The sequence below is a fragment of the Diceros bicornis genome, chromosome 7 (assembly GCF_020826845.1).
Source record: "Diceros bicornis minor isolate mBicDic1 chromosome 7, mDicBic1.mat.cur, whole genome shotgun sequence".
NCBI classification, from domain to species: domain Eukaryota; kingdom Metazoa; phylum Chordata; class Mammalia; order Perissodactyla; family Rhinocerotidae; genus Diceros; species Diceros bicornis.
The window spans coordinates 87,730,855-87,802,943 of record NC_080746.1 but is presented as its reverse complement, the minus strand read 5'-3'; the positions used below and the strand labels follow the sequence as shown (position 1 = coordinate 87,802,943).

Sequence of the window (72,089 nt, the reverse complement as noted above, 5' to 3'; positions counted from 1 at the left end):
AAATCTTGGGTATTCTTTATTTCCACTGCTAAATGCACAGTGGCCTTCAATGGCACGTGACAACACACCTCCTGAAGTTAAATGTGAGGCATTAAATACCATGCTGTGGAATATACATTCTATTTAAGACATGCAAGAATATGTCATGTTTCTGTCATCACATAAGGTTAGTTAAATGGGCTTTATAGTCTTACGGAATAAAAGAATTGAGGCCGGCCCATCGGCACAGCGGTTAAGTGCACACGCTCTGCTTTGGTGGCCCGGGGTTCGTAAGCTTGGATCCCGGGCGTGCACCAACGCACCACCTGTCAAGCCGTGCTGTGGCGGCGTCCCATATAAAGTAGAGGAAGATGGGTACGAATGTTAGCCCAGGGCCAATCTTCCTCAGCAAAAAAGAGGAGGATTGGCATCAGATGTTAACTCAGAGCTGATCTTCCTCACACACACACACAAAAAAAATCATTTTCTTAGCTTGTCCCAGCAAAACTGAGTCTAAGTAAGCCGTTATATAAAAATTGTTATTTTATATAATAATTACTAGTGTTGACGCCAAGACTCTTCCTGTGTGAATTCTACCACCCCTTTGCCGGGAGACTGGGCTGGTATCTGAAGCTGAGGAGGATACCAGAACTGGGAGATAAAGCAGAGTTTAGAAACTTATGAAAATCCAAAGTTCAAAAAGTCAGAAGGGGACGTGGTGGGTCTTCAAACAGAAAGGAGGAGGATATACTGGAGCGGAGACTCTGAGACCATAGGACGAGAACACAGTGATGCGAGAATCTGGGAAAAGACCCTCCACAGGGGTCAAGGAGTATGCTGCTGTCTGTACCTCCTTTTCAGTAGGAGCTGAGGTGTGGTGCCCTGTGGATTAGCAGTTGACAAGGTCAGAGTAGAAGAGACACTGGGACAATGAGCACCCTGGTATGATAACCAGCCCGTGATAAATATAGTCAGAAACTCACTGCAGTGAAGGCATCCACATGTTCTCAGCCACATGGGTGGTATACATACAATAACCAGCAATTTAGCATTAAAGATGCACAGTTCAGTCTCTAACTATAAACTCATGAAATTCAGAAGCTCTATGTGTTTGACAATATTACAGAGTGGACAGCACCTATATGATGTGACTTATGGATGGAAGGATGGGTAGATGGATGGATGGAAAAAATCTATCCCCAAAAACATTGCTCCCATTTACCATTACAGATCTCTTCCTTGGGCTAAAGTACCCAGCAGCCTCTTTTAATATGCAAATAAACCACACTGAATATCAACATATTAGTTATAATAGCAAAGACTACCTGTATAGAGCTGTGCAGTTAAGAAAGTATCATCTTGTAAATATTCCACATCACTTTCCTCACATTTATGGGGAGAGATCAGTGAGGAGATTGGAGCTTTGATGGGGAGATACAGGAGGACTGATTTGGGAGCAGAGGGCATGGTCAGAGGTGACAGCTTGAGCGGAGGGACACATCAGAGGGCTCCAGGCATCCCAGGGCACTCGGGGCCAACGGGGCCTGAGGATGCCAAGAGAGGGGGTGCTGCAGACGACCGCGCCCCTGACGGCCTCACTGCCTCGAGGTCTCGCTGGTGCTCTCTGCAGCTGTCCACATGACTGCCATCCTCTCTCTCTCACGCTCTCGCAGCGCCACGGCCCCTGCTGTTTTCAGAGACAAACCATCACACACAGATCTCCAGCGGCAGAAATCGGGACAGCATTTTTGTTGTGGAAGAATATGGTGGGGTTTTTGAATTATAGCTGCAATCCTAGTATTTGGTGACTTAATTCAAGAACTTTTCTTTACTAACTTATGCCTGGAATTTAAAAGATTTTTTTGTGTGTATTATCTCAGTACTTTAGTACCAGTGTCATACTCTCTAAGTACCAGTTATTGGCAGGCATTTTTGTGGCCTTTCTTGCAGTAAAGAGTCAAATAAAAACTGTATTTTTAACATAACATGAGCCTTGATAATGGATAAAACCATTTAAGTGGAGAAAAGACAAAAAAATGAAAAAGGTATCCATTTTAAACAAACCAACCAACAAATAACCCTAATAACCATGAGCAGCATTTTCAGTTTGGAGAGATTTTTTGGTGCTGTGGGTTGAAGTGAGTTTCACAGTAAACACTCCGTGGAGTAGTTGATGGGTGGAGTGCGAGTTTACATATAGATCTGGTGGCACTGACGGTCTCTTCGGAGCAGGGCGAGGAAGCTGGGTCACATTCTTTCCATGACATTTTAATGAGCAGTTTAGGGAGTGTGGCTGGTGTGGTGACAGTAAGCGGGGACAAGTGGCAAAGATTAACCCACTATTCATTTCGCCTGACTAAGAATTTAATACCTCGCTGTGTCTGGTACTGTCAATATGGTGGTAGAAAATACGCACTAGATTGTGCTCTACAATGTATTGTATAGAATAACTCCAATGGCTAGTTAAAGTATTTTAAAGGTTTTTGGTTGTTAATAATATTCCTTTTCCTCATTTTTCTATAAGGATCATGCATTATTAATAGTATATTTATATTTTTGTGGAGATATAATTCATCTACCATAAAATTCACCCTTTTAAAATGTGCAGTTCAGTGGGTTTTTTTCAGAAAGTTGTGCAACCATCACTACTATCTAATTCCAGAACACTTTCATCATCTCGGAAAGAAACCCTGTACCATTAGCAGCCACTCCCCAAGTGTATTTATATTTAATTGAACTACAAATAAAAGGCTAGAAGAGGTTGTCCAGGAATACATCATCCATGAGAATCAGGTGCTTAAGATGTACCCTTAAGATGGTGTGAGGGCACCACTTTCTCTGATGAGCCAGCTTGTGCCAGGCCCTCGATTTTTCAGATTCTTGCCAATTTTATTATTTTTTTTAACTGTATGCAAATCTCAGTGCTGCCGGAGCAGAGAAGAGCAATTTGCACAGTGGACAACTAAAAGCGTGAGCTAACGAGTGGTTCGCAAAGTTTTATATATCATTTTATATCATTCCCTTTCAGAAAAATCTTCTCTGGATTGTAATTTATTTTACTAGTTGATAATAATAAAAATTTAATAACCTCCTTGCAAAGTTGTGGGCAAGAGTTTGGAAATTCCAAGTAAAGGATTAAAGACAATATCTGAGAGAAAGCCGCTAAATATACTATGACTGTCGTTCTAGCAATAATAATTTATGCCCATGTAATATTTAATTCACAGATATCAAAGACTGTAAACTACTCATCATCTATTTTTCAGGAGAATTGGATAAAACCCTAACATGAAAAATACCTTACAATAAGCTAACCGTATACTGTTATTAGCAAGAGCGACAGTTTATTGTCCTGTAGCTGACAGTGGAAACCAATAGAACACACCACCAGTAGTGAGAAATCTAAAAAATGTAACTGAATTATTGCCAAATTGAGTAATAAAGTTTTAGAGGATTGATTTTGTACATCTGAATATATTGTGAACAAGGAGATGCAGCTTTTATGTCAAATATATCTTTTTATACATACACTGAGGGAAAAAGGTACGTTTGCTTGAGTTTGCATTCACGATGGTAGAAAAGCGGTGAAATACTGACCTCTACCATTTCCGCAAGTATCTCACAGATCTGAGGCTGTGGCAGTCTTTCAAGACGGCCACAAATTCTTTGATACTTGTCCCTTCAAGAGGTGACATCTCTGTGCCCCTCCCCTGAACACGGGCAGGCTTAGGACCGCTCTGAGCAGCGAGGACAGCCCAGGACGCCGTGCGACCCCCAGCGCCGGCTGGCGGAGGGCCGCGGGGGCCGCCTGGTCCCCGGGACTCGGCTCTCGCGGGACGTCCGGGCCTCGGGGGCCGCGCGCGAGAGGCCTCGCGGAGCGGGGGGCAGCACCCCCGCGAGCCTGGCCGCGCAGCCCCCCGGCAAGTCACCAGACTGGCGAGTGAAGCCGTCTTGGATCCTATGACGAGCCCTTCACCTGCTGAATACCCCCAGGTGATTTGTTGACACGACGTGGAATAGCCAAGCCCTTCTCCAAACCCGGACCCACAAAATTCCCGGATATAATCAACAGAGCGGTGGTTTTCGGCCGCTAAGCCTCAGGATAGCTGGTTACGCAGCAACAAACAACTGGACCGAGGGCTGTCTGTGGGCACCGTCGGCCGTGCTGTGGAGCCCGGGGTCGGCTACCCTGGCTGAGCCGAGGGTCCGCGCCTCCCTCGCGGCTCCGAGTGCTCTCCAAAGGGAAACCTTCCCCCGAAGAGCCGCCGCTTCCTTGCTGGCCTGCTCCTCCTCCCTCGTCCCTGCCCTGAGCTCCTCCATCGTTTTGTTTGTTTCTTTGCTGCTGTTGCTGAGGCCTTTGAATTTACGTCAGATCTTAGTTGTTTTGGTCTCTGAATAGTTCAAATGCTCTGACCTAAGGCTTACAATATGCAAATGAATTTGGAAATTTTCCAAAAAATAATTTCTTGCAAGATTTTAAAATTCTTTCCACTTACTTTTATCCACTGTAACATGAATGTTCTTGAAGTCTTTTCTTTCATTAAACTGGATATTTATCTACAAAGTGAAGTGGAAAATTGAGGTCATCACCCTTGATCTATACCCTTGAAAAATGTAGAAAACAGAAAGAAAGAGGTATCAGAAAACTGAGACAACGGTTTCCCACCTTTCTAAATTAGTATATCTCTGACTCTACAGAAAAAAGAAGGAAACCATGAAACCCAGGCCATAACTATAGATTCTAAGCTACTCAATTATTTTTAAGCTTTGGGAAATTTTTGGTTTATACCTTGACTGAAGGTTTAAGAATCATCCATCTCTAGCTACATATACAGTACCAATAATGTAGGAATGAGTTGCCATTGGAGAAAGAGGTCTCCTGGATTAGCGACTAAAGCCCCAGGATGTCTTGGGAACATTTATGATGAATCTACATTTCCTCCAATCCTCCCTGAGAACACAATGGTGCTTTGAGTAAGTTTGTGTACGTCCTGTCAGGGGCATAGAGCAGTATCTTTTTTTCTTTTCTTTTAGCAGTACAGCTGTGAGTTTCTGGATGATGGTTGATGAATGAAAGCAAAATTTATGTAAGTACAGGAGCTACCCAACTGAACGTGTGTGTGGGAGAGGGGTCAAGGTTATTGGAAGAGAAGAGAGGGAGAGAAAGAGATAGAATGAAAATGAATAACATAAGTTTCTCTTGACCCAAGACTGAGATATGTTCAACATCACACCTGCTGCTAACCAGCTAATGTTAGGTTTGCTTTTATTCTGGTTGCATTTCTTGAAGAAGGGCAATATATGTGGCTGTCAAAATTTTTGAAATTTTCTGATCAGGATTTTGGGCCACTTCATAGGCTCTCCAGTGACCCCCACAGGAACCCCATTGGAAGTCCCAGGATACGGCATTGAAAATTAGAGGAGACTTTGGTGTCATCTAGTTCTTGATCCTCAAAGTGTGGCCCAAGGACCAGTAGCATCAGCATCACCTGGGGGCTTGTTAGAGATGCAGAACTTCTGGCCCCAACCCAGACCTACTAAATCAGAACCATCTTTTTAACTGGATGCCCAAGTGATCTGTGTGTACGTTAAAGCATGAGAGGCACAGATCTAGTCCATCTCCTACCCCATGTAGGAACCAAATGGAAGGAATGTTGTTATATCCTAAGATGATGAAATTATTATAAAGACAGGTAAAGAGAGTTTAAAGTTCCATTTTTGAGTAGGAAAACAAAAACATTATAAACCCAAACCAATACAAATAAGAAATAAAACCCACAAAAAATGATGGAAAATCAAAGAAAAGGAATGTAGAAACTTTGATGGGAAGAATTAAGAGTAGCATCGAGATAACATGGAAAAACAGAGGGGTGGAGGTCATGACATAGGACAGACTGGGAACCACTGGTCCACAGGGGCAGGTGACAATCCTGCCTTGTGGATTTGTTGGTAGAAATTCCTAACCTGTCACAGACCAGGACGTCTACAAGAGAAGCCTTTAACAGTACTGAAGTATTTGTTTGTTTGTTGTAGAATAATTTTATTTGAAGCAAGTAAGCCATGTTTTGGGATTGTTGTAGCAGGTGTTTTTCTTAATCTTTTTTTTTTTTTAAGGAGAACTGCTGAGTTCAGAGGAAATGAGCACTCTTTTATTTAAATTTCCTGAGATTAGAGGAAGAACATATTGCCAAACAATGCCTCTTCACTTCAAAACCTCTCCCCATAAATTATTTGAGGATATCTTATTAAAAGTCTGTAAAATTTCCTATTAAGAACGGTTGATTGCAGTCCAGACCGTCATAGCTTTGGTGCTTTCCTTGAAATACCACAGCTGTCGGGAAGAAATATATTTTAAGACAAAAGGTTTTGTTTCTCCAGCAATAAATTATTACAGTGATATCTCAAAATAGATAAAACTTTCACTTATGTTTGAGTGAAGGAAGATTCTACTGATAACTTGTTAAGAAATCTATAAAAAGAATATGAGAATGTAGATGTAGATAGCAAATTAAAATCAGACTTCCTTTAAGTTTAGTAAAGCAATTATTTGTAAAGCCAGTGAAGATTATTATTACGGATAATGGAATGATTTACTGGGAAACATGGAAATGACATTCAATATGGCCACATATCTGCACAACCTCAAGTTGGTATTTTCAACTTTAACCTTGGAGCCATTAAGAAAAAAATCTTACCTCTAGTAATATTTTATGTAAATTGCTAAACAAAAGCCCTACATAGAGTGATGTGGATCTTGCATGAGGTAGGAAGTGCCTTGTTTCTAGTGCTGATGTAATAATCCATTGATTTCTTGATAGATGGACTCTTTAAAACAAAGTTGCTCTTCCTAACACTAATAGGTAATTTCTTGGCTTCCTTTTATCCCTAAACAAGGAGGACTTTTCTTACTGTAGTCATAAGAAAACGTATTTTATCAAACACATTGATTTTCAGAGTTGCAAATATCTTTTACTTGCTGGAGTAAAGATGTATACTGAGCAGGCTGCTAAAGACTTCTAATTTTATTTATTTTTTATGAACCTTTTCAGGGAACACTGGACTCTTAAAATATTTTGTAGGCCAGTAGAGTTTTTTTTTTTGCTTTTGTTTTCAACTCTGGTGTAAAGCCAGTGAGAAAAATTTATTATGTCTTCATCATCTCAGAGTGATGTTAATTAAGGAAAACCCAGTCCATTTTTCATCTAGTTCCTGAAAGCAATTCTACTGACTTCTGGTAAATGCAGATCTTTGATATTTAAGTGATGGATATTAATAGTAGGTGGAGTTGAGTGGTTTGAGACCTCACATAGCTCAATAACGACACGATTCACCAACTTTGATGATAACAGCAAAGTGGAACAAAATGCTGCTAAACATTGATGAAACAATAATAATTAAAAATGTGTGATAAAAATAATCCTAATTATTCACTCTTAATTTGGAGACGAAGAACAGACTGTGTCAGCATAGTGTTCGTATTTTTTTCAGAAATTAAAAAACTGAGAGGTCATTTGCACACTTTTAAAATAAAAAATATGTATCTCAAAAATACATAGTGCCCTTTAGTCAGGTAACTTAAGTAAAAACTGATACAACACCCTGGATCCCAGGGTGCCTATTACTAGCAGTTTTATGTTTGAACAACTTCATTTTCCTCGAATGACGGGTCTGCTCACAGTGAGGACAGGCTGCCTCCCGCAGCCTGCAGTTGTTAAAAGAACGTTAATCATTTAAACAGGGTCACGAGCAACAAAGGCCGATGAGGGTTCAGAGTTTGCAGGTCCAGGCATTCGTCAGGCAGAAATAGGCTGCATTTCAATATTTTATAAAATATCCTTTTATGAAAAAGCTCTCAGTCATTGTAGAGCCTGGCAAAACTGGTTATTCCAGCGAACAAAGGGAATGATGACAATGAATCGAGAACCCTTTGTGAGTTTGCATTTTTGAGGGACCACCACCGCTTGAACATACGTTTTCAATTTCTATAAGGATGTGATTATTTTGTGGGAATGTCTTCCTCCCTCTGGCAAAGCAAAAGATATGTCAAAATTGCCTCCACTTCTGATAGGCAGATTAGGATCAATTGGTTAAGGAAATCCCAGAGCTGGTACCACTAAATACCATGCAAATTATGGTTTTCCACTGACTTTTGTGATAATTTAAGCTATTCCTATGGGAGAGGTATAAAACAGACGGCCTTGGTTTATATTTAGCTTGTTTAATTTCATCTACTTTGTCGTCCACCATTTGATGGTGTCTTAGAGACCACTCTGGGTGTCATGCGCCTCTGATCTATGTGTTAGATGAGGTCTTTTCTACATTTGTTGGTGGCTTTACATATGCCTTTCCCCATTCATTTGAAATTAACTCTCAGGTATTTCAAACCTTTCAAGTTCAGAGAAGAAACAAATGGTGCGTGACCTTGCCTTTAACTGGAGAAGAGCCCTTTAGTATCTGAGTTTCTTTTTTGTGTGTGAGAAAGATTGGCCATGAGCTAACATCCATTGCCAATCTTCCTCTTTTTGCTTGAGGAAGATCAGCCCTGAGCTAACATCTGTGACCACCTTCTTCTATTTTGTATATGGGACACCACCGCAGCATGGCTTGATGAGCGATGTGTAGGTCCGCGCCCAGGATCCAAACCCCGGGAACCCCGGGCTGCCAAAGCGGAGCACACGGACCCGACCACTACGCCGCCGGGCCAGCCCATGAGTTTCTTTTTTTAGAAGCTTTATTGAGATATAATTCACATACTATATAATTTACCTATTTAAGGTGTGCAATTCAGTGGTTTTCAGTATATTCACAGAGTTGTATAACTATCACCATAATCAATTTTAGAACATTTCACTATTCCAAAAGGAAACTGTACCCACTAGCAGTCAATCCCCATTTTCCCCTAAACACCTCCAGTCCTAGGCAACCATTGCTCTCCTTTTTGTCTATAAATTTGCCTATTCTGGTTGTTGCACATAAATGGAATCATACAATATGTGGTCTTTTGTGACTGGCTTCTTTTACTTAGCATAATGTTTTCAAGATTCATCCATGCTGGAGCGTGTATTGGTACTTTATTCCTTTTTATAGGCAAATCATATTCCATTGTACGGATATACTACCTTTTGTCTATCCATTCATCTTTCAGGTTGTTTCCACTTTTTGGCTATGATGAACAATGCTGCTATTAACATTTATGCACAAGTTTTTGTGTGGGCATATGTTTTAATTTCTCTTAGATATATACCTAGGAGTAGAATTTCTGGGTCATATGGTAATTCTGTGTTTAACATTTTGAGGAACTGCCAAACTGTTTTCCAAAATGGCTCCACCATTTTGCATTCCCACAGCAGTGTAGGAGGGCTCCAATTTCTCTACATGGCTTTCTCTACATACTTCTCCATAAACTTGTTATTACAGTGTTTTGATTATAGCCTGGCTAAGTTTATTTGTACCATTATTACAATACCAGAATTAGACACTGAAAAAGTTTTAGGCTAGAAAAAGTATTTACTTAGTAGAAAACGTATTTAATTATTTAATTAGACTAGAAAAAGTTTTTAACAGAGATATAGCATTTAAATTTATATAGCACTTTTAACTTTTCAAGAGTTTTCTCAGCTTTAAGTTTAGTGTAAAGGATTAAAATCCCATGTTTAGAATTATTTAACTGCACCTCCCATCCTCATGAATCCCATTGGAACCCAACAGTTTTCTGTAGTAGACATGGTTAAGAGGCTACAGGATGGGCCAGATAACATGACGACTGGTAAATGAAGCATTGTAAAGGGTCTCACACAAGATCTCACCAGGCTGAGTCAACATTTGTCAAAAATACAAGTTAAATCATTTTGAAAATTAGCTGTATAAGATGCTTAGATTCTAAGAAAGCATAATCTTCATTGGCTGCAAGATATTCCTTCATACAAATGGGTCATAATTCATTTAAACATTTCCTAATTTTTGGACGTGTAGGCAATTTCCAAACTTCACTATGATAAATAACGCTGCAATGGACAATATAGCAATTTCTCCCATGCCAAATAAAGAGTTGATAGACTGAATTTCCTATTGCTGGCTTTGGCTTCATGGAGATCCAGTCTGAGATTATCTCAAGATTGTGTAAAGTTGATGCAAAGCAGACCAAGCTTCACTTAGCAAGGGGCTCATCTGAGAGACCCCTAGAAGCCCACTCAACAGGGCATTCCAAGAACTCAATTTATCTGTCTTAAAAGGTTAAGCTCTCATGTTGACCCTGCCAAGGTTCAGACCTGTGCTCCCAGGAAGGCTACATATTTTAAGGCTGCTGTGGCCCTGAGTAGCCATTCCTTTCAGCTATACCAGTGTTATTTCTTTATCCCCAGAACTGGAAGGCAAGGACTCTGTGATAACAGAAATTTCTCTTCCCATTTGAGACTACGCAGTATAGATCTTTCTCTTACTTCCAAAGAAGTAGATTTCACTATAGTGGAAAGACTTTGAAAAAAATCCCAGGGCCGGCCCCGTGGCTTGGTGGTTAAGTGCGCGTGCTCTGCTGCTGGCGGCCCGGGTTCGGATCCTGGGCGCGCACCGACGCACCGCTTCTCCGGCCATGCTGAGGCCACGTCCCACATACAGCAACTAGAAGGATGTGCAACTATGACATACGACTATCTACTGGGGCTTTGGGGAACAAAAAAAAAAAAAAAAAAGGAGGAGGATTGGCAATAGATGTTAGCTCAGAGCCGGTCTTCCTCAGCAAAAAGAGGAGGATTAGCACGGATGTTAGCTCAGGGCTGATCTTCCTTACACACACACAAAAAAATCCCATAAGATATAGCAGAAATAGCATGTTACACTTCAACATATAAATCAAATATAAGAAGTAGCATACTAAAGAAAGCTTGAGTCGAGTCCTTGTCCTGTTTCTTACTAGCTGTGTGACCTAGGATAAGTCACGAAACTTCTCTGAGCATCAGCTTCTTTTTACCAAAATCAGAGTTTGATTAGATGATTGCTATAGACTGTTCCAGCTCTAAAGTTCTATGTTCTCCAAAACAAAAGTATTGTTAGACTAACAAGTGCACAGAATTTTCTGAAGAGTGTGAATGATGCTGCTGTTGGTGCATGCGAGCCCATTCTACTTTGCATGTTTGTTGTGGATGTTACATAATACTATTTACATTTGATGAAATAGTTACATACATTTCCTGATTTGATCATTCCATAATTCTCAATATCCTCATTTTATGTATTAGAAATTTGAGGGTTGGAGAAACTAGGTGACTTGCCCAAAGTCACACGTCTATTCAGAGGCAGAGCCCAGGGCTCAACCCATGTTTTCGTATCTACAGTCCCTGCTGCTTCTCCACACCAACTATTTTATGGTTCGGGCACACTGAGAAACCATTACAGGTGAATTTTAAGACAAGGTTCTTATGTGCACGAGGAGAGGGGAGCTGTGGATGTTCCACTGGTGGGCAAAGCTGATACCCTGTCTTAAATTCTGTCACTTCATCTGGTCACCACCACCTCTCCCGCTGTCCCTACACGGCCGAGTTCTTAAAAGTCGCTTTCTCACGTCCCATTCACTCCTGGAGCACTGCAGTGTGACTTCTGCTCCCAGTGCTGCTCTGGCTAAGGCCGTCTGTAGTGGACCCCAGATGGATGGCTCCCTGCCACTGTAATGCCCCCTTCTCTGTTCAGCCCCAACTCACGGCATAGGCCCACACTGACCATTTCCGCACCGTATTATCATAACCACGGCAACAGCTGACTGTTTAAGAGCAGACACCTCACCTGAGTTGGGCCAATCTCCCAGAAGTTTGAAACCTGAATAGAAATCCAGAGACCGGGATGATTGGAGCCGAGATGGTGAGCGGCAGCTGGCTGACGAGCAAGCCCGCCCAGCGCAACAGCCCAGGTTCCTGGGTTGCCTTGATTCCCGCTCAGTGATCAGCTCTTCCTCCGTCTGTCCACACTACCACCTTTCTTGCTTAAACTACTTTCTGAGACTCGCTACCCAGACACTCTTAGCTAACACATTCATCAGCAAACCTTTTCCCTTTAAATACAGTGGACACTGATGTCAATTTCCCTTCTTGAAACTCTTTCCCCTGCTGGCTTTCGTGATACTCCCTCCCCATTCTCTTCCCACTTTTGGACTCCACTTTCTGAGTGTCCTCAGAGGTGCCTCTGCACCGTCTCTGCCCCGAGGCTCTATCCTTAGACTCCACTGCTCTGCTCGGTCTAACTTTCCACCTGGATGATCCGTCCACTCCCATGGCGTCAGCACCTCCCGGGGCCTCCCTCCAGCTGCACCGTCCAGCTCTGCTGTGCATGTGTCATCTTCTCTCGCCAGCCTCCCAGCCTTTGCTCCACCAGCCCCAGCCCACTTCTCCTGCACAGTTCTTCCTCATGCTTTTGGATTCAGTGTGGACGTTACGTCCCACAGCAAGGGTCTTCCAGTTTGCTCTCATATGTACCAAATTCATTTTGAAAAACTATGCACCCCCTTGCACAATTTATGTTGACCATCAGAAAGTGTTATCATAAGTTTAGAAAGTTGCAAATGAAGTAATTTATGGTTTACTGTAAACATTGACATTTTAAAATAAAATTGGACTTAAAATACTTTAAATACTTCAATGATTTGATGCCCTCCATCACCTTTTTAAAGAATACATAAACTCACTCTTTTTAACGGTTAAAAGTTTTATATCATTTCTCTTTCCCCTCAAATTTATATTTGTATTCTACTTACCTCGCAAAATTTCACCCTCATGTAAATTATTTTAATCTTGAAAGTTTTTTATTGATCACTCTCTCGTGTTTCTCTACCACAGAAATAGGTAAATTAATTGAAATTAAAAAATTCTTATGATTATAAATCTCTAAGAGTTAAATTTTTTCTTCTGGATTGAATTTTCATTATAATTACACTATACATGGCAGTACACTATTAAGCAAAAGATTATAAAATATATTACAAATTTTGTTTAAAAATTATTAACCACAAAAAGCAAATGATTAATGAGACAGATGGGCCTTTTAAAAAATTGATTTATATATCCATGGATGGATATTACTTATTACTAGAATGTGATAGTGTTTCGGCATCAATTCTATTCCAATTTTTCTATTATGTGTAAGCATTGAGAAACCTCACTCATAAATAAAACAGAAGTTTGATTAGAACAATGTCATTAGATTCTTTGAACTCCTTCCAAAAATATGTATTTCCTATAACATAATTATCTAGCATAAAAAGTAATTTTAAAGTTCTTTTTGCTGACAGCTATATTACATCCTCCTTTAATTTTGTAGAAGGATGTGTGTTTCAGCTATTAGAATAATTTGCTTTCTCAATTGCTGGAACATAAACCCAAAGTTTTTACCAAAACTTATCAAATGACTATTAATTATGTCTGTTGGTCTTTCATTTAGATGTATCTTATTTAACCTATTATCCTCAGAAAGATTTTGGAATATCAAAATTGTTAAAAATTTCAATACTCCTCTGTTGATGCTTTTTTTTTTTTTGCTAAAATTATCTTATGTTGCCACATGCTTTAAATATATTTTTATCGAGTCCTTGGAGCTTCTGATTATACGCATTCAATTTATGGAAAATATCTAATATACAACCTAGTTGGCATAAACAGTCCTCACTCTTAAGGTAGATGCGTTTGTTATTTCTATGTGGAAGGAGATCAACTGTTTTCATGGTCTATTCGGCTTCTGGTTGTGTGTGTGTTTTATTTAACGATGTCATAACTGACCCCGCTGTTCAGTTAATGTTCACATTTCTCTGACTTTACAGCATCTCATGTCCTGCTGGCATTTCTGAAGGGCAATTATTGTCTGGAAATTGAACATCAGAAAGAATTCATTTAATCTACAAACTATTTTTAAAGTGATTTTCTTCATAAATTTTTATGTGGTTTATCTGATTTTGTTAAGACTGGTTAAAGCATTAGATGCAACAATAGAATTGTATTGATCATATGTTGATGTGATTAAATTATACTGATTACCTGACAACCGCCTCAAATAATCAGAATTGTTACAACAACTAGCACTGAACAAGTGCTTGCCGAGTAAATGAATAACGAACTGGAAAATCCCAAACAGATGTCTAAGTAATTGCTTAAAAATTTTCTAGTAAACTCTATCTACTTCTGGAATTTCTCCTAACTCTTTCTAATTCTCTCAAACAGAAAATTAATATCAGCAACTTACACTGATTAGGTCTTTTCCAGGTGTCAGCACTGCTCTGAGTGTTTTGCACGTATTAATTAATTTAATTATCACAATGGGGATGCTATAAAGATTAAACGTGTATAAAGTTCTTACACAAACACAGAAATCTATATCTAACATTAAGTTAAAGGACTTAGTTGGCATCTTCTAAATTTAATGTAACTGAGAAACGACATTATTCCCCAATCCTGCAAGAGTACAACTTAGATATTTCTACAGTTGGTACAGAGGCTTCTGATTTATTTTAATTTTATTTGTTTATTTGTTTTTCCCCCAAAGCCCCAGTAGATAGTTGTATGTCATAGTTGCACATCCTTCTAGTTGCTGTATGTGGGACACAGCCTCAGCATGGCCGGACAAGCAGTGCATCGGTGCGCGCCTGGGGTCCGAACCCGGGCCGCCAGCAGTGGAGCGCACGCACTCAACCGCTAAGCCACAGGGCCGGCCCCCAGAGGCTTCTGATTTTAAATAACCAGTTCAAATCCAGAGGCTGTGTGGATAAACCAAACTCTGCTTGATTTTTTGGCACTTTGAAGCATTTACTTTTTTTCTAAGATAAATAGGATTCAACTAGGCACATTTAAACTGTTTAATTAAATCTACCTTGTCCCAAATGGTTGTTCTGTACCTCTAACGTTCTGCCTCTGCTCACACTGGCCATGGGTGCTGTCATGCTCCACCTGTGTGGAGGAAACGTTCACATGTGCAGCTGGTGGGAACTCTGGAAACTGGCTGTCTACTCTCGGCAGTTTGCACTTTTTATATTCCTCATTAAGACTTTGGTTATCTTACATCTTGTATCCATAGAGATCTCCATCCACAGAATATTTATCAAGACCATGCTATTGGGCTATTACCGACTTCTGTGACATCTCCCCGGGGCATTTTACAGAGCAGGGGATTTGAGTTTCTCTTCCGAGCTTTTTTGGTTCTGTTGATATCGCCAAAGGGCAGTCCTGCATCCATTCAGGGTTACAGGATGTGCAACATCGTTCTTGAGAGCACAGCTTCAGTGGCATCCGTCACCTATAAATTAGGGTGACCGTGTGCTTTGGTTTGCCCTGGACACTCTGAGTTGATGACTGTTTTCCCAGCCTCCCGTCTAGCATTTGTACCAGGTGTTTCATTTTTTAATGGCATATTTTTATTAACAGTGGAATGAAAAGCTAGGATGGTTTTACAGATCTCCACTTAGAACATCCAGCTTCTGTCATGATCTCTATTGTATGTGAGATGTATGTGCAATGAATGGAATTCTCGCTTTAACACGTCGTTCAATCTAGAGACTGACACTCCTCTCTTTACTGGACCCTTTCGAGGTGCAAAGCAATTAACAGCTTCCTGTCAAGGACAGTGTGTGTAATGCTTGCTGATAAAACCCACGGTGCCCTCCGACAGGAGGGGTAGTGACAGCTAGTTCCTTCCGTGTCCAGTGGTGGTGGAGAGAGGGTCAACAATGCCCACCTCTTTGTCCACCTGCCAGACCATCAGTGGGCTGGTCAGAGAGAGATGAGAGGTCATAGTTAGGTGCACGTGAAACGAGCACAGGAAATACAGGCCTCGCAGTCCTACCAACAATGTACAGAGTGGTCTTAGAGGTTCATCCTCTCCTGTGTGATGAAAACAGCATTTATTTCATTGTTTGATAATGCTTTTTTAAAATGTTTGAATAAATTCTTCCAGCAGCTGTCTTAGACTGAGTTTCTGAGAAACAGACTCTGAAGTGGAGGTTTATTCGGGAATGCTCTTGGGAGCAACCTGTGAGGGAGTGAGGGAAGCAGGATTGAGCAGAAGGAAAATTAACCTGTGGTGCAGGGGCAGCAGAGGTTAGCGGATCCCGTGGGAGTCCTGGAGCTGGGCTGGTCTGTCAGGGTTGTCCTGAAAGGGGCAGGTGGGCCAGGTCTTTATACTTCACCAACGCCTCCCACGCCCTGCCGTTGACCAATTACAGGATGGAAGCTCCCCTGGGGCCAGACTTTGGCTAAGGCAGTGAGTTCCAGCTGAGAGCAATTCCTGGAGATGGAATCAACTGCTAGCCGTCCACAGCCAACCCTTCCGGCCGAAAAGCTTCTTCAGTCCTGCAGAGAGAATCCGGGCAGCACACCACAGTCTTCACGACGGCCACAGTGAGAGAAAGAAAGAAAGAAACGGGGAGGGAAGGAGAGAAGGAAGGTTTTATAAAAATCAAATACTGAGTCTCCACATTTCAAGAAAGTTAATGAACTTATAACTTGCACATAATATTTGTGTGCATTTACCGTCTATTGTGGGGCCCATAGTGATGTCATTGACTAATGAAAACCATGACACACAAATATTCTGAAGAAGGATTAAGTCAGTAGTTATTTTAAGAAGACAACACAAGCAGCTTCAGATGTTATATTTATGTGTCGCTCTTTAAAGCCTGAGTTTTCACTTTTATAAATTAATTTTGCTCATTTTGATTTGAGTTATTTTAGCCTGGTTTCCCCAGAAAGTAGCACCTAAGATAAATCTTTACATTCAAATGTTTTATTGCTGAATGTGATTTGGATAGCAGGAGTGAGGGATGGGAAGAACAAAGCAAGGAAGGAGGGGAGTCAACACAAAGAAGTGTTATCAAAGTTGGCCACTACTGCATGTGGCTTCCTGTTGGTCCGTGGGACTGCCTGAAGAGCCACATTAGCACGTCTCAAGACAGTCCTTCAGAAGAAGAAAGGGGTGACATTTAACAATTGGCCCCACTGGATAAATGTTCCTTCCAGGGGCGATTGCCTTACTTCCAGGTTCTGCATGCATGCTAAGCATTCTGCCCAGGTGTCCACAAAGATGCGCTGGAGCAGAAAGTGAGAAATCCAAAGGAAGGGTGGAGAGCTGAAATGGAAAACTGCCGGGATGCTCTGGTGTGATGACCAAGCAGAATCGGTGAGCCTGAGAAAACCTGAAGTGGTGCACGGCAGGTACCCAGTATGTATACTTCTTCTTGTGCACGTACAAGAAATATAGCAAAAGCTGCTAATATGTTGGCTCCATTAGGAGCAGGAGAACTTTGAAAATAGTTAAATGACTCCTGATTTACATGGATTATGTCAGATATTTCAAATAGAAACTCAAATTCATTTCAATAGTGGTTCTACTTTTTAATCCAATTCATGAAATCAGAGTAAAATATTTGAAAGTTCATTTGGTCAAAGGTGAAACATCTGCCATTATTGTGAATCCTTTTGTAAATTTAGTTAAAAAGTCCATCATTGAAGATAAAATGATTTATGTTTCTAGTGATATCACAAATACGAATTTTGGTGGAACACAGTGTTGAGGTAGAAATAATGCTTATATTATATTAATTAACTTAATTTGGAGAAAAGTATTCTGGAATTGATTGTGGTGCACATATAATTCATAATTTCATCTGGTATTGCTGTTGACCAACACATTGTTATGAAACCAAATCAAACTGGCTGTCTCAATTTGTAAAAGATGAAAAAGTTGTAGAAATTACTTTACCTGATTTAAAACCTTGCTATCAAGCTATATTAATTGAACAGTGTGGATTTGGTGTAAGAATGGATACATAGATCATTAGAACAGAACATGTAGCCCAGAAATAGACCCACACAGGCGATTTCTGACAAAGGTGTCAAGGTAATCCAACAGAGAAAGACAGTCCTCCCTCTTCCAGCAAATGAAGTGTTCCAATTGGATATTCCTATGAAAAGAATAAACCTCGTCCCTTACCTCAAACCACACATAAAACATTATTCATAATTATAATGAAAATGGGTCATAACCTGAATGTCAAAGCTAAAAAATAAAACTTCTAGGGGCCGGCCCTGTGGCGTAGTGGTTAAGTGTGTGCGCGCCGCTGCTGGTGGCCCGGGTTCAGATCCCTGGGCACGCACCGACGCGCCGCTTGTCAAGCCATGCTGTGGCGGCATCCCATGTAAAGTGGAGGAAGATGGGCACAGATGTTAGCCCAGGGCCAGTCTTCCTCAGCAAAAAGAGGAAGATTAGCATGGATGTTAGCTCAGGGCTGATCTTCCTCACAAAAAAATAAAAAATAAAAATAAAAATAAAATAAAATGTCTAGGAGAAAACATAGAAGAAACTCTTTGTGACTTTGGGAAAGCAAAGATTTCTTAGCTAGGACACAAAAAATACAAACCACACATGAAAAAAATTGATAAATTGAATTTCATTAAAATTTAAAACCTCTACTCTTCTAAAGTAACCGTTAAAGTAGCAAAAAGGTAAACCACTGAGTACAAGGCAATACGCACAATACATGTAATGCTTGACAAGAGACTTGTGTCTATAATATATAATGAGTGCTTACAACCCAACAATTAGACAAAAACCCAATTAAAAATGGGCAAAAGATTTGAACAGAAACTTCATTAAAGAAGACATATGAATGGCTGACAATCATATGAAAAAATACTCAGCATCTTCAGTAATCACTTCAGGAAAAAGCAAATTAAAATCACAATGTGATAGCACTACATACCTATTAAAATGGTTAAAACTAGAAAGACTCACAATGCCAAGTGTGAGTGAATGTGGAGTGATTGGAACTCTCACACAGTGTTGGTGGGAGTGTAAAATGGTACGGCTACTTTGGAAGACAGTTTGACAACTTCTTATAAAGTTAAACATTCTCTTTCCGTATGACCTAGCAGTTCCGCTCCTAGGTATTATCCAGGAGAAATTAAGATATATGTCTACACAAAGACTTGTACATGAATATTCATAGCAGCTTTATTCATTATCACTTAAAACTGAAAAATGAGTGAATGGATAAAGAAATTGTGGTATATCCATACAATGGAATACAACTCAGCAATAAAAAAGAACAAACTACGGAAAGGAACATCTACATGAAAGAATCTCAAAGCGTCATGTTGGGTGGAAGAAGCAGGATCCAGAGGACTATTCATTGTATAATTCCATTCAAGGAAGCTCTAGAATGGACAAAACTTGTCTAGAGTAAGAGAAAGCCAATCACTGGCTCCATGGGGCCCAGGGGCCCGGGTGGTGAGACTGACCACCCGCAGGGAGCTCGAAGGGACTCAGTGGTGTGACACAAATATTCTATAGTTTAACTGTGTTGGTGGTGACGTGGACGTGTGTGTCCAAACTCATCATGTGTTCTTAAAACGGATGCGTTTATTATAGGTAAATTATACCTCATTATAAATTATGATTATAAATTATGTAGACTAAAATATTTACAAGTTTTATTTTTAAAAATAGAATTGGTAATATCTTCCATTTAGTATAATTTTCTCTGAGCTTATTGGGACCTCAGGACCTGTGGAGCAAGTCTGTTTTTAAAAAGATTATAGTCTACAAAAAATAATTAATTAAAAGTATGAATAGTTTCAAACTCACTTTAAAAAACAGATAATTTTATGAAAAATTTAAAAGTAATGCCTTCTTCAGAAAAATGGGTCCTCATCTGGATGATAAATTATATGGTCACCTTACCTGTGAATGTGTCCTGAACTTCCCTGGCTGTGTCCTCATCCTGCTCCCGTCAAGGGAACTATTTACTCCTCCACAGCAGGTCTTGCATTTTCTGCCTCTTTGCCTTGATTCCTGTCAGTTCCCAATCCTCAACCCCATTCCCATTCCACACATCTGTCTTCTAACCATCTTCCCAAGGCCCCAGCGACCTCCTCTAGGGAGTCCTTTTCTCCAGACAGATCTTGGCCTCTAGCACTTTAATTCTCTTGGATGATTTATCCCATTTTTTTATCTATCATTCTTCACATGCATGTTTTATCTCCTCTTATTTCCAACTTCTCTAAAGCCAGAGGTGGTATTTGCTCCTCTCTACACCACCCGTGGTTGCTAGCACCGTGCCTGCTGCGTGGTACACATTAGTACATGTGTGTTGAATAAAAGAACGTGTGAAAGAAAGAACAAACAAACCAACGAGTGGACGACCGAATGAATGAATGAACCTCTGTTTAGCACAGGTGCTGAGCATAGTGTCAGCACGCGTGGTGTAGAGAAACAGATTTTTAAGTCCTTTTTTTTTTTCCACTGCATTTGTGATCATTGGTAAAACTTACAAATCCATTTTAGGATAAGGTCTGTGTACATGAAGCAGTTAAAAATCTTTCTTTTTCACTCTTCCCATTTCTCGTGATTTATTGGAATGCTTTTGACATCCTGCTGCAAATGAAGAGGGCCGTTCTGAGGTGTGGAGGTCCTGATGCAGGAGGTCCTGATCTGTGGTCTTGCCTTCCACCAGGATGGACGTCCCTGGGGGCAGGAGTCCGCCAGCAGCTCAGCTTCTGACATACGATGCCCATTGTCTACAGACTCTGCCCCAAGGTTCTTCACGCGTGAGGAAGCGCCAGGATTTTATCTGATCACAACCCAGGCTGAGCTAGGGCACCCCAGACACCATGGTTCAGAACTTTTCTGTGTGGCCTCCATAACACTGAACACATTGCCTCACAAACAGTATGTGCTCATGACTCAAAAAATCATAATAATATTCGCCGAACGTTAACACATGAGTGAGCAGTCTAATTGCCAGGTAAAGCAGGAAGGGCTGCCCTTTGTCCGGAGTTGTGAAGCTGCCACCTCCAGGGGTGTGGGAGGGCTGTGTTGCTCAGCTTCTCAGCTGTCTAACTTTAGCCTCCACTGTAGAGGTAGCATTTAGCTCCGATGACACGAATCTACCGAGAAGGACGACACTTTCCGTAAACTCCGCTCAAGTGCCAAAAACTCGCAACTGAATGAGAACAAGGAAACATCAGCCTGCCAGTATTTATTGGGCACTAACCGTATGTACGTGCAACACTCTCAAAAGGCTCACAAATTTATAAAGGAAATACAGGACACTGTTCTTGCTTTCCAAGAACTTTAAATTTTGTTAGGATGCAATATGAAAATATTCACAAAACAAAAAATAATGCAAAACTATAAATAGCACACTATCGAATCAGGTGTTTGAGAAAATAAGGGGGTGCTGAGTTCAGGGAAGAACTGGTTGAGCTGAGGAAACCTCTGCCATAGAGGCATCAGCGTTTGTCAGCAAATACCGTGCAGCTTGTTTCTGAGAACATATTCAGATGTCGCAGCCTAAAGCCCTTATCTGATTCCAGTGCTTACTAGCCAGCATTGGTTCTCTCAGTCTCTTGCCCTCTGGCTGGTCCTAACGGTGGGGTGTGAGCTCCAGGCAGGAAGCCTCCATGGAAGTGTAGAGTGTCTAGAAGTAGGCTGGACCAGGCACAGCATCTATGTAGAGCCGTGAGCGGCATGCACCCAGAGAGAGGAGGCAGAAGGGCAAGCCAGGCAAAGGGTGGAAACTAACAGACACCAGGGGTGAGGGGAGGCAACAGTCAGGAAGTTGACCCACTAGATCATAAGGAGGGCGCTCCAACAGGTCAGGAAGGGAGGTGCGCAGCCCAAGTGGTCCTGGCTGTGAACCTGGTAGGAGTGCTGGGGGCCCAAAGTGGCCAGGGTGGAAAAGGGAAGGCAGGGGTAAGAATGCAAAGGGGCCCCGCAAAAGTTAGATCAGAGATAGAGAAACTATCTAAACAACCACGAGTTAAAGAGTAGTCAGTCCAAGACGTCCAGAAATAAGATTTGGATCCAATATCTACCTTGGGGAGCCCCAGCCTAAGTACAAAACTTTCAGTCCTACCGTTGGCAGGGCCATCATTTACACCAAGCTGTGAAGGAGAGACTTGGGTCTTAAGAGTAAACTTATTGAGATTGGTTTGTTCAGTGTGATTTCTTACTCATCATACCCCAGTCTCACTGGTATTCTTCTGTTTCTGCATTTCTATCTACGTGTAAAGCACAGTCGCACCCCAGGACCGTTGCACATGCTGTTCCCGCTCCAGAGAATTCCTTCGCCTTGACTCTTCAAAGGTCACCTCCTCAACCACCCCACCTAATACTGGTTCCCCTCCATGCCTAGCTTGGCTGAGCCTCTGCTGAAGACCTCACTGGAGGGATGCAACCTGTGACAGGCCAACTGTCAGAGGAGACATCCACATCCTGAAGAAGCTGCTCCTGGTGCTTGGTGACATCGCAGGGACAGCCTTGATGACCTGGAGGAGCTCGGGGAGGTGGGTTGCCATCAGGCAAGGGCCATTCAAACTCAGCTTTTCCAGAATTGTTAGAAGAAACTATAAAACAGAAAACAACGTGGTCAGCTTCAAAATATTTTTATCTCTTTATCTACTGAGAACCTAGAATCAATAAAAGCTTGGGCTTTTTTAGCACACCAAAACACTGGCAGGTTTGGAAGTGCAGAGTAATCAAAGCCAAATATTTGCAACCGGTTCTTAAAGCAGCGAGAAACAAAGCGGGCTGGCCCGGTGGCATAGTGGTTAAGTTTGCGCGTTCGCTTCAGCAGCCCAGGGTTCTCCAGTTCGGATCCTGGGCGCAGACCTACTCACCGCTTATCAAGCCATGCTGAGGCGGCATCCCACATAGAAGAGCTACAACTCCACAACTATGACACACAACTATGTACTGGGGCTTTGGGGAGAAAAAGAGAAAAAGAGGAAGATTGGTAACAGATGTTAGCGCAGGGCCGCTCTTCCTCAAAAAAAAAAAAAAAGAATAGAAATGAAGGATGGGAATATTAAGGCATCTTGCTAGATGCTTTATTAATTAAGCTGTTCTTACACCTGCCATGAAAACCAACAAAAATTCCATTCATGACTTCAAGAGGTATGGGTAGATCATGTGGGCCTCCAACACTGGACACCCAGACGTGGTCCAGCGCTGAGAACAGGGAGACGAGCAGAGACCTCAGTCAATGCTCACTGACCCCATAAAAGAATTCAGCTCTGTGATTTTTACCACTTTTGCGGATCTTATGATTTTAGGTGTCTAAGATTTCTGAAACTTAAACTAGAACAAAATGATCTAACAATGGGTAGACTATTATAAGTGGGACTGTCTTTAAAAATCCCTACAATTTCAATATCCGACATCCAGTGACCCATCCTTAGAAAGACTCAGACTTTGGGCAACAGCATCAGTGTCAGAGCACGAGCCGGCGTCTTCCATTCCATCCACGTGTTGTCTCAAAGCCCTGGGGCTAACGTGTCTGTTGAACCCCAACTACCACCACAAACAGCTTCCAAAAGCACACATCTCAGTAACTGCACTTGCTATAGACTTTCACAGGTGAATAAGAAGAGAGGAAGGTGAGCCATGAAGGCACAGGTCCCTGGAATCCAAAGGCTAGGCAGGACCTTGCTGTTGCTCTGGCCCAACCCCATTGTTGTTTACATGGAGGAGCTGAGTCCACCAAGGTCAGGAGACTTCCCCAAAGTCCCTTAGAATCTGCCACTCCTACTCCTGTTTCAGTATTCTCAGGAAGACAGTTGAGACGGTTGCATTCTTTCACTCAGTGATTATCGAAGGCCTATTTGTGTGCCTGGCATTATGCCCGGAGCTGGGAGTGCTTCCTGAGTGAGACAGACAGCACCCCTGCTTGCGTAGAGCTGAGAATCCATTAAGGAAAACAGGTTATTAAATAAACGATTGCAATGAAGGGGGATAATGTCAATGATAAGGCAAGTGCAGGATAATTCGTTCACTTATTCATAAATTATCAAGTGCCTACTGTGCGCTGAGCACTGTCCACATATCATGACATCACAGCAGAAAACAGACAGAAGCCTGCCCTCATGGAGCTTATGTCGTCGTAGGGGAGCCACACAATAAACAGAACAAGCAAGTGAATTATTCAGTATGTTGGAAGGCAATAACTGCGGGAGAAAGGACAAACGGAGCTGGGAAGGGCGTCAGGAACGTGGGTTGGGGGAAGCGGCGGTCCTGAGGGAGGCTCACTGAGAAGGCGCGTGTTAGCAGGACCTGCAAGAGAGAGGACTCCACGCGGACATCTGGGGGGCTGCTCTAAGGGGGGCCATGGACCCCCTGGAAGCTGGTGAGGTGGAGGCGATGTAAAGGAGTGGCGAGTGGAGGAGAGGAAGCCAACCGCGGAGCAGGGCTCCTAGACTCGAAGGGTCAGAGAGCACTTTCCAGAGGAAGACGTGGCGCGGGAAGGAAGACAAGGAGCTGAAATCAGACGGAGGATTCGACCATCTGCCGAGAAGTCTGAAGTCAAACCTACAGAGTCAGCAGTCTCTTTCTGAGTGCGTGCTCCACAGCCAGGCATGTGCTAGGTGTGAAAAATACGTGAACAGAAAAAAATAAATCAACGGATTTTACGTGGCTCACAGGTCCATTTCCCTTGAAACACCCCAGAAGTTATCAACCATCCTATAGCTGAGATAAAAATTAGCCCCTCTTTCAGTTGAAGGTGGTAATAGGGGTTGTGAGGCCGTCCTCTATGGTTGAATCAGCAAAAACCCGATTTTAAAAGGCTCTCCCCGCCTTGCCCTTACCACACGTCTGCTTAGAAGTGGAAGGGGGCCTGCGCTTGGGCTGCTCCACGACCTTTCTGGAGCATTTGGCTCCACTTCAGGGCCCCAAGCAGGGGAGCATGTGCACTGTTGTGCCCGGCCCGGGAGGCCAAGGGCAGGCCTGGCACAGACCTTCACCAGCTGACCCAGTCAGGAAGCCGCCCTGCCCTTTTGGAGGACAGACACACGCAGAAGATGGCCCAGGCTTTGCTCCGGTTTCTTCTAGAGAGGCCAACTGTTCCAAAGGAAGCCCTCAGCAGCGATAAGACCGGAACATCGCCTACGCTCAGCAGGAAGGACCGCGGTGCTGGCTGAGCAGGGCCATCGTGGCCCAGTTACGGGTGTGAATGAGGCTGATCTTGTTTCTCCCCTTTCTCTTCTTTCCTCCCACAGAAAACAACATTCACGGTGTTTTCCTTAAATTCACCTTCATTAATCTTATTAGGTTTCAACAAAGCTGGTTCCGTGAGCGCCCGATGTTTTCTTTACCAAAGTTCACGGCTCTCTGTTCAAACCACTAATTTCCATGGCTTCACTCCAGTGCTTTAGTGCTCCTCAGGCCCTCCAGGAATGAGCTCAATTATCAACCCTGAGTGAATCTGAAACCCAATTCAGTCTTCGTGCCATTTGATTAAAGCAGTGGGGTTTTATAAATGTCACTAAAGACATTGTCAAACCTAGGCTGCTAGAGGCTGGCCAGGCAATTGCTTCCCCCTGTGGACTTATGGCTTATTATCTTTCGAATATCTGAAGCAGATCAGTGGTCCGTTGGTCATTGTGTGTCTTAGAGGTTAAGATTTTACCATGAAAAACATTCCTTATAATACTTGGCGCGCACATTCCAAAACAAAAATCCTATCAAGAGACTGGCAGTTTTTAAATTAATTATTTGAGCTTGAACAATTCAAAAGCATCATCAAATTAAAACAGGGTAATTTGGCACAGAAGTTATTGCGCATCATGTCTTCTAATTACTTTTCTGTATTTTGAAAAAACAAAAACAAAACATTAAATGCTGAGATAATGAACTTTGGGGACGGCGTTCCACAGCAATCCCTTGGTGATGGAAAAATAGCGCTGACTTCCAAACAGACCCATCTGCTCCTTCCCAGAAAGATCTGTTTTAGGAAGTGGTCAGTCTGAGACCCCATCTCCTTAGAACACCTTTATAGCACAGCCACAAACTGCTGACCTGGTCACGGAGCAAGGAGAATAAAAAGGAAAATAGACACAAGGGTGCTTTAAAAAAATTCCACTTTTTTGAAGTATAACTTAGAATTAAATGCATCTATTTTAAGTGTGTAAAGAGTTTTGACAAATACACACATTTGTGTAACCACCAGTACAATCAAGATACAGCACATTTTCATCACACCAAAACCCCCTGTGACCCTCATGGTCAATCCCCACCATGTATCCCACTTTCCAGCCCCCAGAACCACTGATCTGTTTTCTGTCACTATAGGTTAGAATTTCCTATAAATGGAATCACAGAGTATCTTCTCTTTTGTGTTGGCTTCTTTAATTCAGCAAAACATGTCAAAAAATTCATCTATGTTGCTATTGCATATCAGTTGTTCTTTCTGATTGCTGAGCAGTATTGCATTGTACGGATGTAACAAAATTTGTTTACCCATTCTCTGTTGATGAACATCTGGGTTGCTTCCAGGTTTTTATTTTTGTTTTTTCTTTTTTACTATTTTAATAAAGCTGCTGTGAACAATTGTGTATAAGTCTTTGTGTGGACACGCTAAGTCTTTTTTGCAAGAATAAATATAAGAACTCTAAAAGGTTCAGGCAAAATCCATAAGTTCAAAGGGGAGAGGTGGGTAATGTAAATGAGGGAAGCAGGTAGGTATAAGACAAAAGGGAGTGGTGGGGACTGTAACAATTTGCCACAGCAATAGTTTTCAACTCCTGGTTTATAGAAATAGTGTTAAGAAATGTGAAATGGTAATGGACCAAAACTGTCAAAAGAAAAAGCTTTATAGGTCACCTCATTCCTTCGGGTCAGAGAACAAAGAGCCTTTTTCAGACTTTCCTCTTTCCACAGGCTTCATGGCGTGAAAATCAAGAATATAAAATTTGCACTGAGACAGTCTTGGGTTTGAATTCTTGATCCACACCTACTAGCTAGCTGTTGACTCTGGACAAGCTTCCCAACTTTCTGAATCTTAGTTTTCTTATTAGTAAAATGGGCATATTATTACTAACAACTATCTCACAGAGTGGTGGTAAAGAATAAATGAGTTAAAGGCGTGGTCGGAGTTGACCTGAGTAGCTTCAGAGCTAAGTGCTGACTCTCTCTCTCACTTTGGCACATGCAGGATAGTGCCTGGCACTTTACTCTCGTGATCCTATTTTATTAAATCCTCATTCCCTTTTGCTAAACAGGAAACTGAGTCTCAGAGAGGTGGTGAGCCAAATGACGAAAGCGGGGAAAGAGAGCCACCAGCTCTAGCTGGACTCTGCAATCTTCCCTGGAGTACGAGCCAGGGCAGGACAGTCTCTGAGATCCCAGATGCACCTCTTCACACGTCTGTTGGTGGAGCTCAGCTTTCCCCAACCTCTGCAGCCTCTGCCATGGCCCGCGGCCTGCGGCCCACGTGTCTGGTGTCCCCAGGAGCACTGGAGCCAGAGCTTTTCCAGGAGCCCCTCTCAGGCTTGCTCTCACCAGGTTTTCCACTACAGCATCTCCCCCATGAGACCACAGAGTGCTGCTCCATGCTGTTTTCCCAGGACCTGGCACAGTTCTTGGCGTGTAGTGGGACCCTTGGTGAGTGTGATTCCAACGAAGGCAGGAAGGAATGAGCACATTGAGAATAACACGGCTGCTACCGACAAGGACATTCTTCCCTTTGCCTGTGCACCCACACGCACAGCTTGAATCCATGAATGGTTGTAATAAAATGCCATTTCATCCAACTAAAAGGAGAATTAAGCAGATAATTTCTATAGATGTGAAGAATCTATACAGCCTCTATTAAAAAATTTAAATGAAAGTCTATAGTCATTTGCTTTAAATTTTATATACATATATATGTGTGTGTACATTTGTGTATATATATGTACATGTACACACAGACATACACGTGTGTGTGAGCTGATAGGCTGATTTACCATAGAGTTACTTAGAAGTTCAACTTACGAAAAAGATTATATTTAACTAAAATGCTAGGGAATATCTGAGTACTAAGCGTTTTCATTCTAATGAGATAACTTTTAACTCTTTGGATCGGTCTGTTTTGTTTTTCACTTGAGAATAAGTGAGCAACTCCTGCCGAGAGCATATTTATGGAGTTTTTTCTTCCTGGATTAACTGTGGGGATAAAACAACACAGAATTTGTTCAACTCCTGGCAGTGTTTGGCAGGACAGGACTTACCACAAGCGACAGAGCGCAGGTCTCCAGGGATCAGGTGTTGTGTGAAGTGCTCGGGAGAAGGATTAAAAAGAACGTTCCTAGAGTGTAGTGAGTTCTATGTTCCTAGAATGTGGTGAGTTCTATGTTTCTAGAATGTGGTGAGTTCTATGTTCCTAGAATGTGGTGAGTTCTATGTTGGGGTAGTTTTCAGAGTTGGGAGAGACTGACTTGTGGGTTCTACAATCACATCTGCAGAGCTGAAAGGGACCCAGGACAGTGTGGAGTTCCAAAGCTCACTTTACTGAAAAAGGAGGTGAAATGACTCCTTTAGTTCACAAAGCAAATGCGTGGCACCAAGTCCAGAAACCTAGACCTTCTAATACTCATGCAGGCGCTGGGAGTGCTGCCAGCATTTTTTTATGAAAATCTCAAACTTATAGAAAAGCAGAAAAAAGTACTACAGTGAACAGCACACCCTCCACAGATATTCAACAATTTTTAATATTTGCCATATTTGCTTGATCTCTCTCTCTGTAAACCTGAGTAAAGTTTAAGATTAATTTACAGCTCTTTTTGTCCTTACAATATATCCCCCTAAGAAAGTATAATATATCCCCCTAAGGATGTACAATATATCCCCCTAAGGAAGTACAATATATCCCCCTAAGGGTGTACAATATATCCCCCTAAGGGTGTACAATATATCCCGCTAAGGATGTACAATATATCCCGCTAAGGATGTACAATATATCTCGCTAAGGATGTACAATATATCCCCCAATGATGTACAATATATCCCCCTAAGGATGTACAATATATCCCACTAAGGATGTATAATATATCCCACTAAGGAATACTCAAAAGTTACCTTGAAAAATTGTTTCTCTGTTGGGTTATGACATCAATTTGATATACAGTTAGGTTCATTTGTTTCTATTTTGCTTCAGTTTTAGGGCTTGTTTGTTTTTTCCATTTGACATAAGTTTATTTTTAGAACATATAAAACATATACAGTGTTCAAAAGTCAAAGTGACATAAAAAGTTATCCTCAGAGAAGTCCCACCCCCATCACCAACCCCTTCCTCAAAATAAACATTTTCATCCTGTTGCAATTTATCCTTCCAGTCATTCTTTTCAGAGAAATAAGCAAATACACATATGGAATTGCATTCCCCCGTCTTTCTTACATAAAAGATAGTATACTAAACATGCAGCTCTGTGCCTTGATTTTTTTTTTTTCCATTTCACCATATATCCTGGAGAGCTCTCTGTATCGGTTTCTCACTCTCATTTACGGCTGCGAAGTTCTCTGTTCCATGGGTGATCCAGCCTGTCCCCTATTGATGGACACGGGGGCCATGTCTGATCTTTTGCTCTTAAATAATGCTACAAGGAATAACCATATTCATTTATGCTTATTTTGTTCATATTTGTGGAGGCTTATCTTCAGAGCAGATTCTCAGCAAGAAGATTGCTAGTCAAAGGGTAAATGCCTGTGTAATTTTGATAGATATGGCCAAATTCTCCTCCACAGCCATGTACCATTTTGTATCCTACCAATAACGTATGAAAGGCCTGTTCCCACAGCCTCAGTGTTATCAAGATTTTGGGTTGCTGCCAGCTAATAGGTAAGAAACGGTGTCTTGGTGTAGTTTCAATTTACAGTCCTCTTACTGTGAAAGAAGTTGAGCACCTTATCAGATATTTGAGTCATTTGTGCATCTTTTCCTATGAACTGTGTGGTCACGTTTTATACCCATTCTTCTATCAGGTTTTGCTGTTTTTCTTCTCAATTGTAGGAGCCCTTTATATATTAGGAAAGTAGCCCTTTATAATAAGAGTTGCAAATATGCTCCCACCATTTGTCTCTTGTTGTTGTCTGCTTATGATTTTTTTTATTTCTCCATAAAAGGGTTTTAAGGTATTCAAATTTATTGTTATTTTTTTTCTGTTGCTTCTAGCCTTTGAATCATAGTTAAAATCTGCCTACTGTAGATTATAAATGAATTCATCCATGTTTCCTTTTAGTAATTCTCTGGTTTTATTTTTTACACTTCGATCTTGAATCCATTTAGCATTTATTCTGGTAATACTGCAAGTTTAAAAAAAATTTATTTTGGCATTTGACTTTTTCTTTATTTCATAGTATTTTTTAAATTAATCAATTGAATATTTTTATATTTTATCATTGGCATCTTTTCTGATTTTAAAAGTAGCATAAGTTAATTGTGGACAGAATGAAAAGTAAAGAAAAGTATAAAGAAGCAGGAGAAAAATTCCAGAGAGTTTACACAGGTGCATATTTTTATTTTTTTTAAATCCTGTTTTATATTATTGTGATAATACTGCCTGTACGATTTTATATCCTCCTCTTTTTCACTTAACATTCTAACACAAACACTTTCTCATGGTCCTAAAAGCTATTCATTAAACAGGCATTTTAGTGCCTCCAAAATAGTCCATAATGTGGATATATTATTATGAACTCACCCATTTTCACATTGTTGATTTACTTTTTGGGTTACTCTTTCATTCAAATAGCCAACTCTGTGATGATCATACCTACATGGTTCAATTTGGAAGATAGATTCCAGAAGAAGAATTGCTTTGTGAAAACTTAACCACATTTTTTTTAGGATCCTGATACAAAGTGCTGAATGCTTTCTAGAAAGGTTATAGTAATTAGTATTGCCACCAGCAATACATGATCCTATCACGACAGCTTAGTTCAGCATTTTTGAGAAATATCTTTTCCTTCCAATGAACCTTTTTTTTTTTTTAACTCAAAGAGGAAGTAAAATCTTCAGTATGGAGCAGATAAAACAGCATTATCCAGAACATCTTTGCACCGACCAGTAAATTTATTTTTATTCTCCTTTAATGTTGTTTAAGTCAATATAGTGATGTTTACACAATCAAAACACTACTAAAATTTTAGATGTATTATTCGCATCCAACTAATAAAAAATCTCATATTAATTCTTTTAGCAAATAATTATTGAGTGTCTTCTATGTACCAGGTGCTGTCTGGGCCACATGAGATACATGAGTGATCAAAACAGACACCTCTTCACGTATTCATTACCTGGCTAAACCCTGAAGGCATCTGAGTTCGCAACATCTTCTATACATTACGCCGTCTCCCATCTATTGTTTTGCAAATATTTACTCCTTCATTTATCAAACATATATACACTGATGGCTTACAGTGTGCCAGACACTGCTCTGGGGTCTCAAGATAAACCAGTAAACAAGACAGAGACCCTCCCTCAGGAAACTGTCTTCTAGGAGGGCAGCACGCAGTCAACATTCAAGATACTAAGTAAGGAGAGTGTATCACGTGTACACAGAGGCGGGAGCAGTCAGAAGTGGCAATGTGCTATGAAGGTGGGGTGTCCTAACGCCAATCTTCTCCACTATTTTTTCTCATTAAATTCTCTTTGAAGGCGAAAATATTTTCTAATCTTTAAAAAAAAATTATTTTGAACTAATTTTAAGCTTACAGAAAGAGTTGCAAAGATAGTGGAGAGAGTTCCTGGATATGCCTCACCCAGCTACATCTTACACAACTGTAGCGTGATTATCAAACCCAGGAAATTCACATTGACACAATTCGAATTGCACCAGTTTTTCCACTAATGTTCTTTTCTGTTCCAGGATCTTATCCGGCATCTCACACTGATTGGTTGTTAATTCTCCTTCGTCTCCTTTAGTCTGTACAGTTTCATAATCTTTCCACGTCCTTCATGACCCTGACACTTTTGAAGAGAACTCCTCACTTCATAGAATGTCTCTCAATTTGGATTTCTGATGTTTTCTCATGCTTGGAGTGAGGTTATAAATTTTTCGCAAGAACATTGGGAATGATATGGTGTCCTTCTCAAATCAAGGGGTTCGTGATGTCAATATATGCTATTATTGGTGATTTTAACTTTGATCATTTGGTTAAGATGGTGTCTGGACAGTTTCTCCACTGAAGAGTTCCATCTTTCTCTGTGTAGTTAATAAATATCTTGAGGGAGATATTTCAGGACTTGGTAAATCCTCAAACTTCTGCCCACTGATTTTTTAGAACCATCTGTGGGTCTTGTCTGCAACAAGTACTGCTGTGATATTTGCCTAATGGTGATTTTCGACTTCCTTCTTTTTTTCTACATTTATTCATAGGAATTCTACTGTAGGGAAGAGCTGTCTCTTCTTAGCCATTTATTTATTTATTCAATTATATATTTATATCAGTCTGGACTCATGGATATTTATTTTATTCTATAGACAAAATCCAGTAGTATCAATGTTTATTTTATTGCTCAAATTGTTCTAATTTGTCCTTCAGGAGTTCCTTCAGGTAGACTTTTGTTTTCTTTTGACATGCCCCCATCTTATTTTGAGCACTGTCCTACTTTCTGGATCCACACATTTTTCCAGACTCATCTTATATTTTCCCTGTCCCTGTCCTGCCACTTCTCCAAAGATCCCTGGTTCCTTTTATTGGAGAATGGTGTTTAGAAACCGAGATCTGGGCACTGGGTGTGCTCACTGAGACTGGTTACCAGTGCTTCTTGGCAGATAGAGCTGGGAAATTATATATCTATAAGCCTTGCACCTATATTTCTGTAAGTATACAGGCTATGATTATCTACAACATATTTACTTATTTGTTCTAGTAAACATTTAATGAGAAACTCGTTTACTAAATAGAATGCAACATTTACCAGTAGTTTGTTTTGTCTTTGGCCTGAAAAGACCCAGTCGAGACACTGTTTTCCACGGTTCCTCAAGTCAGCTCTTTCCAGCCCCCTCCTTAGTGTAGCTGTGTTCCTCATCTGTAGTGCTTCTAACCTTCTCTAAGTTCCCTCTATAGTTAGTTTTGTTTGTTTACTTTTTAGGGCATATGAAAGGTATATGAAATCTTACTATGGTTTTAATAAGCAGGACTACAGGAAAAGATAGACTAAAAGATGTTATTGACACTTTAAAATTCAGTTCTTGGTACAGTGTTGGCGATTCAATCAATATTTATCGAATAAAAGACTTAGTTTAGGGGCTGGCCAGGTGGCGTAGCGGTTAAGTTCGCGCACTCTGCTTTGGTGGCCTGGGGTTTGCAGGTTTGGGTCCTGGGTGTGGACCTACACACCACCATGCTCATCAAGCCATGCTGTGGCGGTGTCCCACATAGAGCGGCTAGAAGGATGTACAACTACGACATATAACGATCTACTGGGGCTTTGGGGAGAAAAAAGGAAAAAAGGAGGAAGATTGGCAACAGATGTTAGCTCAGGGCCAATCTTCCTCAAAAGAAAAAAAAAAGAATTAGTTTATATGTAAATGCATAATTTTGATATTCTAAAAGCACAGTTACAATAGTATTTGAAACTAAAATGACGACATTGCAAAAAACATAGCTGGGAAAGAAAAAATATTTAGCAGAAAAAATACTAACAGAATCAAACTAAACCAGAGGAAAAAATGGCCTCAAGTTTTCACTTTGGCTTTTTGACTGAATTCTATACTTTTTCAATCAGCACTTCTAAGGAGTTTTGCACAAATTTGAGAAATGTCAAATTTGTCAAAAACTGAGTAATGCCCATATCAGAGGTGAGGTTAGCGAAAGTAGCGTCCCCGTGGTGCCGTGTTTTGTCCTTACACACATTTTCCTTTCTGCAGAGTCTGAGGAGTCTTCTCACATTTCCTGTGTCTCTTGTAGAATTTAAAGAATTTTCAAACAAAAGAACACATTCAATTATTTCACATTATAAATCTGCATGCTTCCTCTAGGTAAACACCATTATAGGCCACAATTAATTTAAATTTCCAAAGAATTTAAATTTCATTGATCAAAGTGGGGGTGGAGGACTGGGGGACGGTGTCACCTCCTTCTGTTATCAGCTATTGTGGGACACCTTCCATTGCCATTTTTTTTCTGGGTCATGTTCAAAGAAGGTAAACATAGGGCTCTTCATTAAGTCTGTAAACGTGTTTTCTTTCTTAAAGTGAGGAGAAGAGAAACAGCTACAGCATGACAGTAACAACGTATAATGCGGAAAGAGTTTCCCAAGGAGAGTCTGAGCTGGATCCCAGTCAGCTGGACTCTTCTTGAATGTGTCCAGCCTGCTCTTTAGCATCAACGGCCTTGATGTTGAGGATATTCTCATGTGTACTTTTTTGCCAGCAAACGACAGCGTTCACCGCGTTCACCGAAGCAGCACTTTTCCCCCAGTCCTCGCTGATGCTCCTCCTTGGCCCTTCTCCTCCCTCCTCCTGCCAAATCATGCTCTCAGGAAGAAATCTGCACCAGTCTCCTCTAGCTTCTGCCAGCTCAAGTCCACAGGACAGGGGAAGGGAGACAGGAACCGGCTCCTTGGGGTGTGTACCCAGCTCTGTGCTAGGGATCTACGTATAAGCCTCATGTCTAAAATGAGGAATGGGGGATTTGACCACCACGTTAAGAGAATTTTAGTGAGAAAGTAAAAAAAAAAAAATCATTTTAACAGATGCAGTCATCCATTTTGGGAAAGCTGATAGCTATCCCCTCGCCCCACTGCGGAGGCTGGAAGCAGCATCTCCTTTGACTTTGCCTGTGTCTCCCTCGTGCCCCGGCTAGTCTAGTCCCTCATATACAGACTCTGAAGAGTATTAGCTGAAGATTAGGTTGTTTCTACTGACAACCAGAGCAGATTCTGTTCTCCGATTGAGCTCACTTCACAAATATTTATTGAGTTCCTCCTTCATAAATCTCATTTCCTGTGAAAGGTGATTAGGAGAGGATGTACAGGGAGTAAAACGTTGCCCCCGTCTTCAAGAAGCTCACAGCCCAGTGATAAACATGCACACAGTGTGACTCGGGAGCGTGTCTGTGTTTGTCCCTGTGGGTCTCCATGCCATGTGACTTTTGCTTTCTAATTCATCAGGCTCCAGGGTTCTCCTGAATCCCATGTGGACGTTCTGGTTTCCCTTTAACCTGTGGTAAACACAGCCACTTTCTCTGGCTCTCAGACAATAATAAACATGGGGGTGAATGATAAATAACTCACGAGGGCTGCTCTGTTTCCAGCTGGAAGGAGCCTCCTTATCCTTGTTAGTGCTAGGCAGGATTTAGGGGCTTAAGTCTGGTGTCAGAGCACCCTTTTCTCTCCCAAGATACATGACTTCTTCTCGGCTCTTATTTTGATTCACTCAGCTGTATCTCTTTATTTACGCTCTTGCCCCAGCACAGGGTGGATGTGAGGGTGTGTCAATCTCGTCTTCCCGGGAGAGTTGAGAGAGATACCCGAGTACCTCATCCCAAGAACACCCCCACCTCTCTAGCCAGCTCTTTCCCTGCCGATGATGCTGGGATGAACACAGAACACAAGGGGGGGACTGTTGGCTGACTACGACTGCTGTGGGCTTCCGCCCTTCCCTCCTGGCTCTCTGGAGGCCTGGGTGTGGGACTGGATTCGGCTTCATGCTCATTTTCTCAAGAATTGCATAGGACTTGATGAGAAAGGTGGCTTCTAAATCTACCTTGGATCCACCTCCCCGCCCCTACCCCGGGTTCATTAAAATGTCAGCTGTTTCAACAGCTAACGTCTTGGGTGTCCCCTATTTGTTGTGATATATTTTCTGAAGGGGTCTGTGCTCCTGGCTGGTGTGGTTGAGAGCCCGGTCACCCTGCACAGGGTGACCACAGAGTGGACAAAGCTCGTCTGCACAAGCACACACCGTCTCTCCATCCTCACATGGACCCAGTTGTGTTGCAGAGAGACCTCTGAGAGGGGGCCAGTGTCTCCTGCTGCCAGCTTTCCTTTGCACATGACTTGAAATCTAGAAAAAAGCTGAAGACCAAGAGAGTTTCCTAGGAAAGGGAAACAGACCATAAATAGCCACAGCTACTCTGGTTCTACAGAGAAATAAAACAGTTCTGAGTTCTTTGACATACTTCCTCATCCCAAACTAGGTTTGGAAGCTAACGCCTTGGACCCCCTTGGATGAAATCTGAAAGGCAGTAACCAGGAAGACAAAGCTGGCATTTCTACTTACTGTGTTGAGTGTCCTGCAGAAGTTGAGTAAAGACCTCACCATTTTGTCAAGAGTTTCTAAATAATAGCTGGGAAAGATGTCCACGATACTTTGGACTGGGGCAGTGGGGAGAAAGGAGTTTGAGAGTATGACTGCATGTGCTCATATAAAGTATTTACTTATAAAGACTTACTTTTAAAGTATTTACAAGTCATGGGAGGATATTCAGAGGGCGACTGCTATCGGTGCCTTCACAGGATGGAGGTAGTGGAGTGGGGAGCAGAGTAAAGAGGGTGGAGATAGGGAGAGTATAATGTTTTTTTCTGTATACACTTCAAATCTGTTCAAATTGTTAGAGTAAGCATTTATTTTTGCATTTATAATTAGAAAAAAGTAAAGCGTTTTGTTTTAAAAAGTAGCTGGAAGGTCTGCCTGTGTGCCTGAGGCTGAGAGGGGATTAAATCAGAGCCTTGCTAATCGGAGGGGAGTGTGCTGGGCCCCACGGAGCCCCTCCGACTGACGGGCAGAGGCTGCCCAGTGGGCTGTTCTGCCACCCGAGAAGGCTGAGGCCGGCTGTCGGCAACTGACCTGCAGGAGCCTGCAGTTCCTCAGTGCCCCTTCAGTGGATGTTGCTGCAGGCCCCGCGAGTGATCAATCAAGAGTCTGGCGAGACGCGGGGCTGGAGGGAGAATCTTGAAACCAAAGGAGCCGATAACCGGGCGCCCTGCAGCAGGGCCTAGAGCCCCACACTGGGCTCGTCACAGCTGAGTGGGCTCTGGGGGCCGGGGAGCAGGCTGCGGCTCGCCACCATCTGGTGGAATCTGTGCGTGCCTGAGAGCTGGTGCCGTTGTATCGCCTCTCAGGTGAGAAACAGCAGCTTAGAGAGCTGAGCAATCTGTCCAGGTTCACACGGCTTCCATCACAGGTCTACGTGAAAATACAGTCACAGTTTATTAATGTGTGTGTGAATGGTTACGTGTTTATACACTTGCAGTAGAGGCTCTAAGACTCCTAGTTTTTCCAGCACTTTCTAACACCTGAGTAACCTTTTCCAAAGTTTCTCAAAAAGCAACAAACAGACTGGATTTATTTCAGTCTCCCGCAGGCCTGGCGTGTCGCAGGCACCCCTAAAGAGGCAACACTGACCGGACTCAGACCCCACACAGGTTGGAGGAGAAGCTCTGCAGACTGACACAATCCAAAGCGGTCAGCCTGGGGGACACTTCTTCATGTGGAGAAAGTGTTTCTGACTTTTCAGCCCGCTACTTCCTCCTATCTTTCTCCTTTTCCTCCTCCTTCCCTTAATACAACATCTGAGTTTGTGCTCTGGGACAAGAGAAAAATGTGGGTTCTACTCAATTTAGTTCTTCCTCTGCTGACCTGATTAGAATAAACAAGAGCCTCCTAGGACTTGTAAAAAAAATCTTTACTCAGATCTTGGATGAATTATTGCTGAGAGGTTTTAATTGGCTGTGGTTGGCTTCTGACCTCTTGTACAGATTGATTTATGAGGTGAATTTGCAATCAACTGTTGGAAAAATTGATAGCATGGTAGCAGATAGAAGTTGCTGTTTGAATAGGGCTTGGAAAATATTTATGCTATTCCCGGTCCCACCACAAACACCCAGTTTCGTGTCAGCAGACAACATTCCCCAGGAGCACTGAGGGGCCCTATGCTGGCCCTCCATGTTCTGTTTCTGGAGTCAGATAAAGGTTGGCATTTTCCAATCTGCAGAGGGAAAAATATTAAGTTATCTGTTTTATTTTTTTCCTATAATTGTTCTTAAACCTGCTACAAGATTTTACACATGAAGTTTTCTCTTTTAACAGAAAAGTGATTTTTTTTTGTTTGTTTTTTGCCACTGTTTTAGTGTTTCATATGTTTTGTCAGGAGACATGGCAACTTCTACTTGTGAATCACTGCCCTAGGGATTTGGACAAGCCTCGGATCGCAGGACAGCAGGCTCTCCCCCGGCTTAGAGAAGAAGTCAGATTTGGGTGGCCTGACAGGGCAGAGGGGGCTGTGAACACACGCAGAGTGGTCCAGGTTGGCTCCACAGCAGCCTCTGTACGTGGTCTGGATATCGTTAGAAAATGAGAGACCTGCGCGTCGTGACATTTCTCTCCGGTTCATGTTACTTCCAGGGTGTAGGACACAGTTCAGATCCAGTGAGCCATTCTTAGAAAGTGGTTCAGAAATAAGCAGAGCATTTCCTCATATGAATTCTCATAGCCTGTGTGTTACACTGGTTTACATTGATTATCAGCTACCTACCCTTTAGTCCTTGTCTGCTTTCTCCAACAAGCTTCTAAACCTTGATGGCACTTTGCTAGGTACAGAGTCAGTGTCTAATAACTTCATATTAACTTTATCCATTTATTCATTCGCTCACCAAGTCTTTATTGAGAGTCTACCATGAATAACCTCTGAGGGGGCACCTGTACACAGTGGTGAACAAAACAAATGTGGATCTAACCTCACAGGGCTTAGATTCTGTGGGAAGGCAGACACTAGACAAGTAAAACACATCAATATGTCGTTACAGATTATCATATAGGCTAAAAAGGAAAAAGAACAAGATGCTGTGGGGGGAGTAAAAGGGGAAGCCTACATTACATTAGGTCGTCAAGGAAGGACCCCCTGAAGAGGTGACGTGTAAGCTGAGACCAGAAGAAAGGAGCCATCCATGAGAAGAATGGGGAAAGCATTCCAGGCGGAAGAGACAACATATGCAAAGGCCCTGCATAGGAGTAGGACTGAGCAGGTGCAATCCAGGAGCTGAAAAAGGCCTGTGTGGGTGCAGCATCCTGTGCAATGCAGAGAGAGGGTGGAGGGGGGCTCAGAAGACCAGAGTCATTTAGGGATTTGCAGCCTAAGTTAAGAAGTCTGGACTGTGTTCCATGAGCAATGAGAGGACATGTTGATCCTGACAGAGCCTCACAAAGACACTGCATTGAACCTCTGGCTACAAGAGGCCTCTTATCAACCTTAAGCCAAATTAAATCAGGTCATGTCTTTTGAGAAAGTTTAGTGTATCTCTTTTAGTATTTTTCCAATGCATATTATATACCCTGTGTGTACATTACACAACTTGGATAGCATCCTCTTGTATTCACTTAACATATCACAGGAGTGTCCCCATGTTATGAAATATTCCTCTACAACATGATTTTTAATAACTTATAACATTGCCAGTATGAACACACCATATGGGTCTAGCCTACCTCCTATTAGATATTGGAGTCTAATAACTTAGTAACGATATTAATAACTTAATGATGAATAACTTAACATTGTATAGAACTTACTTGCACATTAATCTTTGCACACATACACCTGATTATTTCCTTAGGGAAAATTCCTAGAAACGAAATTGCTGAGCCAACGGAACATGCTTACTTTTATGATTGGATCAAGAACGCCAAGGGTTCAGCCTGAAAGCTATCAAGTTACACGCCATGAATGAAGTTTGAGAGCCCCATTTCAACGGGGATGTGGTTTTCAAAAGTTGTGCATTGGGCTGCAGAGGGAATGGGGAGTCTTTTGGACCCACTTGGTTGGAATCTTGAGTCTGCCTCTCCCACGAGGACGTACACAAACCTTGACCTGAAAGATGCTACGTTTCTTCATCTGCAAAATAGGGGAGATGAGAGTATTTGCTTCACAGGACGGATGCAGAGATTAAGAGAATCCACGTATGGAAAGCACTTACACCGTACCCACCCAAAGCAGGCATTTATTAGTGCCCTCTCTCTCTCACATTTTGTGTGTGTCTTATGGGTGTGAATTTGGACACTCTCTTGAGCAAATGGAAAAAGGAAAATTCCTGTCTCCAGTATCACATCTTATAGGCATTGAATAAAGTGTTTCCTACTTTCTCCTGGAAACTAAGAGTATAATCTCCGTATTCAAACGTGAAATTTCTCCCACACGGATATTTCCTTTCTGAAGAGAAGACAAGTCATCTTCGGCTAACACTGGGCTTAGAGACTATCTGTTTTGCACTTAAATCTTTCATTATTTGCTCATATTATGAGTGGAAAGCGTGGCATAGGAGTCAGAGCCCCTGAAAACCTGTGCCGGATGCTGGCTCTGGCCACTCACAGGTGGTGTGGGCTCAGTCGGGTTCTCACGTTCTCTGAGCCTCATATCCCCTCACTGTAATATAAGATACCACCTCTCAGTGTTGATGACAGAATTAGATGAGATTAACTTAAGCAAGAACATTTAACTTCTGCTGGGTAGGAGACCAATAAATATTGTTGAATCCAAATCTCATAGCCACCTCGTAAGCAATAACCAGTAATGATATGAGCACAGGAAACTTCCTACATCCCTGAGGAGAGACACCTGCTCTGAGGTCCAGCTCAGCCTTTTGTTCCTACAATGATCAACTGCCTCTCCCTTTTTATATGCTGTCTTAAAAAATCACAGCCACCCTGACTTGTAACCAAGATAACAAAACACAAGTGATAAGGACACTGATGACTCTCCTGACGCGTAGCAGGGTTATTGAATAATTAAGTTGACCTGTGATCTTCTTCCTTTGTCAACTCGAGAACTTCGAGATGGTCAAGATGTCCAAGGTAGCCAACAGCCCAACGGACTGAAGAGTGGAAGGAGCAACTGAGCTCACGGTGGTCCTGGGAGAGTCTCAACAAGCAGAGAACCGTTTACATAAAGTTTACTGTGAAAGGTATGTTGGTTCCCAGTGGTAGTGACGGCCATGTCGCTAGCACGCCAGAACCCACTTGAGCAGATGTAGATTGTGTCTGAGATGGCAGGGGGAGCAGTTACGGTGGGAAAGGGCCCGATAGTCAGGAAAGATTGGGAGGATCAGGAGTTTAAAAGTCATAACTCAAACTAGGTTTTGAGACTTAGTTTTTTCATTCTTGTTATTTCTGGAAAGCTATTCCTCCCACCCCCATATCAGGTGCAAATCCCCAGATTCTCAGTTCTTAAGATGTTAGCTGGAGTGTGGGCTTTGAGACCAATTTATCCCTGTAGCCCAGATTGCTCCACCCTGCCTGGATGTTAGTGGGCGTCCTGAGCCTCTTCACCTCCGTTAGTGACAACTCCATTCTCTCACAGGTGGAGCCAAAACCTTGGGGTCTCTGTTGCCTCCTGTTTTGTTTGCTTTTCTCATACCCCTGTCCAGTCTTCTGGGAAATCCTGTTGGCTGTACCTTCGAAATATATCCAAGACAATTTGGTCCTTTCTAACTACTCTCATTGCCACCCGGGGTCTTAACCTTCATCTCTTACCTGACCATCAATATCCTCTCCACTGTTCTCTCTCGTTGTATCTCTGCTCCTTCAGTCTGTCTCCAGCACGGCAGGCAGAAGAGCCTGTTCAGGTATCCGAGTCAGATCACGTCAGACCCTCAAGCTGCTTCTCGTTTCCCTGAAAGGGTCCTTCCTGGGGCTTCGTGAGACGACGGTGCTCTGGCCCCACAACTGCCTGTCCCTGGCTCTGCTCCTCATTCACCCCACTTCTGCACACGGGGGAGCACACGCATCTGCGTCAGAGCCTCTGGTCTTGCCCTTCCTTCTGCCTGGAGGGTCCTCTCCCCAGAGGCAGCCTGCCGGCGCTCCTGCTTTCTTCAGACCTTTGCTCCGGTGTCGCCTCCTCAGCGACACCGTCCCTGACCTGTCCTTTCTAAAGTCGCACCTCCCCATCCCATCCTATCCTCCTCTCCTATTTTATTTTCTTCTCCTAAATGCTCACTGCTGTCTAACACACTTCATGTCTTACTTACTTATCTGGTTTGTCGTCTGTCTCCCCACCAGCCCGTCAGCTCCTGGAGGGAGCGGAGTTTTGTCTGTTTCATCTGCTGTGGAATCCCTAGTTCCTAAAACAGTGCCTGGGCTAGAGAGCTGCTCCACCAATACTTAATGCATCGAATTAAACCTACACCTGGATCTAAAGCTGGGCTCTCCCACTTAATAGCTGGGTGAGACACTCAACCTCTCTGTGTGAAATACATGCGACTGTGCTTGGCTTACAGCAGATGTCAATGAACATCTATTCCCTTTGCCTTCTCCTGATTCTAGCAATGGCAAAGAGATTTTTAAGATGCTAGAAAAGTGACAGCCAAGTACAAGGAAATTCTTTCTCTCACTTTATTTCACTTCTCCTTCCTTCTCTTCTTTACCTTTCATCCTTTTTTTATTCCTTTCCTTCATCATTGTTCTTACCAAGGTTGCTGAAATAATGCATGGAGATAATACAGGGAAAGAATGGCAGATGGACTCTGAGCTAGCACTTACAATTGTTGGAACTTAAGAAAGGGACTTACTCACTTAGACATCAGCCCAGGACACTGCTGACGGGAAAAGAGGCCAGGGAGGGACACTGGAATCCGAAGAGTTTATAAAGCGCAGACTTGACAACAGACTTGACAGGTTTCTCTGTGCCGTTCTGGAGAACACAGGAAGGATACTCAGGAGCTGCACAGCATTCAAGAGAGGCGTTTAAAATAATTCAGGTGCTTAGGAGAAGGAGCTGCTATGTGAGACCCTCTCCCTCTCCTACTCCCTTCCCCCAGTTGTGAGTCTTCAGTCTGCAATGGTGACAAGGAGAAGGAGTGACAGGCAGCAGACTTGTCCGTCACACGGCACGTCAGGCTCGTGCTGTGCACGTGACACACAGTAACCTGTTCAATCCGCACAGCTCTCTTAGAAGGTAGATGCTATTATGCTCATTTTACAGATGAGGACACTGAGGCACAGAGAGGTTAACTAATTTTCCCAAGGTCATACAGCTGGTAAGTGGCAGAGCTGAGATTCACATCTCGGCAGGTGACAGAAGAAGAAATATGACTTAAGTCTCAAACAGTCGTATTGATCACGTGAATGTTGACTTGTTCAGCAAACTCTAGACCTGTTTATGTGTCCTGATGAGCTGGCTACTGCCCACCGTCCTCTGGTCACCCAGCTGGCCTCATCTTATCTACCCAGTTGACACTGCTCCCTGAGCATGCACCTCCATTCTGGACTGGCCCTGTCTTTTTCCCCAGACCTTGTTCACACATATTTCCCTGCCCAGCCTTCCTCACATCCTTCACGAGGAGCTCCCCACTCAGAGCTGGGGCTGCACGTCCCAGGAGGAGTGTCTGCCTGTGGGACGAAGCGGCTTGGGAAAGCTCTCCAGGTTTCGTTTCTGCCCCCTCCCTAACTCTTTGGCTCTGGACTGATCTCCCTAGTTCCTGCCTTTCGTCTTGTTCCTGCATCCTGTCTTTGGCCCAGTGCTTCCATACTGACACCTTGAGGTGGTCCTCCTGGCTTGTGGTTTTGGTGTCACTGGCTGCTCTTTCTTGGCCAAGCTCTGCTCCATGCCCTGCAGCCTGGACAGATGCATGCCTGGCCACCATCGGTCTAGCAGCCCAGGGGGCCAGGGACTGACCTGAACAACCTGTGCTTCTTCCTCTATCTGTCCAGATCCTGTGAGACTCCTGTCAAGACTCGGCTCTGCGATGAGGCTTTCCCTAATAATGCCACCTGGTGTCTCATCTTTCTGCTTCCTGGTCATCCCTGTGTTCATTGGCTTCACCATCCATTTAACACGTGGTTGAACATTCCTTCGGCACTCTGGACAGTCGGTATTGTTCGCTGCCTATATCCTATCACATCTCTCCAAGAAAATGGCTTGTCCTCTAGCCAAGGACTGTTTCATGTCCTTCTTTTATGTTCCTTCTCTCTTCCATGTGCTAATATTTTCCCACTTGCTGACTTGAAGATTTTAGACTCGTCTATGAAGAGTGGGTTAGCAAGAGAAATGTGGGGCTGTGTTGACATCTGCAGCGTGGTCCTTATGAGACTGGGTTTGGAGGTTGACAGATGTGGATCCCTATCCCGGCTCTGCCAGTTCATGTGTGGCCCTCGTGTGTTACCTCCATCGCATCTGTCTCCTCATCTGGAGATGAGGGCTCTCATGAGGGTTAGTCAAGAAAATGTAGAGAGTTCTTTAGGAAGCTGCCTGGCACATCACAAGTGCTCAGTGAACAGTAACTATTATTTTTCTTGTCCCTAAGCTTCAAAATTTATATTGAAGAGAACAATGAACCACTGGAATACATCCCCTGGTGAACTTGTCTGAGACTTTCTGGACCGTGAACCTGTCCCAGGACAGAATTTTGGACAAACTTCTGTTAAACTGGATTGTAGGTTTTCAGCCCCTTGAGACTGTGGAATAGATGCTATTGAACATTCAGGACCAAGGGTTCTGGGGACAGCCTGTGAGACTGGATGGAGGGAGAAAGTGAAGGCTTTTGATAGTTTCCTGATTGCTACTTTTCATGTGGCCTTCCTTTGCTTCTTTCCTCCCTCCCTTCCCTGCAAGTTTTGGAGGCTTATCACGAAAATGAAGGAAAGAACAAGGAAATCATTGATACACTTGGTTTATGTGCAAATGGGTGCAAATGGGACAGGTTCACGGTCCAGAAAGTCTCAGACAAGTTCACCAGGAGATGTATTCCAGTGGTTCATTGTTCTCTTTAATATAAATTTTGAATTTATAGATTCTTTCAAGTCTTCAACATTTAAAACTCGAGTTTACTATTCTTAGTAAAACAGTGCTGGCTGATACCTGTTCACTCTATCTTCAGCCGGTTCATTTTATAGTTGCAGCTCGAGGCAAAGCCTCCTATTAAAATCCTACTATTCATTCAGCCTTTCAGATGTGGTTCTTAGAAGCTGAGTCACAACTGCCAGAGTTGTAACCCAACTTTTGGCTAGTGAGTTCAAAGATCATCTCTCACTGTTAACATTTTTCTTTATTTCATTAATTCACATACATTAATTGGGTTCCTGATATGTGTCAATTATGGAGATGGAAAGATCAATACAACGCAAGAAGCTTACATATACTTTATCTTCTTAGGTAATGATCTACTGGATCATAATGATCTATTGTTATAGACTATCTTGATTTCCAAGGATGCATTTGAATACTAGCCTCATTAACAAACACTGGGGAAGTGCATTTGAATACTAGCCTCATTAACAAACACTGGGGAAGTTTTTATCCATTAAAGCGGTGTTTACGTGTGTGTGTTCATTGCCCCGATAATTTTTTGCTGCTTTAAACAATTTTTTAAAAAGGTCCTCAAGTCCAATTTGTGGTTTGAAGCTATGTCTACTTGGGTCTCCTATGATGTTTTGTATTACAGTGTTGCAGGCTAGGTTATTAAAGTTTCTTAGTTGTTTCCATAGTTTTGAAATGCAAAAGTCTTCTTCTTATACCTCCTAAGGTTTCTTTTATAAAACTAATCCTTTTGTTGTCAGAAAATTTTTGTAGAATAGATAAATAAACCCATAGGAAAATTTCAATACTCTTAGTCTCTCACATAACTAAAAACATTTTATCCAGCTACATTATTTACTATTTTATGAATTTTAATGATGTTTATTTTTTTAGGTAATACACGTTATTGCAATTAATAACCACGAAAATTAGTTATTTTCTAAACTTTATTTCTCTATTTATGTTTCACGTTTTGTTGTGTCTTATGAACAGGTTTCTCAACCTCAGCACTATTGACATTTTGGGGTGGATAATTCTTTCTCATCATTGTAGGGTGTTTAGCAGCATCCCTGGCCTCTACTACTAGATACTAATGGTGCTCCCATCCCCAAAGTTGTGACAATCAAACATGGCTTGAGACACTGCCAAGTGTCCCCTGGGAGGCAAAATTAACCCCAATGAGAACCCCTGGTCTGGAACTTCTAGGACCTTGTATAATAACAGCAGTGATAAGATGTCCCTCATTTGCTTCTGATTTTACAGGGAATAATGCTGCTGGTGTTTTTCCATGAAACATATCAGTCTAGCACAGGTAGTCTTCATGAAGTTGAAGAAAGAATTTTACTCTTATCCTAAAATAAATAAAATGTAAATTTGCAATGAGTATTGATTGGTGATAATGTAGGATCAATTCCTTGTGGTCAAAAAGAATTAGTACAATTCAGTGGACCCTGCGGGCGTGTGTGTGTGCGCATGTGTGTATGCGCGCGCATGAAGGAGTTGTGCAGGGGCTGTTCGTAACTCTTGACTCTGGACACCTGACTCGGAAGCAGAAGAGAACCTGTGCTAAGAGAACATGGCCAAGGCTTTTGCACAGCGAAAGGAAGGAAATCAAATGGCGGACAATCGCTGTAATTGAGAAATGGCCCCTAGGTATTTTGAGTAGATGAGTTCTTTAGCCGCTCCTTTCAAACAATAATTTATAGCTCTTTTTGTTTTTCTGAACTCATTTTATTAGGCTTCTGCTTTCAACATTTCAAACATAATAATGAAGTTGAGAGTCACTGTTAGCTTTCAGTGGCCTTGAGAAGTCAGCTTCTGTGACTGAGGTGATGATGGCAGACTTGGCAAGGAGCTGGAAGTTAGGTTCCAACCTTCTACAACAGACTGGAGTGGGGGCCACAGACAGACCCACAGGTGAGAGGAAGCATAAATTCCTCATCCTCACTGCTCAGACTTCACTTGGCCTGAACGGGCCTCCCTCCGTGGGGGTTCAGAGGCCCCTGGGCTGGCGGATTTATGTCACAAGAGCAGCATAGTAGAAACAGATTAAGAACCCTTTCAAAGGATGTGCGAGGGGGCTGCTCCTGGATCTGAGCAGTCTGGACACAGAGCTCAGGCTGTGGGGACCTGGGCTGGTGCCAGCGGAGGGAGTAGGGCAGGCCTGAGGAATGAAGGTCACTGGCCAGTTGGGTGTTGTGATAATTATGTCCTTGTTTCCTGGAAGGCACCAGGGTCCTTGACTTTCCATCTTCAAAGAGCGCTGGCTCTGAAGCAGGGCACGTTCACACCTGCCCTCTGCCGTGATTTCTGCCTTCCTGGCCGCAGACTCAACAAGACAACAATACATCTGTGGATGTGTTCAAGGCCATGTGCATAAACCAGGCCTGGGAAGCTTCTCTTCCACCCCTTCTTCCTAAACGAAAACGAAGGGTTAGTGTGCCCTGTGAGAATTCAGCAATGAACCCAATTAATGGTTTTACCTTAAATTCAGAGTCTTCATGGGTCAGGCACTCTATTTATTTATTTTTCCCCCAAAGCCCCAGTAGATAGTTGTATGTCATAGCTGCACATCCTTCTAGTTGCTGTATGTGGGACGCGGCCTCAGCATGGCCGGAGAAGCGGTGCGTCGGTGCACGCCCGGGATCCGAACCTGGGCCACCAGCAGCGGAGCGCGCGCGCACTTAACCGCTAAGCCAAGGGGCCGGCCCGGGTCAGGCACTCTAAATCACCACCCCACCACCCTAATCCATTCTCCCTCCAGTTCTCGCCCCTCCCAAAGGGACTGTCAGGGACCAGAAGCCCCGTAATTACTGGAGGTGTGAGTACACAATACACCCGGAATGGTTTCCTTTTACCCTCCCATTCTTCTCCAGAGAAGTTGTGCCAACAGCGCTTGAGAAGCACGAGCGTGGTTCTGCCTTTCATACGTCTTTACGGCACTTAAGTTCCCATGAGACCTTTAGAGGGGTGAGAGAGGTATTTATTTTTTTAATAGGACCCTTTTTGTCTACTGGGTGCAATGAATATGATTTAAAAATGGGATTTCCACTGACTAAACACATATTTGCTGCTCCCCACCACGACTTTCCACTGATCATCTGAACCCTCCCATCATTAAATGAGCAGATTTAAAACCATATTTTGATTGATAAATTCCATTTGTTAAAGGTGAGATGGGACGTAAAACTTTCCCAAGAAGTAGACTAGACAGTACCCATAACTCCTGGATCCTGCACTCTGATGCTTCTCGTTGTGCCGTCAGCTCTGCAGACCAAACCTTCCTTCTCTTGGCAAAGGCAGGAGGTGGTCCAACCCGGGAATTAGCTAGAGGGAAGCACTGTCTGTTTATCTAGCTAGTTCTTGTTCTGACCTTGACAGTGATAAATAGGATATTCCCAAACTCTTTTTAACTTTTGCTCTGAGACTGTGCAAATATACACTATTGTGTTGATGAATTCCCAATTTAGCGACATATAAGTAACTGGAGTCTTCCCTCTTGGAAACATGCAGACTCTCCCCCACTCCTCCCTCTCTCCTTCTCTCCCTCTCCCCTCTCTTTCTCTCTCTTTCTCCATTGTTCTGAGAGGTTTCCACTCCCGAAGATCATGGGAATAACACCTGGGAGGACAGAAGCTCCGTCCTCAAGATTCAACTCTGACCTGGGGACCCTGGATTCCAAGCTCTGGCTGTGATTTAATAATGAGACCCGATGGGGTGGCCCAGGTGCTGTATCTCATACCCTTGCCGATTGCCAGGGGAACGTTTAATCTGTTGACTTTATTCAGTTATATTAGTCTGGCAAACTACCTGGGGCTGTAAATTATTTAGATGTTTAATTTATTTGGTGTAGAAGGAATTCTCTTATACCTTCATTATCAAATAGCAGAAGGTGAAAAACCACTTTGTTTGCAAATCATAAAAACTTTAACAGACTTGTGCCTTAAAGAGTAAAAGAGACTTCCCTGACCTTAAAGGATAACAGGGTTCTGAACAAGCGTTGTCACCACATTACCCAGAGATAAAAATTATGGTATAAATCCATTCAGATTGGAAGCGACATGTGAAACTAACACCTCCCGTCGGTGCTAACAGATAACCCATCTGAACTGAGCCCTGCGTAAACCATGGACCAGGGCCAGCAGGGCCGTTGTCGCTGTCCCTCTTCCCGTTATGATGGATCGACTCTCCAGTGACCCCGGGGAGGGAGACATTTAAAATTGTAGGAAATATGGTATAACCTAAACCCTATTAGTATACAAAATTACTACCTAATATGAAACATGTCACTGTTTTATTTAGTCTGTGACTTTGTACTTAGTACATGTTTCAATAAAATAGAAACAACAAAACAAATTATCTCATGGAGCACCCACTGTCACATCAGATTAGAGCCCCTCCCCTCCAACTGTTTCATTCACTCTCTTGATGAAAAAGGGTTGATCTGAAGCAAAAATAAGCATAATCTATAGCAAAGCAAAAATATAAACAATAAGAGTACGGAAATTCTTTGTAAAATTTTTCTTTTATAATTGCCTCATTTTAAAGGTACTTCTGGAATCAGATGACATTATTGGGCTTCTGTTTATCATCTCCAAATATTTTAAAAATTTGCCTTCATCAATGGGAGGCAGCACCGTTTTAGCTAAGAATGCTGGTTCTGCAATCCTGCTGCCTGGGTTTGAATTCTTGACCGTGTTATTAGCTGTGTGAGGTTGGAGAAGTTATTTAACGTCTCTGTTCCTCAGCTTTCTCATCTGTAAAATAGGGGTATTATCTTCCTCATAGAGTTCTTGTGTGGGAAAGTACAAAAAATAGCACCTGACTCATAATAAGTGCTTGATAAATGTTAAATTATCCCTACGAATCATTTACTATGTGCTTTGGATTCATTTCCTCATAATAAACAATTCTGCAAGGTGTTATTATTATTCGCATTTTACTGAAGAGGAAATTTACTCCTGGACCCAGCGTTAGAGGTAGCAAAGCCCCAGTTCGGCTCACGTCTGTGCCTCTCCGAGGCGGGTCTTGATGCCCGGAGCCCCTGAGAGTGCCCTGGGGGGGGTCTGTGGAGACGCTGCATGCCGGGCTCAGCCCGTCCCCTGAGCTCTGGCACCGTCAGGATCCTCAGAGCCGGACCGCCGGGGCCTCCACGAATCTGCAGCCTCAGGGGCAGGTGGCCCTCTCCAGCCACAGGCCCTCTGCAGAGAGGGTCCCCCGAAGAACCGCCGGCAGCCGGGGCACAAGCACTTCCGTGAGGGTGTCTGGGCCGTGTGTCCCGGGGGGTCCGGGCGGTGTGTCCGGGGCTGGGGGGGTCCGGGCGGTGTATCCGGGGCTGGGGGGGTCCGGGCGGTGTGTCCGGGGCTGGGGGCGTCTGGGCGGTGTGTCCGGGGCTGGGGGGGTCTGGGCGGTGTGTCCGGGGCTGGGGGCGTCTGGGCGGTGTGTCCGGGGGTGGGGGGGTCTGGGCGGTGTGTCCGGGGGTGGGGGCGTCTGGGCGGTGTGTCCGGGGCGCACACCCCTGCGGCTCAGGACGGCGGTCAGGGTGGTCTCGTGGACCCCAGCCGTGTGATCCCGCTTCTTGTGCCTGGAATCCCTCAGCCCGTTCATGGCGGGGAGTCCGGAGTCTCTGAGCCACAGGAGGTGCTGGCCCCGCGTTTACATTCTCTTTACAGCTGGCTCTTAGAGTCATCATTTAAAAATCCTTCAGGAGCCCAAGTTTTAAAAATCCAATCCCTCTAGCAAGCACTTTTCATGTCCTGATATGTCCTGATCCTTAGGCTAGAACTACAGAATTTTAAAGCTGGAAGGGGCCCGAGACCCGGCTCCTGAGTTGGGTTGGGGTGGATGGGAGGGATTCAGTGAAGGTCACACAGCAAGTCCATAGTTACAGTGGGACTGGGACCAGAAGCACAAATACTGATATCGCAAGTAGAGTTGAGCTGTTTGCCAACTGCAAAGAAATTATAAAAACAAATTCTTGGCTGAAAACTTGAAAGGATAGGTTTGGAATGTTATCTTAATGCACATTACAATCTTGAAGTTTCTTGTCATATCCTAGATAAAGTACTGTGTTTATATTTTATTCACGTCCATGCAAAATGGCTTCTAAAAATAAATGCCAAGAATTCTCCCTGACATGGTGTGGTTCACATTTCTTTGCTTATATTTTGTTTCTTTTCTGACAATAGAGTATTTTATGATTAAAACACTCCTCTCCTCCTAGCACTATAGTTTTTCCCCATATAATGATACAATTACATAAATACTGTGTGGTGTTGGAAATCTTTAAAGAACCCATTTCACATTTGAGGGTAAAGTCTTATCTTAAAATTACTTTTAGAAAACATATCAGACATACAGAGCTGTCAGCTTTAAAACGGTACCCCCAATTTTATGTTAACTTATTATCTAAAGTGCAGTATTCTCTGGCACATGGATACATCTATAACCACAAAGATTAGTACTCAGCCAAAAAAAAAAGTTTTTAATTTTTCATTACCTCCTCAGGACACTACCTGGCTGCAATCAGACATTTAAAATTCCCATATGATTGTTCAGCGCCTCAGAGAAGTTAACCCTTAAATTTCCAGCAGAAAACCTACCAGACAATACTTGACTATTAAGAGTAGTACTGGCGGTCAGAGCATGGATTTGGGATCCACACCACCAGGGGTCAAAGCCCAGCTTTACTAGCTGAGTGACTCTGGGCAGGTTCTTAGCCTCATAAAATGGGCATAGTATTAGCACTTGGCTCTTATGGTTGTTGTAAGGATGACATGAGACAATGTGTGTAAAGTGCTTAGAACAGCCTTTATGCACAGCAGGGCTCAGCTGACGCCACATTGTTAGAATCTGCTCTTTAAACTACAGAGGACTGAACCTTCACGAAGAAAGTTAAAGATGAAAATTTAAAAACTAGATACACCTAAGTGATCATGTTATATCTGGATTCTAACAATGGAATTGTTATGTGAAATAGAATCATAAACCTATATAGGCCATACGCTTAGATTTTAAAGATTTATTCCACAACCTGATACACACAATAAATGACACTGTAAATTCCCAATTTTTAACTAGAAGAAGTTTGACTCTGGAAATCAAACAACAATGTTCTAATAATGAGCTCTAGAAAATCATTCTCACTTGGTAGCTACCTGAAAGCTGTGACTATGCTTTGCTCACCGTGATTTGCCCAGCATTTTGCTCACTGCCGTGTGGTGGGAATTTACTATGTGTGGGATGACTGACTGATTGACTGTAAGAGGAAATGCTCTTGAATTCATAGAACTTGAGAGTTAGAAGGGGCTGCCTGCTTATGATGTCACAAATAAGGAACCTGAGGATAAATGACTGAAAACTAATTACGTGGTTAGCTATTAATAGAATTGGGATCAAGGAGTTGACTCCAGGGCCTGGACGCTCAAATAAGTCATCACTTCAGTAATATTTTTCTAAAATGATTTCCTAGAAAGACCAGCCTCTTGAGATAAACATGGAGTAAAGGATGGAAGGAGTTGTTCTGTGGTCAAAGAATTTTGGAAAATGCTGAGTTAAACAAATTAAACTGTTGCTCTCCAAGAGAAAGATACAGTACGATTTGTAGCATTTCTGAAGAGAGTTTGACCATAAAACTCCTTTTGAAGGGAGCATCTTTTGGAACTGATGGTTTATGAAACACATGGAAGAAGACTGACCAGTAGGCTTCAACAAATACTTATTAAGCACCTACTACATGCAATTATCACGATAGGAACCATACAAAAAGTTGAGGTGAGTTAGACACCAACGTGCTGCTGGGGCCTTTAATGAGAGAGGGTGAGAACACTGGTGGAAGTGGGAGGGCCTTAAGAAGAAGCACATATAACTTCAGTCTACATCTGAATTTGAGAAGTGTCGTGAGAAAGGCCCAGACAGAATGCTACTGAGATTCAAAGGTCAGAGTTCCATTGAAGAAATGGCATTTGAGATGATCTTGAAGGACAGGTGTGAGTTCCTTTAGAAAAGGTCTGCTAGTTTTTGATTATCTGAAAATGTCTTTATTTTACTCTCACGCGTGAACTATAGCTTTTCTGGATATGCAACAGACAGTTACTTCTTGCCAACAGTTTGAATAGTTATTCTGCTGTCTCCTTGCATCCACTGTTGCCCTTGATAAATCTGCTGAGAGTCTAATTGCCAGGTTACCTTTCTTCTCTCTCAGGCTGCTCTTAAGATTTTCTCATTGTCTTTGGTGTTTTCTAGTTTTCCTATAACATGTCTAAGGCATAAACTTCCTTTTAATTTATCCTGCTAGAGATATGTTGTATTTCCTAAATCTGTGGACTTATGTCTTTTCAGCAGTTCTGAAAAATTCTCAGCTACTATTGCTTCAAATATTATGTCTCTTCCATTCTCTCTATCCTCTGCTTCTAAAACTCCAATTAAATGGATATTAGAATTTCTCATTCTATCTTCCATATCTAACCTTCTCTTTCATATTTTCCATTTCCTTTTTTTCCTGTGATACATTCTGAATATTTTCTTCAGATATTTCTTCAATTCACTAATTATCTCTTCAGATATTTAACATGTTCATTAAATGTTCACTTCCAACCACTTTATTTTCATTTTAGGAGTTCTTTTTCATTCTTTTCCAAATCTATATGGTTATTCCTGAGGGTCCTTTGTTACTTGCTTGTCTTTGGTACCCCACTCCTTATTTCTTTAAATGCCTCACATGTAGCCACATTTGAAAGGCAGCAAAATGTGGTGGTGAAGAGCAGAGAGTCTACAACCAAAACTGTAGCTCCACCGTGTAAGAAGTGTAGACCTGGACAAACCACTTAATCTCTCTGTGGCTCAGCTTTTTCATTTATAAAATGGTAATAATTATAGTGCTTGCTTCATAGAGTTGTTATGAGAATTAAATAAGTTAAAGTTTGAAAAAATCTTTACATTACCTAGCACTTAATAATTGCTCTATGCACTTTTGTAAATAAAAAAATATATTGTATATCTGAGAATTCCAATATCCAAAATTCTTTAGGTCTAAATTGGATGTTTGTTTTTCCACTGACTCTCTCTCTCAGTGGCTTGCCTCCTTCTGTGCTTGGTGATCTTGGATTAATGTCTTCCCTAATGTGTACATTTGTATCTGCTTCTGTTAGGAGGCAGAGGGAAAATACCAACCTGAGACCCTTTACCCCTTTTGGGGTGTCCTGGCCTAATGCAGAAGTCTCAGAATCTTGGCTTCCCCACCTTCTGAAGCTGTAGAGCTTCATACAGGGCTACTAATGGCACTGGCCCTTAGGACAACCCAATTTTATTATTTTCTTAGCACTCTTGGCTCCCAGTTGTGGTTTCAGCAGACTTTTTGGGAGAAGGGCTGTCCCTAGACAATTCTTTTACTACTTACAAGCCCAGCCATGCGTTTAAAAAGTGATCCAGTTCTTTTGTAGTTGGAAGGCCTTCAGTATCTACTTATTTATACTGCCAGAAGCTACCTACTACTTTGTATCAGTCAGAATGGGTTACTTTATGCTGCAGCAACAAATGACCCCCAAACCTCAGTGGCTTAGAAGAACAAAGGTTGATTTCCCATTTGTGTTACATGCCCATCTCAGGTCCACAGGGCCTCTGCGCCATGTCGTACTTACTCAGGGACTCAGGCTGATGGAGCTTTGACTATCTGGAACATCTTCAGTCCTGTAACAAGGGAAAGAAAAAACAGTGAATAATACTCTGGCTGTTAAAGACTTCCATCTGGAAGCAACACACATAATTTCCATTCACTTTTAATTGACCAAAGCAAGTCACAGGGCCACACTTAACTCCAAGGAAGTGCTTAGGAAGGACTGGAAATATAAGTGAGAATCACTAACAATTACTGCATGTTTTTTTCACCTAACATTATCAACGTTTTTATGTTCTTATATAGATTTGGTAACCATATATTTTTTAAAAAATTTATTGTTAAAATCTCAAACATAAAAAATGTAAAAAGAATAGTATAATAATATAACCAAGACCCATAACTATAATTTTAAATGTCTGCACAATAGTCCAGATGGGGGGTATTCGAATAAATTTTATCATGAAATATTTCAAACATACTAAATCTAAAATTATGAAAGTGTTTTTATTGTAAAAGTAATACATTTATATTTAAATATTAATATTTCATTTTGAAATTATAGTAATGTATTTAATTAAAAAATTTTAAATACAGAAAAAATAAAGAAGAATAACTAGAATTTTAATAGATGTGCATTCCAAATGGAAGAGGAAGTGCCAGCAAATGTAGTGAGGTACATGAGTATAGAGCATGTTTGCAGGAAAGCAGGTAGTTCTGTTTTGCCAGCATATAGGCCACTAATGGGAAGTAGGAACAGAAAGTTAAGTGGAAACCTTATCGTGGAGAGCTCTGCATGCCAGATGGGAACTTCATTCAGGAAGGAGTGGAAAACCATTGGACATTTTCCAGTAGAAAAATAACATAAATTTAATCTAGTCTTTACTGAGTACCCACTATGTACCAGATACCACGTTAGACACTGAGATACAAAAATGGACAAAATGCAGTCCTCACCCTCTATTACATGATTGAACATTGATCTAGACCATAGTGGGAGAGACCAGACATCAATGCAGAGAACCAACTCAGAGGCTACTGCAACAGTCCAGGCAAGAGCTCAGGAGGGCCAGAACAGAGGACTAGCAGGGACTGGAAAGGAAGGAGTACATTGACACGTCTCATGGAGCTTGAGTCTGTAGAATGTTCTGATCACCCAGAGATGGGGAACAAGGGAGAGGAAAGACCCGCTATATTGAAAATGGTAATCATGAATGACAGGGAGAATAATAGCATCAATAGAAACAGAAACACCAGGAAGAGGGCTTGGTTTGGGGAAAAGATGATAACTTTGGTTGTATACACACTGGATTTCAGATTCCATGAGTACATCCTGGTGGAAGTACCCAGCAGGAAGCTGGATGTATGAAAGCAGAACTTGGAGGGAAGTCAGAAATCAGTCGTGGGCACAGCAGTCATAGTTTATATCCTCTGCAGAAGATACAACTGCTGAGGGAGAGGGGACTTAAAAATACTTTTTTTAAAATTGCTGGATGAACATGTGAAAATCACAGGACTGTCCTTATGAGGGCGAAGGACAAAACTATTCCTCCATCCAAGAGTCGTGTCCTGTCACAGTGAATGCAGTTCCATCCTCACAGGTCCATTCCTCTGTGTCTCAGAGGCTTCTTAGTCTCCAGTGTCCCCAGGTACAATTAGATACCCCCAAATAATCCACAGGCCTTGATCAGCCTGGGTTTGTCAGGGACTTTCCCCGATAGCTGACAGGGAGACCAAGTGGCATCAGGTTGTGTGATGCAGGGCTGAGGACCACTCACGAGATCAGGAAGAGCCTTCAGGGGTCTCCTGAGGCCCAGCTGTGGGACACACTTACACATACTTACACATATGTGTTTACCAAATGTATCGAGTGGGAATTTGGTATAAAAAGTTCAGCATGGACAAGTCAGCACTGTTACCTGGTCTGACAGTTACGGTGCTCATGTGGCAGGTTGGTTGACTGAAACATTAAATTGGTTCCCTTTCCCTTCATTTCAAACAGACTTCCTGGCTTTGTAATGCTTTGCCTGGAAAATTTGGGCAGGGCAAAAAATTGGATGCAGCCTCTCTTGGTAAAAGTTTTGCACCTTGGTACTCAATGCCACTGAACACTTAAATGGTTAAAATGTTAAATTTTATGTTATGTGTATTTTACCACAATTTTTAAAAATTTGATTGAATTAAATACAAAATATTTTTGTTCTGAGTATTCTGATATATGTATGTTATAACAAGAAATAAACATAGTGCTTATCATCTTAAAGAGAAGTCTTGCACCTTGGGTGACCAGGAGGGGTGTTCTGAAGAGGGATAGCCTGGGGAGGGTGCCTTTGAGAAGTGAGCAGCTAGGAGAAGAGATTCCCCATCAGGAAAGAGTGCAGGATCATCCGATCGGGCTCTGCCCCCCACTTCCCGGCAGCATCCAAATGACAGCATCCGTAGCAAGGGGCTGCATGTGCTCCCAGGGAGGCTGATCCTGGCCAAGGCCTGGGCGAGGGGCAAAAGTGCCTGCTCAGCCTGGAACGCAGGGCAGCGGTTTGGCCTCTTCTGTTCACCCTACTTCTCAGCTCCTGGAACAGGGCTGGCACGTGGTAGGTCTTCAATAAATATTTGTTAAGGGGCCAGCCCGGTGGCATAGCAGTTAAGGGCGTGTGCTCCACTTCGGTTGTCCGGAGTTCGCATGTTCGGATCCCGGGCAGACCAACTCATCTCTTGTCAAGCCATGCTGTGGCAGGTGTCCCACATAGAAAGTAGAGGAAGATGGGCACGGATGTTAGCCCAGGGCCAATCTTCCTCAGCAAAAAGAGGAGGATTGGCATTGGATGTTAGCTCAGGGCTAATCTTCCTCACAAAAAAATAATAAAAAAATTTAAAAATTTAAATATTTGTTAAATAAATAAATAATGACAGTAAGGCGGGGCCTTGGTGGTGCATCAGACCTCTGGACTTCCACACACGCTGTGGATCAGAGAGAGGGAGGCAGATGGTTATCTTTCTCACAAGCCTGACAGCGTGAGGACGTGAAGTCAGAATTAGATTGATTTAAGGAAAATAATAGTGACATCTTGCACACCCGATAGGAAGCTTTTCATAACTATTTCTTTGTATCCTTTATAATATGTTATGTGACATATTATGTTTGCAAATAAGTGGTAGATATTTAGTTACTAGGATAAAGAGCAGGGTAAGAGCTGTAATTCTCAGAATGGAGGTACTTTCCTGGCTTGAGATCCCTAAAGAATTAGACACTCTCCCCATGAGCAGCGTTGCGTGTGAGCTGAGTCTGGGGTAGAGGAATGCAACCCTCCACTTGCCTGGCCTGGGCTTCGAGGCCACAGGTTCCTGCGCAGGGGCCTGGGGGAGAGCGCAGGAGACCTGGGTTGCACTCCTTGCTCTGCCACCACGCAGTCTCGGGTAAGTGCTTCAGCCTCTTCTGCAAAACCAGGGCTTGGGTTTGATGGTCCCTAGCGCAGGACTGCGGTTCAGCCTGTACACACTGGGTCTGGCCATCCGCAGTGTCTACAGACTGTGTCATCTCTGGCTGGTCAGGTATCTGCTATAAAATGGTTAAACATTTTTTTTTTTTTTTTTTTTAAAGGGAGAAGCCCCGTCTGATGGGTCAGCAGGGCTATCACACAGGTTCCAGAAGAGTCTGGCTTTTATTCTAAATTCAGTGGACACATTTCTTTTTATTTATTTATTTTTTTTCCCCCCTAAAGCCCCAGTAGATAGTTGCATGTCATAGTTGCACATCTTTCTAGTTGCTGTATGTGGGACGCGTGCGCAGCCTCAGCACGGCCGGAGAAGTGGTGCGTCGGTGCGCCCCCGAGACCCGAACCCAGGCCGCCAGCAGCAGAGCACGCGCACTTAACCCCTAAGCCACGGGGCCAGCCTGTTAAACATTTTTAATATTATCCCTACCCTCAGGTCTCTTCCAGGTGAGGACAAGTCTCTTGCAGGTCTGCAGGAGACAGAGGTAATTTGTCTTTCCAGAAACCGAAGAGTCACAGGAACACATCCAAAGCATCACTTGTCCTGATTATAACTATTGCTCCTGAGGACTCCTGGAGCAGTGCTGTGTGCCACATGAAACCGACTGCTTATCGCTGCTCTGTGCTCCAAGTTCCCATTTTCCAACCTCCTGTAAGTCTTTTCTCCATTTACTGTAAAGTAATATTTTCCCTGGCTTCGCAACACGTGGACACCTTCCCCATCGACGTGGAAAGTAAGAACAGGAGGCTTGAACCCAGAGCGTCCAAGGTCCTCTCCATGCCTCACTCTTCCTCCTCAGAGAAAACGAAACAGAGAGGGAAGGTGCCGGACTGAGACCCAGCCAGTCTCAGTCTGGTTCGTGTTCTCCCATCTCTCCACCCTTTTCCTCCATCTGGAAATAGACCCCCACCGCGTTTCTCTTTTGGAAAATATCTCAGATACAAACAGTGCTATAATGATGTGATGTTGAGGAGGGTAAAATTGAATGTTAAAAGTGTTTCCTGAGGGCCAGCCCAGTGGCGCAGTGATTAAGTTCACAGGTTCAGATCCCCCCGAGCACCAAAGCACCGCTTATCAAGCCACGCTGTGGCGGTGTCCCATATCAAGTAGAGGAAGATGGGCGCAGATGTTAGCCCAGGGCCAATCTTCCTCAGCAAAAAGAGGATTGGCAACAGATGTTAGCTCAGGGCTAACCTTCCTCTCACACACACACACACACACACACACACACACACACGAAAGTGTTTCCTGATATTTGATTCCAAGGGGTTTTTCTCTACCAACAATAAATCCCCTTTACATAAATTAGCTTCAGAGACTTTCTGTTCCTTTGCCACCAGACAATCCTGTGCAAATAGTGTGCCACCTGCATTAGTCAGAGTTCTCCAGAGAAATAGAACCAAGAGGATGTGTGTGTATATATATGTGAAAACACAGATTTTTAAGGAATTGGTTCACATGATTGTGGAGGCTGACAAGTCCAAAATCTGCAGGGGTAGGGCACAGGCTGGAGACCCAGGGAAGAGGTGTGGTTTGAGCCCAAAGGCAGTCTGCTGGCAGAATTCCCTTTTCCTCAGAGGAAGTCAGTCTTTTTCCTATTATGGCCTTCAACTGATTGGATGAGGCCCACTCACATTATGAAGGGTAATCTGCTTTATTCAAAGTCTGCTTTACTTATTTGTGTTAATCTCAATGAAAAAATACCTTCACAGAAACATCTAGAATAATGTTGACCAAATATCTGGGTACTGTGGCCTAGCCAAGTGGATAGCAAACTAACTATCACATGCCCTATCTCTGATTCTGAGTGGTGGCTGCCTTGAGGATTGTGTTGCATAAGACTCTGAAGCCACACCCAGACTCAAGAGGAAGGACACCCTTATGAACTAGTAATGCCTGCTCTGAGCACAGAAGGGAGGAGGTGCAGCCCGTGCCACGTGTTTGCTATTCCTACAATAGAAGTCTGGTTTGTGTTTACTAAGTGAGTGAAGAAGTGACAAATCTTGCCCATTTTGCCATTAAACCTAGGACTGGCCTTAATTCAAGTTGTGCTCAAGCTGAATTGTCCGATATCACCCAGGCAGGCTGTGCAAATGCTCACGTGCCCCTGCACGCAGGCACAAGAATGTTCCCAGCAGCTTTATTAGCAAAATCTCGAACTGGAAATAATCCAAATGTCCATCAACAGTACGTGTAACAGTTCAGTAAATAAAAAATACTGTGCCACAATGACGAACTACAGCTATGTACAACATGGACAAGGCTTACAAACATGAGATTGAGTGAAAGGAGCTAGAGACAGAAGAACAATGCATTAATTCCATTTATTTAAAGTTCAAACACATAAAATTAAACTACATTCTATATAGTTGCACACTTAGGTGTTAATAATTGTTTTAAAAAGCAAAGAAGTGATTCCCATAAAAGCCACGATAGTGGTCGTCTCTAGAAGCAAGAGAGAGGCCGTGGGGAGAGCTGGCAGTATCATACTTGTTGACTTGGGTGTTAACTTGAAAGCAACGTGTTAACCTGCTTTTTTCTGTATGAGTGTTAAACTTCACAATCAAGAAGTCTGAAATTTTTCCTGAGGTCTCCTTATGCCAATTCCTGAAAAAAGCAGACATGCAGGGAACCCCACGAACCACTGACCCCATCCATTCAGCAGAGCCAGAACTTTCCCTCCCAGCCTCTTCCCCACAAGCGTCTGCTCTGGACCCTTTCTGTTCTGCCTCTTCCTCCACAACAAACATCTCCATTTTACTACAGTGATTAGACTCACAATATAACAAATTTACAGTTGAAAGTCCTAAAATTCATCCTCAGCAAAACTTGCAAAGCAGCTGCAAAAGAGATGAATGTCACTCGTGGGATGAGAAGCCCAGAAGGGTTTCGTGGAAAAGTTCAGAGAGTGCACACAAAGCCTGTCCTGAGCAGAAGGCCCGTCAGAGGACAGGGGGTCGTCTGTCTCACGGTCAGCTGTGTCCTGGACAACTGGGCCTTGCAAGGCCGCCCGTTCATGGGCAGCAATCCTGTACCAAGGGCAAGCACTGTCATCTGCCTCCCGGGATCCTGGGCCTAAACAGAGTTCAGCTTCAGGAGAGCTGGAGAAAAGGCAGAGCGAGTCCAAGGGCAGGTGCTAGAGGTTTGCTTGGCCTCTTTTCATAGCTTTTAGGACTTAGAAATTTGCAGTTAAATATGCTTTCTTCCCTCTGGAAAACAGATTTCCACCCCCTCCCACCTCTGCCTGGGGAATAACAAATTTCAGATGGAAACCTGAAAACCCAAAGAGAAATATGCGATGCTTCAGACGCCTCATGTCGGACTGGCTGTCACAGACCCTGGTGTGGGTCAGGCTGTTTAAGCTGCTTTGGAACACGCATTCATCTACAACGGGCCATTTTATAGATCCATTAAATCTACATTTCTCTTGGGCCCCTTTCCCCAGCCCCCCTCAACCCCGCTCCAGTCACACACTCTAAAAACCCCCTTAAGCCTGAGAAATAAATCTCTATAAACTGCCAAGTGTTCAATCAGGCTTTTACTGTATCTCTTTGCAATTAGAATAAATTTACTGCTCAGAGAGATGGGGGAAATATGCAAGGTACTCCTTGGATAAATATACCGCAGTGAGAAAAGTAGAGGCTCTGTAAAAATTATCTCTGTGAATTCAACAAGAATCAAGGTCACCGGAGTGCTACATACCAGGGAACGTTAATTAATGGGCCTGCAGCTGGTGGTACCACTTGGCTGCTCTGCTCCAGCTGCTGGCTCCATATTTCTCTCGTTTGTAGGACCATTCTTGGATCAAATCCCATCTCTTTTTTTCCTCCAAGTACAAAAAGTACATAAGTCTATCCTGGAAGGATGCCAGCCTTTCAGAGAACTAAAGAAAGTGTTGTTTCTTAGCTATTTTTATCTCCTTTTTTAAGAAAGGACACTCTGTCACCCCTGGAGCTGGATTACTGTAATCAGTGTTCGAGCTGCGGTCTGAGGTCACCTGCGTCCTGGCACCGACCCCGGGGAGGTGTCCTGAAGCCGGGGAGCGAGAGGACACCCGAAAAAATACACCTATCTCCCTTCACCACACAGTGTGCGTTTTAGGCCAGGCCGAAAGCAAGGTAAAAATGCAGCCAGAATGCACTCGACGCCTCCGAGCTGAAGAGGGAGGGGACGGAGGTCGGAGCAACCGGAGAAAAGAAGAGGCAGAGAGCATTCCAGGGTCAGGGGAGTTGACTGCGTCTAAACCTGCTGGGAAGCGTTAAACGAGACCAGGCCCGTCAGCTCAGCGCACTTGCTCCTGCTGACAACACTCGAGGAGGCAGAGCAAGCGCCCCACGCGGGCGCCCCAGCCGCGCAGCTTCCCGGTCCCACGGGCCTCGGGGTCAGAAGGCCCGGGCGCAGCACCTGCGCCGGCGCTAGCGGCCGGGGGCTCACCTGGCGGCCCCAGCAGCCCGTTAGGCCCCAACTTGCTCGTCTGTAAAATGGGGCTAATGACAGCATGCCTCTCAAGGCCGCCGAGGGAGTGGGTGCGATTCCGCGTGGGGCCTGTGGGACGGTCGGCGCCGCGCCCGGTGCCCGGCTGACCTCGGTAAATAGTCACGGCTACAACCGGGGCTCTTAGAACTGCGTCCGCGCCTCAGCGACGGGAGAATCCAGGCAGCTGCTTCAGGGAAGAGCTCGCCTCCGGGCGCAGGAGAGCGGCTTAGGGAGAGGCTTCCGAAGCGGCGGGAACGGCCCCACGCGCCTCTGGCGCACCGACCTCCTTCCCCGCTTTTGGAAACTTTCTCTCCTCCAGCGTCGCACAGGGGAGGGACTGGGCAGCTTTCCACACGTGACAGACACGCGACTGCCCCCCGGAAAAGCCAGCGAGCATGCCTCCAGGTGGTCCAGGCCCTGGCCCGGGCCGCCCCGCTCGCCCCGGAGACGGGGGTCCGCGTCCACTCGTGCCGAGTCCTCCGGGAGACTCAGCTGAGCCCTTTTTAAGGAAGGAATAATGTTCTGAAATATTGGGAAATGTTCTCCATTACTACGTCCAAACTGTAAAATGATATTTGGGCCTTTTAAAGACTTGGGAAATCTTAAATTAAGGAATATGGATTTAAAGGAAGCCTTGGGGATTAGAGTTTTCCTCCTCTTCATTTGAAACACCTTTCATCCGCCCTTGGAGGGAGTGCTGTCCCACTGGTGGTGGCTTTCTGGTGGCGTTGTGCCTTCTTCCGGAACTGATACTTCTGTGCCTCTTTTAAAACGTATTTGGAGAAATATTTAGGGTATAGAAAAAATAAAGCTTCAATTTAAAGAACAAGACTATTCAAGGTAAAGGAGTGGTGGGGCCGCCCCGTGGCTTCGCGGTTAGGTGCGGGAGCTCCGCTGGCAGCCCCGGTGGATGCCAGGGGCACAGCGACGCACCGCCTCTCCCGCCATGCTGAGGCCACGTCCCACATACAGCAACTAGAAGAATATGCAACTATGACATACAACTATCTACTGGGGCTCTGGGGGATAAAAAGGGGGATTGGCAATAGATGTTAGCTAAGAGCTGGTCTTCCTCAGCAAAAAAGAGGAGGATTAGCATGGATGTTAGCTCAGGGCTGATCGTCCTCACACACACACACAAAAAAGTAAAGGGGTGGCTTCTAAGGTGCTTGAAAGAAATTTTTAAATTTGTGTTTGGGGCAAAAGAAAATTAAACAAAAACCGAGCTGTCTGTGCAGCGACAATGACGTGTCATTCATCTCTAATTTCCAGGTCGTTGGTCCTCCCGTCACACATATTCATACACATAGTGTTTGCAATATGCAAAAAGTGTCCTGTACTCTCACGAACAGCACCACTTGGGGAGGCAGGTATTATAATCCTCATTTTACCAACAAGGGGCTCAGGGAGTTAAAATTGTGCTTAAAGAAAATGTAATATGGCAAGAACTTGAACTTGGGACTCTGGGCTTTGGTCCCAATACCTTTCTCCCAACACCCCATTACCTTTAACCTGCCATATGACCTGGGCAGTCCAGTCACCTTTTGGTGCCTCAATTTCCCGGTCTGGTTTGTGAGATGAAAATAATGGCTCTCTGGCTTCCTTTCAGGGAATGGTGTGTAGATGTTCACGGAACAAGCCTATCTATCAAGATTTCCAGGAAGTGTGTGATGAGCCCAAATGAAACACACTCTGCAGAGCCCAGGGAAGTCCTGCCATGCCCTGTCTGCACAGGTGTGCTGTGGAGCTCTGCAGGAGACCATGCTGAAGCTTTAAGGGGACACTGGCTACAAAAGACCGGGAAGAATGGTTACAAAGCTGGCAGATGGCCTGGGAGCTACAAGTGGCTGTGAATAGCTCATTATCCCAGGGCTGGGGGACCTGGAGAGGTGGCAGTGGAGGAAAGACACACACCTGCCAGTCTGGGGCCCGAATTCCCTGAAGCTATACAGGAGCTAAGTGTGTCATCAAAGTAAAAGAAAACTCAATAGCTGTACAATTCTAGAAGAATGTACAGTTTTGAAATGTCTAGGAAAATAATATATTTCTCCTTTTCATTTATTTATTAATTATAAAAGTATATCTATTATCAAAATAATGACCAGAGAAGTGCAGAATTAGAAGGTGACATTCCCTCCTTCATCTGCTCCCCCCCGACTTGCTGGCTAGAGTCTCCTAGCTCCCATGTGCCATTCAGACACTGTGTGTGCACATTCAGAAGCATGTTAAACAGATTCACACATGTATTTTTAAATGGGGTCTCACAACACATAGTGTTCTGTAACTTGCCTTTTTTTAACTTTACAATGTATCATAGATACCTGCTCATACAGGCCTTTCATCCTCCCCAAGCTTTATTGAGATATACTTGACAAATAAGAATTGTATATTTGAGGTGTTTGGCATGATGATTTGATATACTTATACATTGTGCAATGATTACCACAATCAGGCTAATTAACATATCCATTACCTTACAGAGTTACCGTTTTCTTGTATGTGGTGAGATCTACTCAGCAAATTTCAAGACTACAATACAGTATATTAACTATAGTCACCATGCTGTACATTATTCATCCTGCATAACTGAATCTTTGTACCCTTTGACCAGTACCTCCGCGTTTCCTCCAACCCCCAGCCTCTGACAACCCCCGTTCTAATCTCCACTTGTATGAGTTCATCTTTTTTAGAAACCTCTCATTCCTTTTAAAAGCAAGAAGATTCCATTGTATGGATATACCATAGTTTATTCAACCACCTCCCTACTATGTAGATACAGGCTACTTCTGGGTGTTTTTTTCCCCTCTCTATTACATATAATGCTTCAGTGGATAATAATGATGGTTTACTAATATGAAAGAAAACAATCTAGGGATATATGGGCCAGAGGGAATTTGGGAAAGTTGGTACAAGACAAAACCCTACCAGTGAGCCCAGCGTGGGAGTCAGCAATGAGTGGACCCTTCCCAGCTTAGCTTCTCACTAGGTTGGATCTGATCGATAGCTGCCACCAAAAAAGAATCCAGGAAAAGAAGAAGTTAAGAAGGAGAAAAGAAAGCACAGCAGTCCTTTTGAGAGGTTGGGTAAATTGAAGTAAGGACTAGGTGTATAGATAGAAACCCCACAGAGAAAGGACAGGATGCGTAAGGGAGATCGCCTACATCGTGAGGAGCGTGGAGGCGAGGAGCGTGGAGGTGAGGAGCGTGGTGGCGAGGAGCGTGGAGGCGAGGAGCGTGGAGGCGAGGAGCGTGGTGGCGAGGAGCGTGGAGGTGAGGACAAGAGGTGCTGAGCGCCGCCTCCACGTCAGTCCTGCAGAGCTGTCCTCCTGTCTCGCTCCTTCGTGGCCTCCACACCTGCACAGCTCCTGACAGGTAAGAGGTGTCGATTAGGACTTGAAGAAAGAGTGTGGAATACTACTCTCGAGAGGACCAAGCCTTTGGACATGAGGCAGCAGGACCTACCTGAGTGAAGATAAATCTTGATTTGTGACTTTAAAAATAACCTAAAATTTTGAAAACATTTAGCTTAAGTTGAAAAGCAGTAAGTTCAAAAATGGTTTCACTGAAAGCCTGTTGTTTATGGAATGTGTTTTTCTGCTTACTGTTCTTTGTGTTTCAATTTGTTCCCTGCTCAAAAAATGTAATAATTAATCTGTAACTGGACATTGAATTTAAAAAAAGTTTTTTTAACTGACCTTATTTTTCTTGAACCCACCATTAAGTTGTTCTGTGTCTAGTTGCGTTAATTGGCTGGTTTCTGCCTCTTGGCCTCAGCATTCATGTTCCTAAATGAAGTAAAAAGAATCAGGTGACCAGGGGCATGACTTCAGTCTTGTTGACAGAAAATTCAAGGGAAAGTTGAAGACACGATCCTCTGTGTGAAGGTCCTATTGACTGGGTAACTACCTCCCAGTCAACCGAGGATCAGATAACTAGCCTTGTGTGTGTGTACAGCCCTCAAGATACTTTTATGAGGAAGGGATGAGTGAAAGGTAAGCAAACTGAAATGAAGGATTTACTTTAAAAAAAGAGAGAGAAGAGCCAGCTTGGTCACCTCTACCTTCTACATCAGGGTCACAAATTACCAAAAATACGCCCAAGGGAAGACTGCCAGCCCCTGTTCTCCATTGTCCGACTCCTCCAGAGTGGTAATCCGTACTTATTATGATGACCTTGACGTAGTAGGGAAAGAAAGATCGAATTAAATTCAGTAGAATTGCTGGTATGTATTTCAATGCTCCATATATTCATTCATTCAACAAATAGGAGCCGAAACACTAGACAGAGAGACCATTCTCTAGTCATTCTGAATCAGCAGGATGGTTCTGTTGAGCCTTTTAATCAGTTCAGTACCCCGACCGATGCTGACTCCTCCCTCCCCACCACAAGGAAGCTCTGGTTTACGATGAGACACGCTGCAGAGTGCTGTGGATTGTTCATGGACAGAACTGTCTGCAGGGAGGTGACCCCTGGCTCTGTAAACGAGAGGAGGATGATCTGTTTAGGAAGACCTTTTTAAGTCGTCCTTTTGGCCCTGTGGCTCAGAGGGTGGAGCACTGGACTGATGTCATCTCAGGCTCCAGGCCTTTTATTTGCTGATCTGCTGTGTGACTCTGGGCTTCAGTTTCTTCACCATAAGATAGAGTTCAACGAGGTGACTGTGGCATGGAGGATAGTGCCTTCTATGAGTGTACAGGATAAGGGGTGATGAGCAAACCATATTAAGATGTCTCCATAATCCTAAAGACTTATGATTCTTTATAGAGGTGAGAAAAAATCCTGGGGATTCTAAGGGGACTTCTCTTGGACACCAGTCCTAGGTGTGGATTTTTTCTCCCAAATCAGGTGTTCCTTGTGCTCAGGGATTCTGGCAAGAGCTCTCTGTACTAAACCAGATCAGCTATAAGCCCTGTCCTTCCTGAAGGCATGGGAACCTGGGGCCTGTGTTAGGAACTAGAGCTTTGGACCGGGCACGTGGTCCTGTGCCAGCAGTCACACTCCCACTGCTCCACCAGCAAGTCCTCCATTTGTAGCCCCCTGAGCTCCGTGAGGCCACCCAGGGCAGCTATGCTGGCCCATCTTCCCTCAGCTCCCGTCTCGAAAGGCAACTTCAGGGCCTCCCAAAGAGAAGGCCTTCACAGTGCTGTTGTTTGGGTCGCAGATTGACCTCTGGGCCCTGACTAAAGCCATGGTTCGCTTGATGATCACGAACGATTTTGAGGAGTTGAGAAAGCCTCAACTCCAGGGCTCTTAACATTTGTAGCCAGTCACCGTCCAGCAGGAAAAGCCTCATGTTACCTTTTGGTACCTTGGTACCTAGAGTTGCTCTAGAAGAAGAGAATCTTAAAGACGAGTTTTCTGAATTGCTTCTCTGATCTGATTAGATTTAAAGACACAATGACTGTGTTTCCTGTGGTGAAGAGGGCACTAGAGATATGAAAAATAAGACCACTGGATACTCCTAATGAATACCTACAAAAGACGAGAACCTGGGTGACCATGTCACGCTTCTTCAAAGGAAATTCATTGGTGGCTCTTCCAGGAAAGAGACATCCTCCCCACCCCCTGTCCTGTGAATACAGAGACTTAATGCTGACGTGAAGAGTCTGGTTTTGGAAATGGCTGGTTTCACTTTGCTCATTGGGGAAAGCCCACGGGGTGGGAGCAGCAGCCTGGAGGCAGCATGTCCTGTGTTACTTGGCCAGGAGAAATCTCTCAAGGCAACATGAAGCAGTGTCTCTTTGGGCCATTTGCTTTTTCCTGCCTCTCTCTCCCATTTTTAAGAGTCGCTATGACAACAATAGTGATCACTCACATGGCCGTCACCATATGCCAGTGCACAGCTCTCAGGCTGTAGAGAGATTCGTGTATGTAATTTTTACAACAACTGTATGAGGTGGTATTATCATTAATCCCATTTTACAGATGGGAAAATGGAGGCAAGGTCACATAGCTAACAGAGAAGGAGCCAGGATTTGAACCCAGGAAGTCTGGCTCCAGAGTCGATGCTCTCGGTGCACTTGGGTGATGAACAAGTCTGCGTTGAACCCTGGCCCTGCCACTCAGCGGCGATATCATCTTGGACAGACCCTAAAACTCTTTGGGCCTCTGCGTCCGAATCTTAATATGGGAGTAACAATGGCTCCTGCCTTCAGGTTGAAGTTCGATGATAAACGCAAAGGGCCAGGCGGTGCGCTTCCCGTCCTGAGACGCCCGTGTGCAGTCACCACTAATAACACTTTCTCCCAGTTTGTAGCTTGTCTTCTCATCCTCCTAACGTGGTCTTTCACCAAGCAAAAGCTTTTAATTTTGATCAAGTCTAATTTGTAGGTTTTTTCTTTTATGGATTGTGCTTTTCTTGTCACATGTAGAAACTCTTCATCAAGCCCTAGATCCTGCAGATTTTCTCCTAAAATTTTTACAGTTATGAGTTACTTTTTGAAAAGGCATTTTTCCTAAACAGAAAAGAAACACACCTATTGTAGACCATTTGGAATATAAAGAAAAATTCAATGGGGAAAGCTAAAATCACTAGTAAAACCAGCATCCAGAAATAAGTTTGGTATCTGATGCCAGGACTCACAACTCCAATAAAAATGTCCCCTCTTTTAGAATGAGAAAGCAGAGCCCTCCAACAGTGAGGTCACTACTGAGTGCCAGCCGGCAGGAGAGCTGGGCAAGGTGCGTCTCCTGCAGCCAAGGTCGGCTGGGAGTCGTCGTTCAGAAAAGGCTAAGAACCACTGACCTGAACAGTGAAACTGTTCATGAATGGCAGCCATTGGTCACAGACTGCACCTGCCCCACCAGGTGAAGAAGCTGTTGAGGAGAACAGGAGGCTGAAAAGAAACACAGTAATCTCTGGAGATCACAGGGTTGTGAGTGAGGTGAACGTGGGGTGTGAGGGTGGAACTGATCTCTGTGTAATTGCTGGCCTGGAGACAGGCAGGGTGATCTGGCACGAAGACGGTCCGCCCTGCTGCTGTTCCGTTTTGTTGGAGAGCACCCTCAATCGGTCGACGTTCCCTTTTTCAAGTCCTGGCACGTGGGGGCTTCTCATGGCTAGAACCCACTTCTGCCTCTGGGCCCTGGGACCTCTGCCTCTTGTCCTACCCCCTCACTTGTGCTTGTTGGCCACATGGTAGCAGCTGAGATCGGAGCAGGGGACTCAGAGCAGCAGCTCTCTGTCCCCGCCGCCCTGTACAGAGGACAGGAGCTAGTCTTAAAAGAAGGCGTTGGGTATTTCAGTCGCATCCCTCCCTTCCCCTCGCCACCAACCTTCTGCGAAGCTGATACTTTTGAAAGGGCATTTTGCACGAAACTAGAAAGGCCGTATGAGAGAAAGAGGTGAAACTTGCTGTTTAAATTGTTTAGTGAGGCTAGGAAGCAATCCTGAATTTGATTTGGTCCGTCTGGATTTTCATATATCAAGTTTGCACCCCATGGAACATTGCTTGAAGCACTTGACTATATACTTGCAAAGAAAACCTTTTTTATCACCAAGTATCACTGTTGGAATCAGGTAAAACCCCTGGATGGTGACACACAAAATTTCATAAAAATTTACATTAAAAGTTAATTATGTGGTGAAAATTGCGACATAAATGTCCATCAAAAGAGAACTGGTTAAATTATGATAGATCCATACAAAAGCTCAACATTTATTGGCATGGAGAGGTGCCTACGTATATCGAGTATAAAAAGCCAGTTACAAATTAACAAGTAGAATTTGATCCTATTTTTAAAAAGGCATTGGAAAGAAATATACCAAGAGATTATCAGTAGTAATCTCTGGGTGACTAAATTATGAAATTTTTTATTTTATTTTTTCCTGAGTTTCCCAAATCTAATTGCATTAAGTTGGTATTGCGTTAGTAATCAGGAACAAAAAAGAAAACTAATTCCCAGCAACGGTCACAGAGTGGCATGTTAGAACTGTTACAATTTTATTTACTAGTTTTATAATGTAAAAAGCTCATAAATATTCAATAAAAATATTCAAAAGGGACGAGGAATATAAGGAGAAAAGTAAGAATCGTCTCCCTCGTGAATCCCCAGACCCTCCTCCACATATAACTACCATCAACAACATATATATTTAGAGCAGAAATTGAATAGTGAGAGCAGCTCTGACAGGCAGACTTGGATGACAAGGCAGAGACCATCCTGATGGAAGTGAAGGGAGCTCACCAGCCTGCCGCACCCCTAGCCCCTCTTGGAACACCCCTTCAATCACACTGCCCCTCAAGTGAGGGAAGTCACCCTCCTCACACTCAGAACTCGTGGGCTCCGACAACATCACACCCAGCCAGGTCCGCAAATTAGCCCAGCTCCAAAACCCCAAGGAAGCAAGTCAGGTTGGAGTTTCAGAGCAAGTTGGGCAGTGAGCCACAGAAGACACAGCTCCCGGTGGGGCAGGCTCTTCCCTCTCTCCGGCACCCAAGCCCAGATTTGCTTATTTAGTAGTTTGGTAGCTGACTCCTGCTCCTCCTTCATGCTTGAGCTTAGATAGCACGTCCTCAGAGAGAGATGAATCGGCCTGGCTGAATCCTAGAGCCCTTCCTTTATTCTCTGTCACCACTCTGATCACATCCTTTTAGTTTATGTGTCTATATCACAAGGGCAGGGACCGTGTGTGTATGTAAATGCTGGCTTTGTTTAGCCAGCTTTTAGCTCATGATACGCATTTAATAAATATAGTGTTAATAAGATGGAAAATTTTGCAAGTCTAGTTTTGAGATGAAACTCTAATTTTATGAATGTTTTAGATAATGGCTGACCCTTGAATGGTAGGTCCGTTCCTTTCTTCATTCATTCTTTCATTCAGTCAATCAACAAACTTGTATTAAGAGCCTACTGTTTGCCTGATCCTGTGCTAGGTGCTGGGGACAGAGGTGCCCAGCAAGCAGGACAAATGAAAACAGGCAGATGTGACCCAGGGGGTAGTGCAGGGTCTTAGGGGGGCATTGAGTCACCTGTTTCCTGAGCTTTATGAGAACCACAGCTGTTGTCTTCTGCACCCAAGTCACCCTGTGACGTCCACTCAAGCCCAGTAACTTCACACTCGGAAAGCTGATTCGGGTTATCTGTGATGTGTAAGTCTGTACAGGAACAATTATCATCAGCTTTTTAAAAAGAAAATAAATAGTGTAAGAGAGTGACACCATAACAAACAAATAAGAAGCCAGGGGGACAGCTTAAGAAACTCTCTGCAGAGGAGGGCTTCATAAAGTGCATGCTCTCTCTCTCCTTCATTCTCTTCTCCCCCCTCCTCCCTACTTTCTCTCTCACACACAGCTCAGACACAAGACGTGGAGAAGCAAATGTTTTCTGACTCATGACTTGAGAGGATTAGTGCTCCTTTGAAAGTGATCTTGTTACAGCCATAGCATGTTTATGTGTAACACAAACATCTGTTTGTGTGATGCAGACGTGTCTGTGTGGGGACATTAGCATCCCAGCCTTGTCATTTAGTGAGGCAGGAAGTTCACCTAGAACTACAGATCCCCAAAGCTTTGGGGAATCTTGATCCCAGAGAAGGAGGGAGCTGGAGAGAAGAGGGGAGATTTATTCAAGGGTTAGTTCTCCTTTTCTTCTAACTCTCCTGGGCTTAACTCCTACTCTTTGAGAAACAGTCCTTTTCCAACACAGCTGGGGTGGTCGTCAGGCAGAGGTGCACTCGCTGATGACAGCAGTCATCCAAAAATGGGTCAGGCAATTAGGAGATGCCGGTGAATCACAGAGACACTGCCATGAGACCTCTGTTTATAATAACCTGACAGCAAAACATCCGTTTCAGACCCTGACACACCACCCCAAAGAAACAAACTAGAGGGAGTGTTTGCTCAGTAATTTTCTTTATATGTCAAAATATATCCTAGAAATCAACTTTTTAAGATTTTAAAACTCTTCATTGTCCTTTGTGAATTATGAAGTAGCCCAGGCTCACTGTGACAGGTCAAACCACACAAAGTGTGTACAGTCATGACCCAGTCCTGCCCTCCGCTGTCCCTCTCTCAAAG

General features: G+C 43.4%; 1 long non-coding RNA gene across 1 annotated transcript; it reads right to left on the bottom strand.

Annotated features, from left to right (window-relative positions):
• Nucleotides 1-50,378: 50,378 nt before the first annotated feature.
• On the bottom strand, nt 50,379-56,441 carry LOC131408149 (uncharacterized). Its single transcript, XR_009220701.1, has 3 exons — nt 56,381-56,441; nt 54,129-54,177; nt 50,379-50,440 (listed from the first exon to the last, which is right to left on the bottom strand). It is a non-coding gene; the product is annotated as an uncharacterized LOC131408149 (long non-coding RNA).
• Between the last annotated feature and the right edge of the window lie 15,648 nt (nt 56,442-72,089).